This window comes from Schistocerca nitens, chromosome 12 (assembly GCF_023898315.1).
Source record: "Schistocerca nitens isolate TAMUIC-IGC-003100 chromosome 12, iqSchNite1.1, whole genome shotgun sequence".
In the NCBI taxonomy this organism is placed as follows: Eukaryota; Metazoa; Arthropoda; class Insecta; order Orthoptera; family Acrididae; genus Schistocerca; species Schistocerca nitens.
The window spans coordinates 132,613,231-132,685,319 of NC_064625.1; the positions used below are offsets into that span (position 1 = coordinate 132,613,231).

The 72,089-nt window shown below is 44.2% G+C and overlaps 1 protein-coding gene and 1 non-coding gene across 2 annotated transcripts; one reads left to right on the plus strand and one right to left on the minus strand.

Annotated features, from left to right (window-relative positions):
- Positions 1 to 18,253: 18,253 nt before the first annotated feature.
- On the plus strand, positions 18,254 to 48,406 carry LOC126214958 (constitutive coactivator of peroxisome proliferator-activated receptor gamma-like). Its single transcript, XM_049941593.1, has 2 exons — positions 18,254 to 18,336; positions 46,606 to 48,406. The coding sequence occupies exon 2, from the start codon at positions 46,628 to 46,630 to the stop codon at positions 48,404 to 48,406; it is 1,779 nt and encodes a 592-aa protein (XP_049797550.1). The 5' UTR covers positions 18,254 to 18,336; positions 46,606 to 46,627.
- Positions 46,124 to 46,196, minus strand: Trnaa-cgc (transfer RNA alanine (anticodon CGC)). Its single transcript has one exon. It is a non-coding gene; the product is annotated as a tRNA-Ala (tRNA).
- Positions 48,407 to 72,089: the final 23,683 nt, after the last annotated feature.

The following is a 72,089-nucleotide window of genomic DNA, read 5'->3' on the forward strand; positions in this document are numbered from 1 at the left end:
AAAAAAATGTGTTGCATTACTTATTGAACTGCCCTCGTAAAAGCCATCCACAGACTGACCAGCACACCGGACCTCGACACTAATCCTCCGGGCAGATTCCTGCGCCTCTGGAAGCAGCACGTTAGACTGCAAGACTAACCAAGTGGGAACCATGTAGGGTACGTAAGTACCAACCCAAAACATTCAACACATCTGGATATGTGGTCGATAGTCCCTACGGAATTGCATGCTAAGTCTGGAAGGTTATTGGCCTGATGAAAGATGAGGTCAATGGATTACAGATTATGGAGTTTGTGTGGCTCACATCTAAGATGTACGTATACCACATAGATGCAAGTGCCACCCAGAGGCGCGCTAAGAGAGTGCATTGTGTGGCCTCAGAGGGTCTCACGATTGAAGACTACAAGATGTGCTTGCTTGGGGGTCTTGGCAATGCTGTACATGTGGTGTGACAAGTAGTCGTCACATTGCGAGGCCATGAGCTACATCCAGCACTGCAGATGGATTCACACTGCCGCATCATGGTTAAGCTGTGGGGATAGGGTTGGGGCCCTCCCATACTCCCACTGTTCTTGAGTGGTTTACTTGCAACGTTTGTGAAAAGGGAATGTGTGTGTGTGTGTGTGTGTGTGTGTGTGTGTGTGTGGGTAGATAAGTAGATAAATTGGTGTGAGCTTTATTTACTTAATTACTATTTTTATTTATTTATTTATTTTTATTTGTTGTGTGTGTGTGTGTGTGTGTGTGTGTGTGTGTGTTTGTGTTTTGGAAGTGGTGTTCAAGATGTTCATGGGTTGGTGTTATCTGATAGTTCTTTGAGGGCAGAGAACGGAATTCTATTGCAGAGCACTGTGTTGTCATTTATTGCTCGTTTTCCTTCAGTGATGGCTCTTTGTATTTGATAGTTTTCTTCTTCTTCTTCTTCTTCTTCTTCTTCGCGGATGGATCACTTAGGACCACGCGTAATCAACATTTTTTGGCCTTCCTTTTCGCCCAGTATTCCTTCATAAACAACGAATGGGCTAGCTTTCGTTGCGTAGACCATGTATGTCGGTTAGTTTTTCTCTCTTCTTCCTCAAAACCCCGTGTGTTTGTGATTTTTCTGATTTCATTTCTATCATGTAGATTTGGAGACCCTAATTCTCTCAGGTCTTTTTCCGTCTGTTTGTACCAGTTCGGTCTTGTAGTTTTGTTCTTTAAAAATGTATGGATTTTGTACGTTAACCTGTTTGAGTCCATTCTTTCTAAGTGCCCCATGAATTGGGTTCTTCTCATGCGCATTGTGTCTGTTATTTTTATATATTTCTGCATTGGGTTTTGGATAATGTATCCCATCTTTAGTTCTTGGTCCTAGGATTTTCCTTATTATCTTACGTTCTTTCACTTCTAATTCCTCTTTTAGCGTTCTGTGTTGAAGGTTTAGTGTCTCAGATGCATAGAGAGCTTCGGGTCTAATTACTGTTGTGTAGTGTCGTATTTTGCAGTTCCACGAGAGACTCTTTTTGTTGTAAATGTTTTTTGCTAACTGAAACGCCGTCTCCATTTTCTGGACTCTTGATCTGACAGATTTCTTTTCATTACAATTTTCTGCAATCCATTCACCTAAATATTTAAATTCTTTTACTCGAGAGATGTAGTTATTACCAATTTTGAGATTTTCTTCTATTATTAGCTTTTGTGGGGATAAATAATTAAATTAAATTAAAATAAAAACAAAAGTGGTAATTAAGTAATTGAAACTCAGACCAATTCACGTGCGTGAGCGCGCGCGCGCGCACGCACACACACACACACACGCGCACACGCACACACACACACACACACACACTTACACACCACGAACACACAAAATGACAGATACGCCCCCAAAGTTTCAGAACTTCTTCCCAGAAAATATTAAACTGTAGAGGTGTCTATCATCCTGTTCTGTAGTTTGTATGCAGTGACCCTGATAGTTTAATAGTAGATAGTAAAAAAAACCACTACGATGCTGCAACTTTAGTAAAACAAAGCTGGGGAATAAGATGGAAAAGAAGGTTCAAATGTCTCTGAACACTATGGGACTTAACATCTGTATTCATCAGTCCCATAGAACTTAGAACTACTTAAACCTAACTAATCGAAGGACATCCCACACATCAATGCCCGAGGCAGGATTCGAACCTGCGACCGTAGCTGCAGCGCGGTTCCGGACTGAAGCGCCTAGAACCTCTCGGCCACACCGGCCGGCCAAGAAACAGAAGAGATTGTGTTTTGCTCGGGACAGACACTCTCCAAAAACAAATCTAATAAAACGTTAGTCTGGCCTCAGCAAACACCACACAGTTCTTTCGCTTGGAACCTCGATTTCCAATATGGATTTTTGATAGTTTATTTGTGATCTTGTAGTATACAGTTTCGTCTTTCAAGTAAGAATGACTGGTAAGCCAGTGTATCACGCAGAGAAAATACCAAAACAGCGTCTCCGACGCGGCGTCGAAGCAGTATGCCATCGAAGCGTCCAAAAAACGGATATGAGGCTGAGAGCAGTTGCAAAGGAGTCAGGACTCTGCTGTGAATTACTGATTGGGCTACAGGGTTATAAATTTTCTTGCAGTGTTCTTTGTTATTCCACAGTACGTGAAATGTAAAACGTACAGTGGAGACATCACTTTGCGAGAACCGAGTCCTCAAGACTTAGGCTTCATAAATTTTTTTTTCTTGAATGAGATTTTCACTCTGCAGCGGAGTGTGCGCTGACACGAAATTTCCTGGTAGATTACAACTGTATGCCTGACCGAGACGCGAACCTGGGATCATTACCTTTCGCAGGCAAGTGCTCTATCGACTGAGCTACCAAAGCAAGACTCACCACCGCCCCCGCGTGGCTCCAGTACCTCGTCTCCTACATTCCAGACTTCACGGAAGCTCTTCCGCGAAACTTGCAGAAATAGCAGTACTGTAAGAAAACGTATTGCGGAGACATGGCTTCGCCACAGCCTGGGGGCTGTTTCCAGATTGAGATTTTCACTCTGCAAAAGGAGTGTGCGCTGATGTGAAACTTCCTGGCAGATTAAAACTGTGTGGTTGACCGAGACTCGAACTCGTGACTTTTGCCTTGCTCTACCGACTTCTTTTCTCGATATTGTTCGCTGCGTTTGGTCTTGACGGACGCTACATTACATACTTTGAAGTTGATCGTTGATTCCTTTACTCACTTTTTTACTACAGAGGACAACCAGCCCTGTGACGGAACACGCTGAGCTACCGTTCTGGCATCGACTGAGCTACCCAAGCACGACTCACGACTCGTCCTCACAGAGGTAAAGCACCTGCAGGCGAAAGTTGAAATGTTCAAATGTGTGTGAAATCTTATGGGACTTAACAGCTAAGGTCATCAGTCCCTAAGCTTACACACTACTTAACCTAAATTATCCTGAGGACAAACACACACACCCATGCCCGAGGGAGGACTCGAACCTCCGCCAGAACCAGCCGCACTGTAGCGCCTAAGACCGCTCGGCTAATCCCGAACGGCTGCCCGCGAAAGGCAAAGGTCCAGAGTTCGAGTCTCGGTCCGGCATACAGTTTTAATCTGCCAGGATGTTTCAAATTTCCTCTTGTCCGAACTACTTGCTGTAGGGTTAAACGGCACTGTAGAGCTGTATGTTCGTGGAATTGGCACGAACGATGTTTCAATCGTTCTATGATAAACTTGTGGACAGCGTGGGACAGCAGATTAGTGCTAAGCGTTTGCTAAGGGTAGGATTCTTTTCTTTGTTGGTGTGTGTAACGTATTTCAAAGCTTCAGACGCAGTTTCCTCTGGACTCGATTCTTCATAATAGCACTAGCACGGATCAGTGCCGCAATAGTCTTCTATCTTTATATTTGAAAATATTACCACAACCTTGAAATAACATTTTAATGTGAACCACGTAGCGGTTTTTTCGATTTCTTAATTTAAACAATATTTATTGACGAATGACTGTTCTTTTTCGGTGAAAATTGAAAGACTTTATTCATACACTCGCCAGTTACACAAAAATAAATATTTCTACACCCCCCCTCCTCCTCCCTTGGTTCACTAGCAACACTCTTGTAGATTTCATACATTGTTTCGGGTTTTCTCCAGATTCCTACTGGCAGCATTTGCAGTGTGTGCTGTATATCGCCCCAAATTCAACGTGCCTCAAGAGAATTGCTACATTTTGTAATATATTCCGACAGTAAGTTTTTGTAACATTCTTAAATATACGCTCAAAAGTATTCTCTATCACTTTTCCTTTCGCCAAAAAATTTCCAAGGAAACGCTTTGTTCTTAGGCAGTTATTGTTGTGTTACCTTTTAACAGCAGAAATGAAAACATCCAAGGAAGAGCTGTGCATTTCGTCACGGGACCGTTTAGTCGACACCAGAGCGTTACAGAGATAGCAAACTCCACAGGCAGACGAAGTGTGATACCGGAATTTGATTGCAGTACTTACGCGTCTGTCGTTTGAAACCGATAAACAATGGTTTATTCAAAATTGCTGTTTCTACACTACTGGCCATTAAAATTGCTACACAGCGAAGATGACGTGCTACTGACGAGAAATTTAACCAACAGGAAAAATATGCTGTGATATGCAAATGATTAGCTTTTCAGAGCATTCACACAAGGTCGGTCGAGATCCAATGACTGTTAGCAGAATATGGAATACGTGGGTTCAGGAGGGTAATACGGAACGCCGTGCTGGATACCAACGGCCTCGTATCACTAGCAGTCGAGATGACAGGCATCTTATCCGCTTGGCTGTGACGGATCGTGCAGCCACGTCTCGAACCCTGAGTCAACAGATGGGGACGTTTGCAAGACAACAACAATCTGCACAAACAGTTCGACGACGTTTGCTGCAGCATGGACTATCAGCTCGGACACCGTGGCTGCGGTTACCCTTGACGCTGCATCACAGACAGGAGCGCCTGCGATGGTGTACTCAACGACGAACCTGGGTGCACGAATGGCAAAACGTCGTTTTCGGATGAATCCAGATTCTGTTTACAGCATCATGATGGTCGCATCCGTGTTTGGCCACATCGCGGTGAACGCACATTGGAAGCGTGTATTCGTCATTGCCATATTGGCGCATCACCCGCGTTGTGGTATGGTGTGCCATTGGTTACACGTCCCGGTCACCTCTTGTTCACATTGACGGCACTTTGAACAGTCAACATTACATTTGAGATGCGTTACGACCAGTGTCTCTACCCTTCAATCGATCGCTGCGAAATCCGACATTTCAGCAGGATAATGCACGACCGCATGTTGCAGGTCCTGTACGGGCCTTTGTGGATACACAAAATGTTCGACTGCTGGTCTGGCCAGCACATTCTCCAGCTCTCTCACCAACAGAAAACGTCTGGTCAATGGTGGCCGAGCAACTGGCTCGTCACAATACGCCAGTCACTATTCTTGATGAACTGTGGAATCGTGTTGAAGCTGCATGGGCAGCTGAACCTATACACCCCATATAAGCTCTGTTTGACTCAATGTCCAGGCGTATGAAGGCCGTTATTACGTCCGGAGGTGGTTGTTCTGGGTACTGATTTCTCAGGATCTATGCACCCAAATTGCGAGAAAATGTAATCACATCTCAGTTCTAGTATATTTGTCCAATGAATACCCGTTTATCATCTGCATTTCTTCTTGGTGTAGCAATTTTAATGGCCAGTAGTGTACTTTTCTCCTATTGCTCCGGCTATGAACGCTACGCCAACAAAACAGTTCTTCTGTGGAAGCGAACCAGTTTGCGAGCAATTTTCGTACATTTTCATACGAACTGAAGCGTTGTTGAGAGAGAGCGCGTCCCGAGTGATGCAAATAGCTGATAATCGGACGGAGTCATGTCTGGAGAATAAGCGGCACTCTCTAGTATTTCCTCGATCTAGAATTGCCTCGATCGTTTCCCTGGCCCGTTTTGCAGTGTGTGATGGGACGTTACCCTGGAGCAATATGACTTTGTCCTGCCTCTTTCCACATTCCGGTAGATTTCCCCGTAATGCTCGATTTAAAACAGTCATTTGCTGTTGGTAGCGATCAGTGTTAACTGGTTCAACGGGTTTTTGTAGCTCGTAATGCATGACGCTCTTCTGATCCCACGCAACACATTATCTTCTTTCCAAAGCGATTTCGTCTTACAGTGGATGTCAATGGATTGTCTGGATTATGACGCTTAGGATTTTCAAAATATATTCGTTTTTCACCAGTTGTCACTATTCGATGGACAAACAACTTTCTTATGTATATGGCGAGCAGCACTTCCAAAGTGCTGTTTCGAACTGGGCAACGGCCCGGCCGCAGAGGATACACCGGTTCCCGTGAGATGACCGAAGTTAAGCGCTGTCGGATATGGACGGCACTTGGATGGGTGACCATCCAGCCGGCATGCGCTGTTGCCATTTTTCGGGGTGCACTGAGCCTCGTTATGCCAATTGAGGAGCTATCCGACCGAATAGTAGCGGCTCCGGTCAAAGAAAATCATCATAAGGACTGGGAGAGCGGTGTGCTGACCCCACGCCCCTCCTATCCACATCCCCAATGAGGATGATACGGCGGTCGGACGGTCCCGATGAGCCACTTGTGGCCTGAAGACGGAGTGCTTTGCTTCGAACTGCTTGCTGTATTTCATTCACTTCATGCGGAACCCGTTTTCACACTTTCTGCACTTTTCTCATAGCTTTCAACCGAAGATAAACGGCTTTCTGCGTCATATTTAGTTGTTCCATGAGTCCCTGTTGAGTATGAGTATCATCTCCATCCAGGAAGGCCAGAAATTCGTTCTCTTCGAACTTTATCGGTGGTTTCGCGAGCTCGTCGTTTCTCTTGTCAAAATCTTTTTTCTTTCTTTCCTTTATTCTCATTTCCATTCCCTATCAGGGGCGGGCTGGCAGCAGCATAAGCGCTGATCTTCAGCCAAGAGACATAAATAGACAGGACGACATATAAAAACAATATAAAGGAGATAACATGGCGGAATATAGAAACAAAATAGGCGGAACAGACGCAAAGAAGACATACAAAGCGGTGACTGTAAATCGGAGATAAAAATCTAAAAATGTATGTTACACAAAAAAAACCACACACGACAGTAAAAGGCACCAGGCAAAGTACGGCTGGAGCATGAAAGTTCGTAGAACGAGTAAAACAGGCACATGACGGACGGCGTAGCAAGGTTCAAATGGCTCTGAGCACTATGCGACTTAACTTCTGAGGTCGTCAGTCGCCTAGAACTTAGAACTAATTAAACCTAATTAACCTAAGGACATCACACACATCCATTTCCAAGGCAGGCTCTGAGCACTATGGGACTTAACATCTATGGTCATCAGTCCCCTAGAACTTAGAACTACTTAAACCTAACTAACCTAACGACATCACACAGCACCCAGCTACCACGTGGCAGAGAAAATCCCTGACCCCGCCGGGAATCGAACCCGGGAACCCGGGCGTGGAAAACGAGAACGCTACTGCACGACCACGAGATGCGGGCTGTCCGAGGAAGGATTCGAACCTGCGACCGTAGCGGTCGCTCGGTCCCAGACTGTAGTGCCTAGAACCGCACGGCCACTCCGGCCGGCGCGTAGCAAGGAACTTGCATGGGGGATAAGCAGGTCGAGCACATAATTAAAACCCACATCACTAGATGACACTGTAGAACGGCACGTAGCACACTGACAATAAAAACCTGGTAGGATCTGCAAACGTGGGGGAGGGGGAGGGGAGAGGGAAATGGGAAGAAGGGGAAAATACGTTCAAATGTGTGTGAAATCATAAGGGACTTAACTGCTAAGGTCATCAGTCCGTAAGCTTACACACTACTTAAGCTAAATTATCCTAAGGACAAACACACACACCCATGCCCGAGGGAGGAATCAAACCTCCGCCAGGACCAGCCGCACAGTCCATGACTGCAGCGCCTTGCAAGGGAACCTCCCCTTCGCACCCCCCTCAGATTTAGTTATAAGTTGGCACAGTGGATAGGCCTTGAAAAACTGGACACAGATCAATCGAGAAAACAGGAAGAAGTTGTGTGGAACTACGAAAAAAATAAGCAAAATATACGAACTGAGTAGTCCATGCGCAACATAAACAACATTAAGGATTTTATTAGCTTAGGAGCGCCGTGGTCCCGTGGTTCGCGTGAGCAGCTCTGGAGGGAGAGGTCCTTGGTTCAAGTCTTCCATCAGGTGAAAATTTTACTTTCTTTATTCTCGCAAAGTTATGATCCGTCCGTTCGTTCATTGACGTCTATGTTCACTGTAATAAGTTTAGTGTCTGTGTTTTGCCACCGCACCGGAAAACCGTGCGATTAGTAGACGAAATGTCGTGCCTCTCCAGTGGGCACCGAAAACATTTGCTCGCAACGTCATACGTCAACCGATTCCGCCGGCCGGAGTGGCCGTGCGGTTAAAGGCGCTGCAGTCTGGAACCGCAAGACCGCTACGGTCGCAGGTTCGAATCCTGCCTCGGGCATGGATGTTTGTGATGTCCTTAGGTTAGTTAGGTTTAACTAGTTCTAAGTTCTAGGGGACTAATGACCTCAGCAGTTGAGTCCCATAGTGCTCAGAGCCATTTGAACCCATTCAACCGATTCCTCCACAGGACAACACGTCTGATATATTCTATACGACACTGGTGACGGCATGTGCGTCACATGACAGGAATATGTTGTCGACCCATCTAACTTGTACACTTGGCGAATGGGTAAAAAGATTCTTCTACCTTGCCGATTTAGGTTTTCTTGTGGATGTGATAATCACTCCCAAAAAAGTGATGAAAACATAAGAGTTTGTCACATGAACTGCAACAAATGACTGCAACAGTTTCACAGTCGGACAGTTTTCCCTGTGCTCTGTCAAAACATATGTTTCTAACGTTTTCAAATTTTTCCGTGTGTAGACCGTCAAATCCTGCATGTGTCCAAGCAAAACTGAACATGTCCTTGAATTTTGGAGAGCGAAGTTGATTATGTTTTTAGTGCCTTAACTTTGATAATAGTCCGAAAATAAAAAATTTTCACACGAGGGAGGCTTGAACCAAAGACCTTTCGTTTCGCAGGTGCTCACGCTAACCACGGGACCACGGCGCTTCAGAGCTTACAGTTCCCTTGATGCTGCCTATCTTGCGCATGGACTACTCAGTTTGTATATTTTGCTTATTTTTTTCATAGTTGCACACAACTTCTTCCTGTTTTCTCGATTGATCTGTGTTCAAGTTTTCAAGGCCTATCCACTGTGCCAACTTATAACTAAATCTGCGGGGGGTGCGATGGGGAGGTTCCCTTGTTAGACTGCTCGGCTAATCCCTTGCGGCGAAGAAGGGGAAAGGTGGCGAGGAGGAGGGGAGAGAAAGGAGGGCGAGTTGAAGGAGGGCTCGGAAGGGAAGAGAGAGGTGAGGAAGAAAACAGCTGAGGACGGATGGAAGGAGGAAAATCTGCTATGGGTGAAGGAGGAGACTGGAAAAAGGTGGCCCTGGGGGGGGGGGGGGGCAGACAAGGCCAAGTTTGAGTTTGAAGGAAGTGTATATATCATCATCATCTGGGTGAGGGAGGTGCTGGAAATGGCCCTGATGGAGGATGTGGAGGTGGGGAGAGGGAGGTGTGGCAACAGGTGGGTGGTGGAGAGGAAGGAGGAAATCAGGGGGTGGGGCTGATCAAGCCTGTGGCCAGTGTAAAGGATGTGGAGATGTTGGAGGAAACGGAGGTGGGGGAAGGGGATGAGGTCATACAGGAGCCGTGTGGGGGAAGGAAGGTGGATATGGAAGGCAGGGCAGAGCGCATGGCGTTCTAAGATCCGATTGGCCTTGTAAATGCGGTTGGGTGCGGAGATCCAGGCAACGCTGGCATAACAGAGGATAGGACGGATGAGGGGTTTGTAGGTGTGAAGGATGGTGGAAAGATGCAGTCCCCATGTCCAGCCAGACAGGAGTTTCAGGAGACAGAGGTGCGAATAGGATTTCTCCTGGATGGTCTGGAGGTGAGGGGTCCAGATGTGATGGTCGAGAGTGAGGCCAAGGTATCTCAGGTTGGGGATGAGCTGAATGGGACAACCATAAAGGGTGAGGTAGAAATCATGGAGACGGAAGGAGCGGGTGGTGCGGCCTATGATGATTGCCTCGGTTTTAGAGGGGTTGAGACGATGGAACCACTGGTTACACCAAGTGGTGAACTGGTCAAGGTGGGTTTGGAGGGTGCATTTGGATCATTGAAGGGTAGGATAGATAGCCAGGAAGGTGGTGTCATCAGCATGCTGTAGAAGGTGGACAGGTGGGGGTGACTTGGGAATATCACCGGTATACAAGACATAAAGCAGAGGGGAGAGGACAGAGCCCTAGGGGACACCAGCAGTTGGATAAAAGATATGGGAGTTAGTGTTGTGGAGGGCGACATAGGAAGGACAGCTTGAGAGGAAGATGGATAAAATTGATAGGCAGGGAGTAGATTTGGAGTTTAAAGAGGAGACCAGTGAGCCATGGTAAAAATAGCTGTTTTGAAGAGCGGGCCGCAGCACGTAGTGTGAAGCAGTCGCCCTCCGTTTCCCGCGGTGGCGCCGCTGTGGCAGTCGCAGCTTTGGTGTCGCCCTCTGGTGGGAAAGAGGAAAAGTTGCCTATTCACATGCATTTAAGGGCACTATGAGATCGCCAGTGGGTCAGTCTAGGTCAGTCTCTCGTCCCCAGCTTTCTGGTCTGTCTCTCGTCCGCATTTGTTAGGCGGGTAGTGTGTGTCTGATTTTCGGAATGCTAGTATGTCTGTCGTTCGGATCAACCTTAATGCTGGCAAAATGAGAGTCCTTCCACTCCGCCAGTAAGAGAGCTCATCGAGTGGTCGCCCAGTCAGGGCTCAGTTCCTGCATCTGAGTCTGCGCGTTAGGCCGCCAGTCTGCTCGAGTTTGCTCAGGCAATGGTCATTGGCGGTTGGATCCATCGGTTGACGGTCGCGTACTGAGACACAAGATTGTCCGCCTTGAGCGTCGGCGCATGTGAGGTCGCCACGTGAGTCCAGTGGGCCGTGGTGTATAGCGAGGGGTAGTGGCTTCGCGATCGACACGAGAGCAACAGGAGTCAACCCACGACATCAGTCTGGCCGGTGCGAGCTGCGACGCCGTGAGACGGGAGATCGGCGCGCCTTCGGACGGTTCGGGAGAGCGATTTGGGGGTGCTGCGCCAGGTCTTCTCGAGAAATCGCAGTTTATTAGAAGTTAAGTGATTGGTGATATGTTGTTTGATATACTCTTGTTGTAAGTAGGCTGTTTAGGTTTTTTTATTGGTAACGCCACCTCTGTATGAAAATCACTGGCTGTGCTGTGTGCAGTCTGTGGCTGCTTTGCATTGTTGTAATACTCGCCATTGTAGTGTTAGGCAGCTGGCTGTGAACAGCGCGTAGCGTTGCGCAGTTGGAGGTGAGCCGCCAGCAGTGGTGGATGTGGGGAGAGAGATGGCGGAGTTTTGAAATTTGTCATGAACTGCTCTATATATATATATATATATATATATATATATATATATATATATGATATTAAGGTAAATACATTGTTTGTTCTCTATTAATATCTTTCATTTGCTAACTGTGCCTATCAGTAGTTAGTGCCTTCCATAGTTTGAATCTTTTATTTAGCTGGCAGTAGTGGCGCTCGCTGTATTGCAGTAGTTCGAGTAACCAAGATTTTTGTGAGGTAAGCGATTTGTGAAACTCATAGGTTAATGTTAGTCAGGGCCATTTTTTTTTGTAGGGATTTTTGAAAGTCAGATTGCGTTGCGCTAAAAATATTGTGTGTCAGTTTAAGCTCAGTCTCGTATAATTGTTCAAAGGGGACGTTTCATTGTTAAATTCTACTTGTTTTGTTGGTGAGGTCACCAGCCGCTCCGCTTAGGGGTCGTCCCACCATTCTTCCCCGTTTACCCACCTGCGGGAAGGTGGTTGTTTATAAATTGGGGGGACCGTTTTTCCCTTGTGGAGTAGGGGCAGGTTAGAGCAACCTGCGGTTCGGGTTGTTCGGTAATCTCCGTATCAATCTACCGTACGTTAGTAGCTGCCTCTGTCATGTTTGTTGGATTTGGTGTGTTAACGAATTTATTGCTTGGAGTGTAACGGCCTAATACCTGAAATATCCTTTGATCTTTGGAAACTTGGATATTATTGCCTATGATCTTGAGAGGCAGTATCTGTTTACTGCAGAGCATCTTAACTATTGTTTGGCCAACCTTGCAGAATTTTATATAAGATTGCATTTGATGGGCTTTTATTTAAATGATCATTTTAGTATATAAAGTTGCCACCGTTTCGCCGTAAGACTTTTCTTAGAAGTTAAAATCTAGCTGCACCTTCGGTGGCAAGGTCAATATTTTAATTGTTAGTGTTTTGTACCATTTCCATCCCTTGTACGGGGGGTACATAGTTTGTGTGCTTATGTGAATTGTTAAAACTCTTAAAGTTATCTGGTGTGTTGCAGATTTGCACCAGTGTAGTCTTTCAGAGGCTGTTGTGAGCGGTCGTAACTACGGCTGTGTCAAAAGGCAGCGGCAAGGTTCTCTGCCCGAAAGCTCATACAGTCAAAACTTTCTGCCTCTTAATAAATTGTAACTTTGATATTTGTAGAGTGCTTTCTGATTACAATTTTAAATCTGTTTCTTTTTAAAAAATGTTTTTAGGCTCTATTAAAGTGTATAAAATTCCCGTTTGTTAAAAGGAATTTGGTTATGATTTCACCAGTTACTCCTTGGCACCCACTTCCATGCTTACATAGTGTGATTGAATGCGTTAATGTTCTTGATGAACCGCTAGTAAATAAAATAAATTCTTAAGAATTTTCTTTGAAAATAAATCATGGTTCAACCGGGATGCCACACAAGGTTCAAATGGTTCAAATGGCTCTGAGCACTATGGGACTCAACATCAGATGTCATCAGTCCCCTAGAACTTAGAACTACTTAAACCTAACATAATTACATCACACACATCCATGCCCGAAGCAGCATTCGAACCTGCGACCGTAGCGGTCACGCGGTTCCAGACTGAAGCGCCTTTAACTGCACGGCCACACCGGCCGGCCCACACAAGGTAGCTCACACAAGGTAGCTCGAGGGAAACAAAAATGGCGAAGAGAAGGTGATCGAGGTTAGGGAGTTGGTCTTCAGCGGAGAAGTAGTCGTCAAAGTCACCACTTTTGAGGTTTTGAACCATTCGAAACGCTGTGTTTTGGTGGTGGTGGTGGTTAGTGTTTAACGTCCCGTCGACAATGAGGTCATTGGAGACGGAGCGCTAGCTCGGGTTAGGGAAGGATTGGGAAGGAAATCGGCCGTGCCCTTTCAAAGGAACCATCCCGGCATTTGCCTGAAACGATTTAGGAAAATCACGGAAAACCTAAATCAGGATGGCCGGAGACGGGATTGAACCGTCGTCCTCCCGAATGCGAGTCCAGTGTGCTAACCACTGCGCCACCTCGCTCACCTCGCTCGGTGCTGTGTTTTGCCAAGAGCATGTTCGCCGAAAGCTTCGACAAGCGTTCGAAGCGATCCTGCAGCAGTTATCTTCAAACGATAGCAGGAAACCAATGCTGTACACAAATCGTATTTCGTAGGCACAAAACTCGACAGGTTTACGGGTTTGAAACAGAGGGCGACGTGTGGAACTTGTGTTACTGTGTGTTGACGTTCGTCGTCAGCCGGTACAGGAAGCAGATGGCGCTGCAGACGCGCTCTCACTGGCCCTGACAACATGGAGGTAAGAATAGAGGGAGACGCCGTGACGTCACAGCAGTGAAGCAGTGTGAAGCCGAGGGTAGCCATCTCAATCCGACCAAAACATTGCTGCTGTAAGCTTGTGTGCATAGGCTTGTCGCTCGCTTTTGGAACGATTTTGCGCTATTATGGTGACTTGTGTGGTGTTCGGATGTACGAATCGTTCTGATTGTGATGCGAAATCGAAGGGAATAACATTTCATGTTTAAGTTGTCTCGTTAAGTGTGATTTTACAACTTCATTGTGAATGAACGTGTGCCACATCGGTACTTGTACTATAGCGTGTTTTTCTCGTGTATGATTTTAGATTTCCTAAAAATGAAAGTCGGAAAGCTCTGTGGGAGAATGCCGTGAGGAGGAAGAATTGGCGTGCGTCTAAATGGAGCACTATATGTTCTCAGCATTTCCGAGAAGAGGACATAGACCGAACTTCCCTTTCAACAGTAAGGCTCCGAGAAAATGCTGTACCATCAGTTTTCCCTACACACCCAAAACATTTGCAAAAGGTATGTCAATTCAAAGAATTAAATTCTTAGTTTTCAAGTTCACGTTTCATTATAATACGTACGTATCGTCGATAATCGAAGTGTTGAGTAACTCACTTTGTCTTCATCATGTACCAAATTAAAAGCTAACACTACATTAACTGGCGTAAAGTATAGGCCTAAACAGGACACTGTGTAGATTTGCCATTCTATGTACCGTATTTCAGTAAATATTGGTGGTAATGAACAGTGTTTCCCAGTAGTGTAACGTAACTGAAATGTCCCAGTACGTATTACAAACAAGATGTATTTATGGGGCTTTGGAGGGAGGGTATAGCTAACTTAGTTTTCAGTTTCTATTATTTAGTTTGTGATACACGTTTATTACTGAATTAACAAAATTGTATCGTTTACATTGAAGGCTAGCTATTCGTAATATTACATTAAAAACTATTTTTAATCAGAAGAAACGCGGAATTTCGCCTTTACGAGATTTTATTTTAAACAAAAACTTTGAAACACCCAATCTGATGACGTTACATGCGTATATGGTGCAATTAGCGGCTGTAATACCCGCAGCGCTATAGCACACTGGCAATGTTTTGGTCAGAGTGTCATGGCAGCGAGCCACGCCCCCATGGCTTCAAAACGAAGTACGGCTGGGATACGTAGCGCCATCTCCCCTTGTTCTTACCTCCATGCCTGACACTGAAGGCTAGCACCATCTGTAGGCAAATTCCGCCTTCATATGTCTACAGCTGGTACAAGGGAGGCGTCGTGCACAGAAGAGGCTTGTTGCTGTTATTCTGGGACAACACGTTCTCAGAAGAGCCGGGCAACATATTACTTCCTCCCACATACGTCTCCCGACATATTCACAACGAAGCATTTCGAAAACTTAGAGCTCATACTGGCGTTTACCCACACTCATTCTTCCCCTACGCCAACCGCGAATGCAACAGAGGCGAGGAGAAAACAAACAGTGATACCAGAAGCACCCAACACCATACACTAGCATGTCGCTTTCAGAGTACCAGATTATGGACGGCGGTTATCGCTGAAACACCCATTTTCCGGTTATAGCGGGTTTATTCCACGACAGTTCAAACCAACTGTTAAAATCACTCAGAACAACCGCTTATCAAACAACCGATTTTCCGCTTTTTATTCCCATTATTTCCTGGAAACTATCAAAGACTGAAAAACTTTTACTCTCTCGCTTTCAAGATACATGGAATCCAAATAGTAAATTAAATAGGGAAATAGAATAGAACTTTTCCGGCCCACCGTTCGCTGCTTTTCTCGAAAAGTGATTAGTGGCTGAATACTACAAATAATCACCAGGATCCTCCTATTGATTCTAATTTTTAGGAACTCTGCTCAAAAATCATGTAACTCTTTGGGCATTACCAGGAATCTATGGTAAAGGGTGAAAACTGATGTTCAAGGACTCATCTGTCATGTTCATTTGTCCGTCTCAAGGATTACGAGCAGATGTTACTGCGGCCTCCAGTTCAAAGACTGTTTTGATACAGGTCTCCATGCTACTCTATCCTGTGCAAGCCTCTTCATCTCCGAATAACTACTGCAACCTACATCTATCTGAATCTGCTTAGTGTATTCATCTCTTGGTCTTCCTCTACGATTTTTACTCTCGACGCTTCCCTCCAGTACTGAATTGGTGATCCATTGACGCCTCAGAATGTGTCCTACCAACCGATCCCTTCTAGTCAAGTTGTGCCACAAATTCCCCTTCTCGCCAATTCTATTCAGTACCTCCTCATTAGTTACATGATCTACCCATAATCTTCAGCATTAAAGGCATATTACGTAGACACAGGAAGCGGATCAGCTCCTTTCTATGTTTTCTGTACGACTATACTAAGAATGAACTGTTGTTAAGTTTTTAATTTATTACTGCTACCACGCTTTCCTTCCTCTTGTATTATTTAACAGAAATAGCAAACAAACCTTTAATTAAATTCTTCATTTGTGTGGCCATATTATCCGTAGTTGCTTTATAATTCTTGAGGGCATTTTTGTTCTGTCATTGCAACTATAAAGATGCGTGATTTTTTCACCAGATGCGTTTTGCTTTATTGAGGTAAAGCATGATCAGTGGTCTGTAATTAAGTTACTTACATTTTGATTTGCTTTTAGGTCGAAAAAAAGTTCGCAAAGAATAGGTTGATTTGTACTTACGGTGATTTTTCGGCTGATTTCTCGCTGCACAACTTTGTTTTTCTGTGTTAGACACTGATAATTTTGGTCTAATTTTTATATGTTCAGCAACACTATTCATTCCCAAAAAAAAAGAAAGGTCCTTCCATCGCTATTCCTTCTCTATTCCCACACAGTACATAAATACACCGAAACATAATTAAATACAATTACACACAAACAATAATCTAATTAAAAACTAAATATGCTGCAGAACTTCTAATAACTAGACCAAAATTATCTCTGTCTAGCGCAGAAAAACAACGATGTGCTAGCAGACGGCATTTCCCAAATAAGCGAAAAATCGGCAGAAAATTCTCCGTAAGTAAAATCAGAACTGTTTTTCGATCTAAAAGCAAATCAAAATGTAAATAACTTAATTACAGAACCACTCATGATGCCTTACCTCATTAAAGCGAAACGTACCTGGTGAAAAAATTACGCATTTTTGTAATTCAACAACAGGACAAAAGTAGCCTCAAGAAAAAAAACCTTTAATTTTTTAAAGCAAATGAAGCATTGTGCTTCATTACAACGTCACTTGAAAAAATATTTACAAGCTATTGTTGGTGCCATTCTGCTCAAGAACGGTTGCCGATAGCGAAAAACTGCCTCATAGACCGGGTGGGGGCATGTTATGCACGTTGCACATACGTACGTTAAGCCACGACACATGTCAACAGGAACATTGTGATATTTTGGTGTTTTAATCTGTTATTACTAAATAATGAAAAACAACTGTTATAACAGAGACAAAAGAAATGCAGAAAAATACCGGTTATTCAGAACTAGAAAAACGGTATCGATTTTAACTGGTGGTTTTTTTCCATCCTTAGAACAGACGTCCAACGGTCTTGTCACCGTGAGAACACCGGTTCCCGTCAGATGACCGAAGTCAAGCGCTGTCGAGCTGGGCTAGCACTTAGCTGGGTGACCATCCGGACTGCCAAGCGGGGTGCACTCAGCCCTTGTGAGGCAAACTGAGGAGCTACTTCACTGAGAAGTAGCGGCTCCGGTCTCGTAAACTGACATACGGCCGCGAGAGCGGTGTGCTGACCACATGCCCCTCCATTAGACGCCTGTGTGAGGATGACACGGCGGCCGGTCGGTACCGTTGGGTCTTCCAAGGCCTGTTCGGCAGGAGAAGTACAGACATCGCAGTAGTAATTCTGAGAAACAATAAAAATTTTTGTATTTTAAGATATGTTTCTTTCATTATTTTTGTAATAACGGTAATGGCCGCTCTCGAAATATGTTTAGAAGTGGGATTAACATTAGCTGCAAATATTGTGTCGATCGCTACTGCTGCCCTAATTGATTTCTTCCGAGACGTTAGCCGAGGGCCACGTATCGCCGACAATATGACGTCACCGCTAGCGTGTCTTGCTGCGCCGCCTGCACAGTGGGTGATACGGGCGGAGACGCGGGTAGGGAATTCACCGTGCAGTGCTGCCAACCGCCGCCCAGTCCGCTCTACGACACAACCGTGTTCGCTTGTTTAGAGCACGCGAGGAGACCGCGGACGAGCTGTACACATTATTCTCTTTGCTAATCTACTGCTCTTTTAAATTTCCGTTATGTTTACTATCGAAGCTAAGGAAGTGACTATTAGAGAAGATATCGAATGTGCTGGTGGGCGATATGCAGTATGTAGTGGCAACAGTGCGACCACTTCCTGTTACAAGACAGTTCACTCTTAGACAGCGCGGAGAACGCTCGACAATTGCCCGGGGGAAAGAGATTCCTGGTGACGCCTCACTGTCGCTGTAAACCTCCAAGAAGTTATATGTACCTAAGTACTTGAAGTTTCATACAGATATCGGAAACCAACAAACAAGTGCGCGGTGACGAATCGGAACCAGTCGCTTCTGTATTAGGTAAGCGTGACATAGCTCATTTTATGTTAACACGTGCGATTACATGTGAGCTTTCCTCATTAGCTGTTGCAGTAGATAAACAGATTGCAAAATAGTAGTACGTCCGCAAAAAAGCGAAAACCTTAACGAGTGTCTTTTCCATCTTAAAATTATTAAATACTAGTAAACTGCCAGCAACTTTTTAATGATCATTTCTTGCACACTGTCTGACGTGTTTCGGAGGTGAAACCCAGTTTTCGAAGACTGCATTAGTAGAAATTTACTACAGATATAGGACAAAAAATTGCTTGATGAACATTTTCACATGAGACAGGCTCTAAAATAAGAATTTGTTATCTTTAGCAAGGGATACTGCAATGTCGATAAGGGATTTCTAAATTACATAAGACAGATTTCGTGGTGCATCTTAATACTGCACATGCAATTCAAACGAAAAACGTTCTATAAGGTGAAAATTTTGTGCTTACGAGTTTTTTTTTTTCGGAACAACGAATTTGACGAATTTTTCGCCAGTTGTCTCGGAAAGATTAACATATCAGTTACTGCGTATTTTTCACAAACCATAGATTGCAAAATAGTAGTATGTCCGCAAGAAAGCGAAGACCTTAACGAGTGATTTTTCCGTCTCAAAAGTATTAAATACTAGTAAACTGCCAGAAACCTTTTAATGATCATGTCTTGCACACTGCCTGACGTGTTTCATAGGTGAAACCCAGTTTTCGAAGACTGCATTAGTAAAAATTTACTACACATATATGACAGATAATTGCTTGATGAACATTTTCATATGAGGTAGGCTCTAAAATAAGAATTTGTTATCTTTAGCAACGGATACTGCAATGTCGATAAGCGATTTCTAAATTACTTAGATTTCGTAATGCATCTTAATACTGCACATGTAATCCAAACCAAAAACATTCTGTAAGGTCCAAATTTTATGCTTATGAGTTTTTGTTCGCAACAATAATCAAGAATGCTTGCAAATTCACAGTTAATGTTCACGCTCATTCACGCCATTAGACAAATTATTCGCCAGTTTTCTCGGAAAGATTAACATATCAGTTACTACATACTTTTCACGAACCATAGTCACACGCGCATGCTACCGTTCTACTCAATACGGGAAATACAAGTCCTCCAAATTGGTTTCCGTATTAGGCACTGTAGCAGCATATGAGTTTGTAATCCACGCTAGTGTACTTTGCAATTTGTACGAGAGGTAGATTCGTACATATACATTTTGTCTGTTCACAAATTTTTAAATTCAGGTAAATATAAGGGTGGGAAATTATTAGCATCTGCTGTACAGGAGTTACGCTTATGAAGGTATTTATGCCGGCTGCTGTGGCCGACCGGTTCTAGGCGCTTCAGTCTGGAATCGCGCTGCTACCGCTGCGGTCGCAGGTTCGAATCCCGCCTCGGGCATGTATGCACGTCATGTACTTAGGTTAGTTGGATTTAAGTAGTTGTAAGTATAGGGGACTGATGACCTCAGATGTTAAGTCCCATAGTGCTTCGAGCGATTTGAACCAGTTTTTGAAGGTGTTTATACACCTTCAGCCCCTGTCAATAATAATAATATTATTAATAATAATAAAATGCGTAACTTGTCTGAAAAAAGGTAGAATTGTTTCTGTACAATTTTGTTGTTTTGTACGTAATTAAGTACAGTTTACGGCAAGAACTAAATGTTTAAGCTTTCACTACACTCCGTTTCGTATTTTTCTGTAAGTGGGAATTTTCGTGCTTTCTTCTTTTTCGAAAAAAATGTACAAGATCCCTAATTCGTGTATTAGTTAACGAATTAACTTCCGGGCTGAATATGCACCCACATAGCGCCTGACGCATATTATACACTTCTTTGTTAAATATTCGCATGTAGTCACGCTTATTTGATTTCGTCACTCTCTCAGACAACGCGTCAGGTCTGGGAGACACTCTGCGACCAACTTTTCCTAGTAATTTCCGTCGTGTTAGCCCTTAATACCGGTCCAACGAAGTTCATGTTGGCACTCCGTATGGAAGCCTATCCATGCACACTAAACAACCCACTCCAAACAAAAAAAATGTTCAAATGTGTGTGAAATCTTATGGCACCTAACTGGTAAGGTCATCATTCCCTAAGCTTACACACTACGTAACCTAAATTATACTAAGGACAAACACACACACACCCATGCCCGAGGGAGCAACTCCAAACACAGTCTGCCATCTGCAGTAATCATCAAATTCAAGTAATACTAGGAGGGTAGTCCCAAAAGTAAGGTCTCCTATTTTTTTATAGGTACATAGACCTGTTTATTTTTACGATGGTTTACATCAGTTTACAGCTTGAACATTTAGCTATTTTTCGACATAATCACCATTTCTGTCGATGCGTTTTTGTAGACGCCGTGGCAGTTTTTGTACGCCCGTGTCATACCAGCTCTCCGCCATGCTGTTCAGAAAGTTATGAACCTCTTCTTTCACCTCGTCGTCGGAGCTGAATCGCTTTCTGGCCAAATGTTTTTTTTTAACCTAGGGAAAGGTGATAGTCACTGGGCGCCAAGTCAGGACTGTAGGGTGGGTGGGTGATTATGTTCCACTGAAGCTGTTGCAGGAGAGCAACGGTTTGCTGAGAGACGTGTGGGCGAGCGCTGTCATGGAGAGTGTGTACGCCCTTGCTCAACATTCCTCTTCTCCGGTTGTGCATTGCCCGTTTGAGATTTTCCAGAGTCTCACAGTATCTGTCAGGGTTAATTGGGGTCCCAGCGATTCAGCTCCGACGACGAGGTGAAAGAAGCGCTTATAGCTTTCTTAACGGCATGGCTGGTATGACATGGTCATGCAAAAATTGCCACAGCGTCTACAAAAATGGGTCGACAGAAATGCTGATTATGTCGAAAAATAGCTAAATGTTCAAGCTGTAAACTGATGTAAAACATAGTAGAAATAAACAGGTCCATGTACTTATACCCCCCCCCCCCCATGAACCATGGACCTTGCCGTTGGTGGGGAGGCTTGCGTGCCTCAGCGATACAGATGGCCGTACCGTAGGTGCAACCACAACGGAGGGGTATCTGTTGAGAGGCCAGACAAACGTCTGGTTCCTGAAGAGGGGCAGCAGCCTTTTCAGTAGTTGCAGGGGCAACAGTCTGGATGATTGACTGATCTGGCCTTGTAACATTAACCAAAACGGCCTTGCTGTGCTGGTACTGCGAACGGCTGAAAGCAAGGGGAAACTACAGCCGTAATTTTTCCCGAGGACATGCAGCTTTACTGTATGCACAGGATATAGTAGCATGGAGAGCTGCATCAAACCAGTCTCAGGACTGAAGACCACAACAACAATGTACTTATAAGAAAATAGGAGACCTTACTTTTGGGATTACCCTCGTATTTACCAACACGGTCACTCGACTAGAATCCAAATTACTCGTTAAGAGCCAAAAAGGCCTAAACCACACCGTCTTTGACCCCCCCCCCCCTCCTCACCTCACCCACCGTCCCATATTTAAGTGAATATGAGAGAAACCAGTGAGACATCCATTCATGAATGCTCAGATACAGTATAGATATACCCCACCCACCATAAAATAAACATTTACTGATGTCCGATCTAATTTTACTATATAGTGAATGAATTGGCATATCTGTGGAGTTTGCTAATGCCTACAGGGATTTATGCCACGTGAACGTGAGATAAAACTCTGCTGCAGTATGCTACCACCTGATGACACCGACGTAAACTTGTAACTCACGTAAACTTGTAGTTGAGTGGTAAGGGCTTCACTCCGCTCGTCATAAGAATAAACTTGATGATTGGTCAGCAACCGTAGGCTAGCCGCAAATTGAGACGCGTAATGAAATTCTAAACTCAGATTGGAATGTATACAGCAGAGACGGGCTGGACAGTGAAGGGGGAGGCGTGTTTATAGCGATAAGAAGTGCAATAGTATCGAAGGAAATTGACGGAGATCCGAAATGTGAAATAATTTGGGTGACGGTCACAGTTAAAGCAGGCTCAGACATGGTAATTGGATGTCTCTATAGGCCCCCTGGCTCAGCAGCTGTTGTGGCTGAGCACCTGAAGGATAATTTGGAAAATATTTCGAGTAGATTTCCCCACCATGTTATAGTTCTGGGTGGAGATTTTAATTTGCCGGATATAGACTGGGAGACTGAAACGTTCATAACGGGTGGCAGGGACAAAGAATCCAGTGAAATTTTTTTAAGTGCTTTATCTGAAAACTACCTTGAGCAGTTAAACAGAGAACCGACTCGTGGCGATAACATATTAGACCTTCTGGTGACAAACAGACCCGAACTATTTGAAACAGTTAACGCAGAACAGGGAATCAGCGATCATAAAGCTGTTACTGCATCGATGATTTCAGCCGTAAATAGAAATATTAAAAAAATTCAGAGTAGTTGGTGGCTCAACACAAAAGTTTTGTCTCAAGTACAGATAGTGTTCAGGATCAGTGGACAAAGTTCAAAACCATCGTACAATATGCGTTAGATGAGTATGTGCCAAGCAAGATCGTAAGAGATGGAAAAGAGCCACCGTGGTACAACAACCGAGTTAGAAAACTGCTGCGGAAGCGAAGGGAAATTCACAGCAAACATAAACATAGCCAAAGCGTTGCAGACAAACAAAAATCACGCGAAGCGAAATGTAGTGTGAGGAGGGCAATGCGAGGGGCGTTCAATGAATTCGAAAGTAAAGTTCTATGTACTGACTTGGCAGAAAATCCTATGAAATTTTGTTCTTATGTCAAAGCGGTAGGTGGATCAAAACAAAATGTCCAGACACTCTTGTGACCAAAATGGTACTGAAACAGAGGACGACAGACTAAAGGCCGAAATACTAAATGTCTTTTTCCAAAGCTGTTTCACAGAGGAAGGCTGCACTGTAGTTCCTTCTCTAGATTGTCACACAGACGACAAAATGGTAGATATCGAAATAGACGACAGAGGGATACAGAAACAATTAAAATCGCTCAAAAGAGGAAAGGCCTCTGGGCCTGATGGGATACCAGTTCGATTTTACACAGAGTACGCGAAGGAACTTGCCCCCCTTCTTGCAGCGGTGTACCGTTGGTCTCTAGAATAGCGTAGCGTTCCAAAGGATTGGAAAAGAGCACAGGTCATCCCCGTTTTCAAGAAGGGACGTCGAACAGATGTGCAGAACTATAGACCTATATCTCTAACGTCGATCAGTTGTAGAATTTTGGTTCAAAAATGGTTCAGATGGGTCTGAGCACTATGGGACTTAACATCTATGGTCATCAGTCCCCTAGAACTTAGAACTACTTAAACCTAACTAACCTAAGGACATCACACACAATACCCAGCCATCACGAGGCAGAGAAAATCCCTGACCCCGCCGGGAATCGAACCCGGGAACCCGGGCGTGGGAAGCGAGAACGCTACCGCACGACCACGAGATGCGGGCTAGAATTTTGGAACACGTTTTATGTTCGAGTATAATGACTTTTCTGGAAACTAGAAATCTACTCTGTAGGAATCAGCATGGATTTCGAAAAAGACGATCGTGTGAAACCCAGCTCGCGCTATTCGTCCACGAGACTCAGAGGGCCATAGACACGGGTTCCCAGGTAGATGCCGTGCTTCTTGACTTCCGCAGGGCGTTCGATACAGTTCCCCACAGTCGTTTAATGAACAAAGTAAGAGCATATGGACTATCATACCAATTGTCTGATACGATTGAAGAGCTCTTAGATAACAGAACGCAGCATGTCATTCTCAATGGAGAGAAGTCTTCCGAAGTAAGAGTGATTGCAGGTGTACCGCAGGGGAGTGTCGTAGGACCGTTGCTGTTCACTATATACATAAATGACCTTCTGGATGACATCGGAAGTTCACTGAGGCTTTTCGCGGATGATGCTGTGGTATATTGAGAGGTTGTAACAATGGAAAATTGTACTGAAAAGCAGGAGGATCTGCAGCGAATTGACGCATGGTGCAGGGAATGGCAATTGAATCTCACTGTAGACAAGCGTAATGTGCTGCGAATACATAGAAAGAAAGATCCCTTATCATTTAGCTACAAAATAGCAGGTCAGCAACTGGAAGCAGTTAATTCCATAAATTATCTGGGAGTACGCGTTAGGAGTGATTTAAAATGGAATGATCATATAAAATTAATCGTCGGTAAAGCAGATGCCAGACTGAGATTCATTGGAAGAATGCAGTCCGAAAACAAAGGAAGTAGGTTACAGTACACTTGTTCGTCCACTGCTTGAATACTGCTCAGCAGTGTGGGATCCGTACCAGATAGGGTTGATAGAAGAGATAGAGAAGATCCAACGGAGAGCAGCGCGCTTCGTTACAGGATCATTTAGTAATCGCGAAAACGTTACGGAGATGATAGATAAACTCCAGTGGAAGACTCTGCAGGAGAGACGCTCAGTAGCTCGGTACGGGCTTTTGTTGAAGTTTCGAGAACATACCCTCACCGAGGAGTCAAGCAGTATATTGCTCCCTCCTACGTATATCTCGCGAAGAGACCATGAGGATAAAATCAGAGAGATTAGAGCCCACACAGAAGCATACCGACAATCCATCTTTTCACGAACAATACGAGACTCGAATAGAAGGGAGAACCGATAGAGGTACTCAAGGTACCCTCCGCCACACACCGTCAGGTGGCTTGCGGAGTATGGATGTAGATGTAGATGTAGACATAGCGCGTGTGGTGCGACGCATCGCAGCACGCGTTTTTGTAACTTCACAGGTTGAAATAAGACCGCGCAAATTGCGACGCGACGCGACTGGGACGCGACACGCGCCTGCGCCAGGTCGCGCGGCGTTGTGGCTGAGGCACAGTTTCTCGCGTCGCTCGTCGCACGTGCCTCGCTAGCACCGTGGAAAATTTAAGGTGGGGAGCGGAAAAGCAGCCCAGACATATGCTCACATCTGAACGGCGCATATGAGCAGTGGTAGTATTGCCCTTACGATAAATTTTGCCTCAATGTGTACTAAATTTCATTGCCTTTGGGTTGTTGTTGTTGTGGTCTTCAGTCCTGAGACTGGTTTGATGCAGCTCTCCATGCTACTCTATTCTGTGCAAGCTTCTTCATCTCCCAGTACTTACTGCAACCTACATCCTTCTGAATCTGCTTGGTTTATTCATCTCGTGGTCTCTCTCTACGATTTTTACCCTCCACGCTGCCCTCCAATGCTAAATTTGTGATCCCTTGATGCCTCAAAACCTGTCCTACCAACCGATCCCTTCTTCTAGTCAGGTTGTGCCACAAACTTCTCTTCTCCCCAATCCTATTCAATACCTCCTCATTAGTTACGTGATCTACCCACCTTATCTTCAGCATTCTTCTGTAGCACCACATTTCGAAAGCTTCTATTCTCTTCTTGTAGAAACTGGTTATCGTGCATGTTTCACTTCCATACATGGCTACACTCCATACAAATACTTTCAGAAACGACTTCCTGACACTTAAATCTATACTCGATGTTAACAAATTTCTCTTCTTCAGAAACGCTTTCCTTGCCATTGCCAGTCTACATTTTATATCATCTCTACTTCGACCATCATCAGTTATTTTACTCCCCAAATAGCAAAACTCCTTTACTACTTTAAGTGTCTCATTTCCTAATCTAATTCCCTCAGCATTATCCAACTTAATTCGACTACGTTCCATTATCCTCGTTTTGCTTTTGTTGATGTTCATCTTATATTCTCCTTTCAAGACACTGTCCACTCCGTTCAACAGCTCTTCCAAGTCCTTTGCTGTCTCTGACAGAATTACAATGTCATCGGCGAACCTCAAAGTTTTTATTTCTTCTCCATGGATTTTAATACCTACTCCAATTTTTCTTTTGTTTCCTTTACTGCTTGCTCCATATACAGATTGAATAACATCGGGGAGAGGCTAGAACACTGTCTCACTCCCTTCCCAACCACTGCTTCCCTTTCATGCCCATCAACTCTTATAACTGCCATCTTGTTTCTGTACAAGTTGTAAATAGCCTTTCGCTCCCTGTATTTTATCCCTACCACCTTCAGAATTTGAAACACAGTATTCCAGTTAACATTGTCAAAAGCTTTCTCTAAGTCTACAAATGCTAGAAACGTAGGTTTTCCTTTTCTTAATCTTTCTTCTAAGATAAGGCGTAAGGTCAGCATTGCCTCACGTGTTCCAACATTTCTACGGAATCCAAACTGATCTTCCCCGAGGTCGGCTTCTACCAGTTTTTCCATTCGTCTGTAAAGAATTCGCGTTAGTATTTTGCAGAAGTGACTTATTAAACTGATAGTTCGGTAATTTTCGCAACTGTCAACACCTCCTTTCTTTGGGATTGGAATTATTACATTTTTCTTGAAGCCTGAGGGTATTTCGCCTGTTGTAGTGTTTCGTTTTTCGTCATTTAAACGCTCCAGCTTTCTTCGTTAGTACATTATACTTTTCTGTTATTTAGATCGGTATAGTTTTGTTTTGTTTTTCTTCTGTCAAGAAAAATGCATACTTCACTAACATGTGAGCCATTGGCCACTGGAATGGTATCATATGCCTCTGCGATGTTTTGAGATAGCACGAAGGGACAGAGGGTAGTGAATAACGAATCAAGGTATATTATATAATCATGTGATTAAGAATCAAGGTAGGAAAGTCAAACAAAGTTATCTTCTCGCTGCCTAGTATGCTAGGGTATATATACGATCTGCTACAAAAATTTAGAAAGGGATAATCTCCACAGGTGTGATCCCTTTGTGCTTGTGGTAAAAAGCGTCCAAGATCTGAAGTATAGAAGTCTCACTGTGATTACTTGGATATGTATGTAGCAATGTAATACGACACACTATACTACATGCATGTGAACATCACATTTCCACTGCAAGCTAGAAACAGTAGAAAAGCAGTCAGAAATAACAATGCTTTAATCGCCTCGCCGTGATGTGAAAAAGCATTTAAATTGTTGCATGCACATTATCAATATTAATAAACTAATTATACAACAGGCTACACAAATGAAGAAAATGGTCGGTATTATTACGAAAGTTGGAATATCCTAAAAGAGTGTTATGATTAGGTATATTTAATTTGTTCAAATGTACTGCTGAAGAAGGCAGATCTCCTTTCATGACAATGTTTGTCGAACTCCATCTCACAAGGCACACATGCCTAGCTTGTGCATTCCTGTCGCGCGCGTTATCCTCCGCTGCTGACAATACACTGACCATTGTGTTGTGCGACAGATCAATTGTTTATTTTTCTCAGTAGCAACTATTTTATTCGCGTTCACACATTGTGAGTTTGGCAAGCCGTAGGTAAGTAACCAGCATCTGGCATGTGCCTATCATTCCGCCTGAAGGAACGCTCATCGTTATTTTAATACTGCTCAGATCAAGAGAAGCAACAAAATCCTTTGCTAACTTTTCAGTCCATTCGCTCAGTGTTAAAAATACGGTGGGTTACGGGGATTCAACCAAAACTCCAACAGAACTGGCAATTTATTTTTGTGTGAATTGTTACCCTTTTCTCATTCGAAGAAGCATCACCATTTATGAGTAACAGCCAAATACCTCTTGTTGGCAGGTTTAATTGTTCTTCCTTTGCCAAAACACACTATAATTTGCACGTACTCAGCTATTACTACACAATTCCGAAACGGAGTGCCTCATTAAACAAGTAATTGGCAAACACAGAGCTCAATAGCTTACGGAAAACCTCATAGAGTCGGTTTGCAGTAACATAAAAGAAGAAATTTCAAGTTTATTTTCATACTAGGTAACTCTTGTTTCGCTACCTGTCGATAACTCTTAAAAAATTACAGTCACTGGAGTGAAAAAAATAAAACGGGAAGTATAAGTACTGATATATCGTCATAGATAAGAAAGTACCGTGTGTTTAAGAATTGGCAAAACACTCTCCTCCGTGTGTGCTATCATGCGCCAAACTTTCGTTTCGATGTCTCGAGCGGTGTAGGAGATATGAGAGATGTTAATTTCATTGTCGAGGGCGTGAGATCGGAAAGAGAGCGCGCTACATAGGATCCATTTTCTCGAGATCAGAGGCAGATAGAGACCCCTTCCCAAGTGTAAGCAAAAATTCAACGTGTTAGCTAAATTTCATACGCAGCAACATATGGTGTATTACGCACCAAACGCAAAATCATAGCGACCCCCATTTTCCATTGCAAACGTTTCGAGTTTTTGCGTAGCGTCTTACTAAAATGTGTATACCACAGTAAGTATGACAATTAGCGAGATGACGGACACTTCGCCACGAGGCTGACATATAACGCCACAAGCAAGGTAAAAATGGAATATTTATACTAAATAGTTTCTGCAAAATCGTTTGAGAAAGATTACAGTGTGCGCGCGCTTCGTTTCTGTCAGCGCAGAGATCTCTCGTTCACTGGAGGTGTACTTGAAAGTAGGCGCAACTTATGTATTATATGTCTTAATACTGTGCCGCTCTAAATGAAACTCTAAAGCATTCTGCTGTATTAACAGCGATGAACGTTTTTCTTAATCATACTTTAGCTGCATAATTGTATTTCAAAAGTCGTGTACAGTAACAGTATCGGTAAGGGCTACTTGTGCTCCGATACGTAGCGTGAAAAGGATAACACTACTTTCTCCTGGGTAGTGAAACTCGCGCGCAGATCATTGTTAATCGCTAAAAACCGGTTATTCTTAACGTTTTTTCATAACATTACAGAGAAAAATCTGCTTTGACGTTTTTCGGAAAACATTGCGTAATAAATATAAAACATTTACAAGTGAAATGTGTGTGACATCCCATGGGACTTAACTGCTAAGGTCATCAGTCCCTGAGCTTACACACTACTTAACCAAAATTATCCTAAGGACAAACAGACGTACCCATGCACGAGGGAGGACTCGAACCTCCGCTGGGACCAGCCGCACAGTTCATGACTGCAGCGCCTGAGACCGCTCGGCTAATCCCGCGCGGCTCACATTTTCGACCTACCCTTGTATCGTAATCGGTAGTGCTTTTCGTTAAACAGTGTGAACAGGTGGGCGGCGGTTCGAAACCCGGCCGATATAAGTTTTTTTTTTTATTCCGTTTGAATATCTAAGTCATTTAATGAGATGATAATTAAATCAACACCCTATCTGCAAACAGGGGTTGATATACATCAACGAGGACTCGGGACTCGAACCCGGGATCTCATGCTTACAAAGCAGACGCTGTATCCATCTTTTCTTTTTTTCTTTTTTTTAAATTTTATTCTACGCTACTGGCGATTAAAATTTCTACACCACGAATACGACGTGCTACAGGCGCTAAATTTAACCAACAGGAAGATGATGCTGTGATATGCAAATGATTAGATTTTCAGAGCATTCACACAAGGTTGGCGCCGGTGGCGACACCTACAACGTGCTGACTTGAGGAAAGTTTCGAACCGATTTGTCATGCACAAACAGCAGTTGACCGGCGTTGCCTGGTGAAACGTTGGTGTGATGCCTCGTGTAAGGAGGAAAAATGCGTACCATCACGTTTCCGACTTTGATAAAGGTCGGATTGTAGCCTATCGCGATTGCGTTTTATCGTATCGCGACATTGCTGGTCGCGTTGGTCGAGATCCAATGACTGTTAGCAGAATATGGAATAGGTGGGTTCAGGAGGGTAATACGGAACGCCGTGCTGCATCCCAACGGCCTTGTATCACTAGCGGTCGAGATGACAGGCATCTTATCCGCATGGCTGTAACGGATCGCGCAGCCACGTCTCGATCCCTGCACGAACAGTTCGACGACGTTTGCAGCAGCATGGACTATCAGCTCGGAAACCACGGCTGCGGTTACCCTTGACGCTGCATCACAGACAGGAGCGCCTGCGATGGTGTACTCAACGACGAATCTGAGTGCACGAATGGCAAAACGTCATTTTTTCGGATGAATCCAGGTTCTGTTTACAGCATCATGATGGTCGCATCCGTGTTTGGCGACATCGCGGTGAACGCACATTGGAAGCGTGTATTCGTCAGCGCCATACTGGCGTATCAGCTGATGGGATGGTATGGGGTGTCATTGGTTACACGTCTCGGTCACCTCTTGTCCGCATTGACGGCACTTTGAACAGTGGACGTTGTTCGACTGCTGCCCTAGCCAGCACATTCGCCAGATATCTCACCAATTGAAAACGTCTGGTCAATGGTGGCCGAGCAACTGGCTCGTCACAATACGCCAGTCACTATTCTTGATGAACTGTGGTATCGTGTTGAAGATGCATGGGCAGCTGTATCTATACACGCCATCCAAGCTCTGCTTGACTCAATGCCGAGGCGTATCAAGGCCGTGGGACTTATCCCTTGCACACTCCCTGTGAGACCCACATTCCCAACTTAATCTCCACACCACTACATTCGTAGTGCGCATAATAGATGTAGATTAATCTGCCACGAGTAATGAATGTGATGGGCAGACTTCTATTAGGCGCATTACGAATGTAGTGGTGTGGACATGTTGGGAATGTGGGCCTCACGACGAGCGTGCAAGGGATATGTCCCTGCAGGCGCACTGTCATCTACATCTACATCTATATGGGTACTCTGCAAATCACAGTTAAGTGCCTGGCAGAGGGTTCATCGAGCCACCTTCACAATCCTTTATTATCCCAATCTCGTATTGTGCGCAGAAAGAATGAACACCTATATTTTTCCCTACGAGCTCTGATTTCCCTTACTTTATCGTGTCTGTAACAAACAGCTGAATCGCTGGTTACAAAATACAACCCCAAGTCACATTCACCTATTTTTAAAGAATCTGAGAAAAACGATATAAGTACTACATAAATTTCCAGAATGAGATTTTCACTCTGCAGCGGAGTGTGCGCTGACATGAAAGTTTGGAAGGTAGGAGACGAGATACTGGCAGAAGTAAAGCTGTGAGTATCGGCCGTGAGTCGTGCTTCAGTAGCTCAGATGGTAGAGCACTTACACGCGAAAGGGAAAGGTCCCGAGTTCGAGTCTCGGTCGGGCACACAGTTTTAATCTGCCAGGAAGTTACTACATAAATTATTAGAATAAGGTGAAACTTAAGCTGAAGATCAAGTAGCACTCAACAGGTTTATTGTCAACATCTCGCACCTACATGCTAACCCGTTTGCATTACAAAAAACTGTTTATGCTCTGCATTTAGGTTGTTTTTATAAGCAATGAATTTGATGATAAAATAATTCAAAAAATATAAAAACAAATTAACTATTTTTATTTAGAATACAGTAAACTGTTCTTATGTTTGTCTCGGAGCTGTGATACGACATATTTGAAAGCTTTCGCTAATTAACACTGTTTGAAAAATGAAAAACAAGTAACAAAACAAAATAGTATTCAATGCTTACAGTAGAGAAGTCCACCCATTGTTTCTTGCATATTTTCTGTAGGCCAAGTTACTATTTCATTCCAGACGGATGAGACACTTTCACTGTCAGGAATAAATCGTACACACTGTTTGATGTCTTTCATTTTATTCACCTCACTAGGTCTTTCTTATTATTGTAACACTTTTCATCTGGCAACTGTGGTTTCTTCCTTTGGTCAAACTTCAAGAACGAGTTAGCTTTCCGAAGACCATTAATAAATTCCACTGCTTCCAGAACTCCTGGAATTGATGATTTATAACGGGAATGATAAACCTCTGAAATATTTAGTAGTAACTAGTCAGCCCTTGGAATATCTCATTTCGACGTTTCAGTAGAAAAGCAAGTCTTCTTATAAACTGATGGCCACCACTTTTTGAAGTGTACTGTTTCATCGCCATCCACCAAATGCACGATGAAACTACAGTTTGCAGTTACTATAAGCTCCATTGATTCATGGGTTGCGCACATTCTCTCTGCTTTCTTGAGGGCTCTCTTTATTACCCCAAGTACCCAATAACATGGCAGGAATGAATGATCGTGGATAGGATAAAAATGTTCAAGCTTTTCAAACCTGTCTACCTCCACAAGAGCTAAATGTAGGCGCATCATTGTGTTGTTGTGTGTGTTCTGGCCGGGGAAGTTATCGGAAAACAGAAGTATGTTTTCCACATCCTGGGCTACATATTCATTGATGTAGCTTAATAGGAAGGTGCAAACTTCATCGGGTCCTTTCTTCGCATTCCCTTAGGGATAAGAGATAAAAAAACAGATGACCCTGTATGTAGACGGTGTATACAAAATACTGCAACAGTCAACTGGTGCAACTTCAAATGGTTCAAATGGCTCTGAGCACTATGGGACTTAACATCTGAGGTCATCAGTCCCCTAGAACTTAGAACTGCTTAAACCTAAGGACATCACACACATCCATGCCCGAGGCAGGATTCGAACGTGCGACCGTAGCGGTCGCGCGGTTCCAGACTGTGGCGCCTAGAACCACTCGGCCAGAACGGCCGGCAACTGGTGCAACTGTCGGGCCCCGATAGCTGAGTGGTCCTGCCGGCACGGTAGCTCAGCGTGTTCGGTCAGAGAGCCGGTTGGCCTCTGTAATAAAAAAAAAAACTGGGTGGAAGGATCAACAAAACGAACTCTAACGCATGTCGTGTGACGTCCGCAACGACCAAACACAACAACCGAACAAAATGAAAAAATAAAAAAAGTGGTCAGATTGTCGTCCAACGGGCCTGGGTTCGATTCCCGGCTGGGTCGGAGATTTTTGTTCGCTCAGGGACATGGTGTTGTGTTGTCTTCATTATCATTTCATCCCCATCCGGCGCGCAGGTCGCCCAGTGTGGCGTCGAATGTACAGTGTGTTAACTGTAAAACGCTGAGTTGCGAGGGGAGTGCGGGGAGAGGAGGAAGCAAGCATTGGCTGACGAGGGGAGTGGAGCTGTTTGGGGGACAAGGCACGCCTACGAGTCCAGTTGCAGTGCTCGCACTACAAATTGCGCGTCATGCTTACACGAAAGCAGACGAAAAGGCTTGGAAGTAAAACTTGCTTTAACTGTTGTTCGTAAACGAAACTGAAATCGTCATGTACATTAATATATATATATATATATATATATATATATATATATATATATATATATATAAATGTATGTATGTTTGTCTACTATGCGCTCACAAACTATTCATCCGATAATTTTGCGAGCATCGCTACGTAATACTGGTATCCTTCTAACCGTAGGCCTACCGGTAGGGGTTGTTGGCGACTCCCGAGATGGGCCAGCAACTGCCTCTTCACTCATTTTGATAATGTTTAGCACAACTGTACAATAAAAACACGCAGAACAGTACAGCGCAAAACAATAACGAAGCAGACGACAATGGCTACCTTGTACAACAGTCAGCACCGAGCGAGGTGGCGCAGTGGTTAGCACACTGGACTCGCATTCGGGAGGACGACGGTTCAATCCCGTCTCCGGCCATCCTGATTTAGGTTTTCCGTGATTTCCCTAAATCGTTTCAGGCAAATGCCGAGATGGTTCCTTTGAAAGGGCACGGCCGATTTCCTTCCCAATCCTTCCCTAACCCGAGCTTGCGCTCGGTCTCTAATGACCTCGTTGTCGACGGGACGTTAAACACTAACCACCACCACCACCACAACAGTCAGCTACGTAATGTTGGCAGCAGTCGATACTGCGTGCCTACCGAAGCCTCCCGACGTTTACCGACTCTACCGATTCAGGACTAGGAGAGGTCTGCCATCTAAAAGTTTACACGCTGTAATAAGACCTGCACCAAGGCGGCCGGACCTGTCCCGCAAAGGGAGTCCCCGCCAATGACGCCAAACGCTCATTTCCATTCCACTGGTGCAAGTAGAACAGCTCTGGCACCTGGACACAAGGAAAATGGTTCAAATGGCTTTGAGCACTATGGGACTTAACTTCTGAGGTCATCAGTCCCCTAGAATTTAGAACTACTTAGTCCTAACTAACCTAAGGACATCACACACATCCACGCCCGAGGCAGGACTCGAACCAGGGACGGTAGTGGACGCGCGGTGCCAGACTGTAGGGACACGAGGAAGTTGAACATTTTGGGTGTAGTCGAAACATAAGCAGTAGTTCTAGGATTAGGCTCAGACTGTCTTTTCCCATCGTGCAGATCATCATAAAACTTCTTAGATCTTCGGATATGGACAATTTTCTCAGCTACTGCTAATTGCTATCTCATTGAGGGTTTTTGACTTCATCTCAAACGTCAACTGTTCACAGGTGCTGCAAGTTTCTACTTTTGTTGCTGTTGTGGTCTTCAGTCCTGAGACTGGTTTGATGCAGCTCTCCATGCTACTCTATCCTGTGCAAGCTTTTTCCTATCTCAGTACCTACTGCAACCTACATCCTTCTGAATCTGCTTAGTGTGTTCATCTCTTGGCCTCCCTCTACGATTTTTGCCCTCCACGCTGCCCTCCAACGCCAAATTTGTGATCCCCTGATGCCTCAGAACATGTCCTACCAACCGGTCCTTTCTTCTTGTCAGGCTGTGCCACAAACTCCTCTTCTCCCCAATTCTATTCAATACCTCCTCATTAGTTGTGTGATCTACCCATCTAATCTTAAGCATTCTTCTGTAACACCACATTTCGAAAGCTTCTATTCACTTCTTGTCCGAACTATTTATCGTCCACCTTTCACTTCCATACATGGTTACACTCCATAAAAAATACTTTCAGAAACGACTTCCTGACACTTAAATCTATACTCGATGTTAACAAATTTTTCTTCTTCAGAAACGCATTCCTTGCCATTGCTAGTCTACATTTTATATCCTCTCTACTTCGACCATCATCAGTTATTTTGCTCCCCAAATAGCAGAACTCCTTTACTACTATAAGTGTCTCATTTCCTAATCTAATTCCCTCAGCATCACCCGACTTAATTCGATTACATTCCATTATCCTCGTTTTGCTTTTGTTGATGTTCATCTTACATCCGCCTTTCAAGACACTGTCCATTCCGTTCAACTGCAGTTCTAAGTCCTTTGCCGTCTCTGACAGAATTACAATGTCACCGGCGAACCTCAAAAGTTTTTATTTCTTCTCCATGGATTTTAATACGTACTCTGAATTTTTCTTTTGTTTCCTTTACTGCTTGTTCAATATACAGATTGAATAACACCGAGGAGAGGCTACAACCCTGTCTCACTCCCTTCCCAACCACTGCTTCCCTTTCGTGCCCCTCGACTCTTATAACCGCCATCTGGTTTCTGTTCAAATTGTAAATAGCCTCTCGCTCCCTGTATTTTATCCCTGCCACCTTTAGAATTTGAAAGAGAGTATTCCAGTCAACATTGTCTAAAGTTTTCTATAAGTCTACAAATGCTAGAAACGTGGGGTTTCCTTTCTTTAATCTTTCTTCTAAGATAAGTCGTAAGGTCAGCATTGCCTCACGTGTTCCAACATTTCTACGGAATCCGAACTGATCTTTCCCGAGGTCGGCTTCTACCAGTTTTTCCATTCGTCTGTAAAGAATTCGCGTTAGTATTTTGCAGCTGTGACTTATTAAGCTGATAGTTCAGTAATTTTCACATCTGTCGACACCTGCTTCCTTTGGAATTTGAATTATTGTATTCTTCTTGACGTGTGAGGGTATTTCGCCTGTCTCATACATCTTGCTCATCAGATGGTAGAGTTTTGTCATGGCTGGCACTTCCAAGGCTGTCAGTAGTTCTGGTGGAATGTTGTCTACTTGCGGATGAAAAAAGACCCTCATTAGCGCACCAGATCCTCATATCGGTGTTGTGTGTTGTGGTCTTCAGTCCTGAGACTGGTTTGATGCAGCTCTCCATGCTACTCTGTCCTGTGCAAGCTTCTTCATCTCCCAGTACTTACTACAACCTACATCCTTCTGAATCTGCTTAGTGTATTTGTGATCCCCTGATGCCTCAGAACATGTCCTACCAACCGGTCCCTTCTTCTTGTCAGTTTGTGCCACAAACTCCTCTTCTCCCCAATTCTATTCAATACCTCCTCATTAGTTGTGTGATCTACCCATCCAATCTTCTGCATTCTTCTGTAGCACCACATTTCAAAAGCTTCTATTCTCTTCTTGTCCAATCTATTTAACGTCCATGTTTCACTTCCATACATGGCTACACTCCATACAAATACTTACAAAAATGACTTCCTGACACTTAAATCTATACTCAATGTTAACAAATTTCTATTCTTCAGAAACGCTTTCCTTGCCATTGCCAGTCTACATTTTATATCCTCTCTACTTCGACCATCATCAGTTATTTTGCTCCCCAAATAGCAGAACTCCTTTACTACTTTAATTGTCTCATTTCCTAATCTAATTCCCTCAGCATCACCCGACTTAATTCGACTACATTCGCGTGACCGCTACGGTCGCAGGTTCGACTCCTGCCTCGGGCATGGATGTGTGTGATGTCCTTAGGTTAGTTAGGTTTAATTAGTTCTAAGTTCTAGGCGACTGATGACCTCAGAAGTTAAGTCGCATCGTGCTCAGAACCATTTGAACCATTTTTTTTCGACTACATTCCATTATCCTCGTTTTGCTTTTGCCGATGTTCATCTTATATCCTCCTTTCAAGACACTATCCATTCCGTTCAACTATTCTTCCAAATCCTTTGCTGCCTCTGACAGAATTACAATGTCATCGGCGAACCTCAAATATTTTATTTCTTCTCCATGGATTTTAATACCTACTCAGAATTTTTCTTTTGTTTCCTTCACTGCTTGCTCAATATACAGATTGAATAACATCGGGGAGAGACTACAACCCTGTCTCACTCCCTTCCGAACCACTGCTACCCTTTCATACCCCTCGACTCGTATAACTGCCATCTGCTTTCTGTACAAATTGTAAATAGCCTTTCGCTGTCTGTATTTTACAGCGCACCAGATCCCCATATCGATAGCAATTGAAAATAGGGATGACTTTGTGTTTATGACTCTTTCGTATGGAAAGTGTTGGGGTTGGGTTGTTTGGGGGAGGAGACCAAACAGCGAGGTCATCGGTCTCATAGGATTATTGAAGGATGTCGACCGTGCCCTTTCAAAGGAACCATCCCAGCATTTACCTGGAGCGATGTAGGGATGACGGAAAACCTGAATCAGGGTTGCCGGACCCGTGATTGAACCGTCGTCCTCCGGAATGCGATTCCAGTGCGCTAACCGCTGCTCCACCTCGCTCGGTGCGTTGTACATGCATCGCACAATTTACACCGATGTGTGCTGCTCAAACGCCTCGTGTTCCGACTGGTCGCCACCGATCACGGTCTTAAGCGTCACCGGAAGACAGTGCTACACATTCGCGTCTGACAAACATGCATCGCGTGACGAGATAATTCGATGCGTGCGTCGACTTTAAGATACCAGCAAGTGACTAATGGCAGATGTGCTGCAGGCCTGCGCTTCATGAAAATGCGCTCCTTGCGAAACGGATGTTATGCGGCCCTTACTGCATTTTATCTCGTGTTATCAGCGGTTTGTCATTACTCATATTTCCCGTCATGGCTTTCTACAGTGGTTTATCTTATCAGGAGGCTGTCTAAGAATGTCGCTTTCCACAATTGGAGTATTTTGAGATACAGTTTGCTTTCTTCAACATTTCCGTGACTGAAATTTCCTTAATAGTTTGCTGTGATTTGAGTGTCAGAGTCTTTAAATAGTAAAATGTCACCAATAGGAATTTTCTGTGACTTTTCCAAAGCATTTGACTGTGTGAACCATGACATTCTGTTACAGAAATTACAGTTCTACGTTATAAATGGAATAGCACATGCGTGGTTAAAGTCGTACCTACAGAACAGGAAACAAAAAGTTTCCTGATACGGGTCAAGTGATTTAAATAAGTTTGCGACTTCATCTGACTCAGGTGAAATTACATTAGGTGCTCCACAGGGTTCAATCATGGGTCCCCTTCTGTTCTTGATGTATGTGAACGACATCCCTTCCTATCTGTAACAGGAATCAACTGACACTGTTTGCTGATGATATAAGCATCATTATTAATCCGATAACAGAAACTCCAATTGAAATTGATACAAAAAAGGTCTTTGTAAAAGTCATTAATTAGTTTTCTGCAAATGGGGTTGCTCTAAACTTTGAAAAAAAAAACACAGTACATCCAATTTTCTGCTGCAAAAAGTACAGTTCCTTCAATAAATATAACACATCAACGGAAGTCAGTAGACGGGGTAGAGCATACTAAGTTTTGAGTGTACACATAGATGAAAATCTTACTTGTAAAATTCGTATTTTGGATGTTCTAAAGCGACTAGGTTCAGCAACTTTTGCAATCAGAATAATTGCCGATCTTGAGGATATAGAAATTAGTAAGCTAACATACTTTGCATACTTTCACTCTCTGATGTCATATGGAACAATATTTTGGGGTAACTCAACATTTAGACAAAAAGTATTCACTGCTCCAAAGAAACTGGTTAGAATAATGTGTGGTGTTCATAGTTGCACATTTTGTAGGCATTTTTTTTTATAAGATTGGCAATTCTTACAACAGCCTCACAGTACGTTTACTCACTAATGAAATTTGTTCTCAACAACATGGACCAATTTAAAAACAATAGTGACATTCGTGATTATGATACCAGATAAAAGAAAGACGTAAACTATCCTATCTTTGTCACAGAAAGGGGTAAAACATGCTGCCTTAAAATTTTTCTATAAATTACCAGATGAAATAAAATTTCTGATAGACAGCAGTAATAGCATCAGAAATAAATTGAAATCATATCTCCTTGACAACTGCTTCTATACCATAGATGAATTCTTGAGTAGGAATAAATAAATCTATAAATATAGTATATGCGTTTTGTGCCATTTAAGGGAATGGGTTAAATAACAGAAATATTAATCCTTAACTCTGTAATATATTTCTCAGGATCTATGCATCCAAATTGCGTGAAAATGTAATCACATGTCATCATCATCATCATCAGCCAATTCAATCATTAAATGATGTGGCCTCTTCGAGTCGCGGATTCAGGTAGGCTTTCAGCAGTCTTCTCCAAGTGGGACGGTCTTGGGCAGTTCTCTGCCAGGTGTTACCAGCCATCTTCTTGATGTCTTTGTCCCATCTGTCTGGTGGTCTTCCTCTAGGCCTCCGGTGCTCTCTCGGACTCCACTCCAGTACTAGCTTCGTCCATCTGTTGTCTTTTCTTCTTGCGACGTGGCCAGACCACTGCCATTTCAAGGAACCTACTCTCTCTAAGATGTCATTAACCTTCGTCACAGACCGGCTGTCATCTGCCCTTTTCCTGTCCTTTCTTGTATAGCCCAGCATTGATCTCTCCATGGCTGTCTGTGCTGTCCTAAGTTTCCCTTTTGTAAATGGGTTCAGTGTCCATGTCTCGCAGCCATACGTCATCACAGGAAGAACGCATTGATCAAATACTGCTTTCTTCAAATTTACTGGCATTTTTTGATCTGAACACTTTTGAATTCTTCCCAAATGCTTGCCAGCCAAGCTTGATGCGTCGATAGATTTCTGGCCTTATGTCTCCCTTCATATTTATAATCTGGCCAAGGTAGACATATTCACTGACCACTTCTAGCAGACTACATGTCAGTTCTAGTATAATATATTTGTCCAATGACTACCCATTTATCATCTCCGTTTCTTCTTGGTGAAGCTATTTTAATGGCGAGTAGGGTATGTTAAGCTACTGCCGACTCGTTTGTCACGATCGCTTCGCAACTGCTTGAATGTTTTAAAACTTGTCGTTCATTTTACAGTCTGTGTTCCACAGTATACGAGGGAAGTCTAGTAAGTAATGCATCACTATTCATTTTCCTCAGCAGTCTTTGGCTGAAAAAATTAGTACTTTGTTGTGGGATACCGTGAAATACACTCCTGGAAATTGAAATAAGAACACCGTGAATTCATTGTCCCAGGAAGGGGAAACTTTATTGACACATTCCTGGGGTCAGATACATCACATGATCACACTGACAGAACCACAGGCACATAGACACAGGCAACAGAGCATGCACAATGTCGGCACTAGTACAGTGTATATCCACCTTTCGCAGCAATGCAGGCTGCTATTCTCCCATGGAGACGATCGTAGAGATGCTGGATGTAGTCCTGTGGAACGGCTTGCCATGCCATTTCCACCTGGCGCCTCAGTTGGACCAGCGTTCGTGCTGGACGTGCAGACCGCGTGAGACGACGCTTCATCCAGTCCCAAACATGCTCAATGGGGGACAGATCCGGAGATCTTGCTGGCCAGGGTAGTTGACTTACACCTTCTAGAGCACGTTGGGTGGCACGGGATACATGCGGACGTGCATTGTCCTGTTGGAACAGCAAGTTCCCTTGCCGGTCTAGGAATGGTAGAACGATGGGTTCGATGACGGTTTGGATGTACCGTGCACTATTCAGTGTCCCCTCGACGATCACCAGTGGTGTACGGCCAGTGTAGGAGATCGCTCCCCACACCATGATGCCGGGTGTTGGCCCTGTGTGCCTCGGTCGTATGCAGTCCTGATTGTGGCGCTCACCTGCACGGCGCCAAACACGCATACGACCATCATTGGCACCAAGGCAGAAGCGACTCTCATCGCTGAAGACGACACGTCTCCATTCGTCCCTCCATTCACGCCTGTCGCGACACCACTGGAGGCGGGCTGCACGATGTTGGGGCGTGAGCGGAAGACGGCCTAACGGTGTGCGGGACCGTAGCCCAGCTTCATGGAGACGGTTGCGAATGGTCCTCGCCGATACCCCAGGAGCAACAGTGTCCCTAATTTGCTGGGAAGTGGCGGTGCGGTCCCCTACGGCACTGCGTAGGATCCTACGGTCTTGGCGTGCATCCGTGCGTCGCTGCGGTCCGGTCCCAGGTCGACGGGCACGTGCACCTTCCGCCGACCACTGGCGACAACATCGATGTACTGTGGAGACCTCACGCCCCACGTGTTGAGCAATTCGGCGGTACGTCCACCCGGCCTCCCGCATGCCCACTATACGCCCTCGCTCAAAGTCCGTCAACTGCACATACGGTTCACGTCCACGCTGTCGCGGCATGCTACCAGTGTTAAAGACTGCGATGGAGCTCCGTATGCCACGGCAAACTGGCTGACACTGACGGCGGCGGTGCACAAATGCTGCGCAGCTAGCGCCATTCGACGGCCAACACCGCGGTTCCTGGTGTGTCCGCTGTGCCGTGCGTGTGATCATTGCTTGTACAGCCCTCTCGCAGTGTCCGGAGCAAGTATGGTGGGTCTGACACACTGGTGTCAATGTGTTCTTGTTTCCATTTCCAGGAGTGTATTCTCGCTTCAGCCACCATGGCTTCATGAAGTTCCGATGTGTGACGGCTCTATAAGTAGCCTTCAAAATTACTATGGAGGTGCGTTCCAAGCAAGCAGCTGTCACCGAGTTTATTGTGGCGGAAAACAAGAACATCACAGAATGAGATTTTCACTCTGCAGCGGAGTGTGCGCTGATATGAAACTTCCTGGCAGATTAAAACTGTGTGCCCGACCGAGACTCGAACTCGGGACCTTTGCCTTTCGCGGGCAAGTGCTCTACCAACTGAGCTACCGAAGCACGACTCACGCCCGGTACTCACAGCTTTACTTCTGCCAGTACCTCGTCTCCTACCTTCCAAACTTTACAGAAGCTCTCCTGCGAACCATGCAGAACTAGCACTCCTGAAAGAAAGGATATTGCGGAGACATGGCTTAGCCACAGCCTGGGGGATGTTTCCAGAATGAGATTTTCACTCTGCAGCGGAGTGTGCGCTGATATGAAACTTCCTGGCAGATTAAAAAAAGGCAAAGAACATCACAGATATTTCATAGCCGCTTGCTGAATCTCTACGGAAATCTGGCAGTGAACAAAAGCACGGTGTGAGTCGCTGGGTGAGGCGTCTGTCTTCTTCGCAAGAAGGTCCTCCAAACCTGTCCGGTATCCCACGTGTTGGCTGGTCGCGCAGTTGTGACTGTTGGAACGTGCGGACCCTCTCGTTTGAGGTGATCCACCGATCACAATCATACACCTCGCTGCTCAACTGGATGTCTCTGTGGGCAGTGCTGTAACACCTGTTGGGGTACTCAAAGATGTGTTCTTCCTCGTCCACACTATAGCTCGGATCTCACACCATCCGACTTGTATCTGTTAGGAGCAATGCAGGATGAGTACATGGACGATGGGGATGTTACTCATGTAGTAAGGTCATGCGAAGACCAGTATCATTTGCAAAGCGATTTAGAAAAGATTGCTGTATGGTGTGGCAGGTGCCAGTTGACGCTAAATAACGAAAAGTGTGAGGTGATCCACACGAGTTCCAAAAAGAAATCCGCTGGAATTCGATTACTCGATAAATAGTACTATTGTCAAGGCTGTCAAATCAACTAAGTACCTGGGTGTTAAAATTACTTCAGTTGGGAAGACCACATAGATAATATTGTGGGAAAGGCAAGCCAAAGGTTGCATTTCATTGGCAGGACACTTAGAAGATGTAACAAGTCCACTAAAGAGACAGCTTACACTACACTCGTTCGTCCTCTGTTAGAATATTGCTGCGCGGTGTGGGATCCTTACCAGGTGGGATTGACGGAGGACATCGAAAGGGTGCCAAAAAGGGCAGCTCGTTTTTTATTATCACCTAATAGGCGAGAGAGTGTGGCAGATATGATACGCGAGTTCGGATGGAAGTCATTAAAGCAAAGACATTTTTCGTCGCGGCGAGATCTATTTACGAAATTTCAGTCACCAACTTTCTCTTTCGAATGCGAAAATATTTTGTTGAGCCAACCTGCACAGGTAGGAATGATCATCAAAATAGAATAAGAGAAATCAGAGCTCTAACAAAAGTTTAGGTATTCGTTTTTCCCGCACGCTGTTGGGGAGTGGAATGGTAGAGAGATAGTATGATTGTGGTTCGATGTACCCTCTGCCAAGCACTTAAATGTGAATTGCAAAATAATCATGTAGATGTAGATGTAGATCTAGCAAGACGTTGGCTCCGATGTCGAGCAGTAGTGTGGTACCATGCAGGCATACAGGACCTGCCAGTAAGGTGGCGTAAGGTCGCCGCATTGAACGGAGTTTGTATTGAGAAGCAGGGTTTGTAGCGAAAGTGTGGGGAATAATACGCTCTATTGAAATCCCGAATAAAACCAATCGTATTTGTGGTATTACTTGATTCGATCAAAGCTCGTTATGAGGACCATAAAATAAAAAAAAGTAACAAAGTGTCTACTTTTCATCGCACATCCCAATATAGTGTTTTACAACTGGGTGGTGTTGTTGTTGTTGTCTTCAGTCCTGAGACTGGTTTGATGCAGCTCTCCATGCTACTCTATCCTGTGCAAGCTTCTTCATCTCCCAGTGCTTACTGCAACCTACATCCTTCTGAATCTGCTTAGTGTATTCATCTCTTGGTCTCCCTCTACGATTTTTATCCTCCACGCTGCCCTCCAATGCTAAATTTGTGATCCCTTGATGCCTCAGAACATGTCCTACCAACCGGTTCCTTCTTCTTGTCAAGTTGTGCCACAAACTTCTCTTCTCCCCAATTCTATTCAATACCTCCTCATTAGTTATGTGATCTACCCATCTGATCTTCAGAATTCTTCTGTAGCACCACATTTCAAAAGCTTCTATTCTCTTCCTGTCCAAACTACTTATCGTCCATGTTTCACTTCCACACATGGCTAAATTCCATACAAATACTTTCAGAAACGTTCCTGACATTAAAATCTATACTCGATGTTAACAAATTTCCTTTCTTCAGAAACGCTTTCCTTGCCATTGCCAGTCTACATTTTATATCCTCTCTACTTCGACCATCATCAGTTATTTACAACTGGGTAATGTTGCATAAAAAGATACCCAGCGGATGGCAGCATGGAATGGGTTATGGGGATAGTGAGGGGGAAATAAAGGTGGGGGAGTGGAAGGGAGTACTCTGCTCTCATATCACCCATTCTATTCCTTCTCCCTGCCTTATCTCCTCTATCCAAGTCCGCCTCACCCCACTGTCTTGAACCCCTCCACTACTTCACCCTTTCCCACCTCCCTCCTCCCCCACCACATCCATCCAGCCATCCACCAGCTATCTATTTCTGTTCATAGTTGTAAACCACACATCAAACTGGCTTGCAGTTCCATAAAAATACGATGGGTGCTTGGCAACAACAAATGTAAAAGCTTTCCTGCATTCTCTACCTATAGTATAGTATAACAGACACTTCATACACACACCAAGAAAAGTTTTGCGTTCCCAGAACTCCTGAAGATAGACGTTGGCTGTGGATATTGAATCACAGACACAGTCCCTTTGACTGTTCAGAGATGTCACAAAACTACCCAAAGATGTAAACAACCATGCATGAGCAGCGACTATTGGACGGAGGGGGTCCGACAGTCGGTCAGTTCCAGTCATTCCACCAGGAAGGAGGTACGCAGCTCGTGGTGGTTAGTGGTGGTTAGTGTTTAACGTCCCGTCGACAACGAGGTCATTAGAGACGGAGCGCAAGCTCGGGTTAGGGAAGGATTGGGAAGGAAATCGGCCGTGCCCTTTCAAAGGAACCATCCCGGCATTTGCCTGAAACGATTTAGGGAAATCACGGAAAACCTAAATCAGGATGGCCGGAGACGGGATTGAACCGTCGTCCTCCCGAATGCGAGTCCAGTGTGCTAACCACTGCGCCACCTCGCTCGGTACGCAGCTCGTGTTGTCTATAGGTCAACCACGCCTAGACGGTCAATACCGCTGTTCGATCGCGTCCGCATTGTTCCTGTGTGCCAGGAAGTACTCTCAACAACGGAAGTGTTCAGGCATCTCGGAGTGAACCAAAGCAAAGTTGTTTGGACATGGAGGAGATACAGAGAGACAGAAACTGTCGGTGACTTGCCTCGCTCAGGCCGCCCAAGGGCTGCTACTGCAGTGTATGACCGCTACCTACGGATTATGGCTCGGAGGAGCACTAACAGCAACTCCACCATGTTCATTAACGCTTTTTGTGCAGCCACAGGACGTCGTATTTCGACTCAAACTGTGCACAATAGGCTGCATGATGCGCGACGTCACTCGCGACGTCCATAGCGAGGTCCATCTTTGCAACCATGACACCTTGCAGTGCCGTACAGATGGGCCAAACAACATGCCGTATGGATCGTTCAGGATTGGCATCACGTCCACTGATGAGGTCGCATGTGCCTTCAACCAATTGTCGGAGACGTGTTCGGAGGCAACCCGGTCAGGCGGAACGCCTTAGACACACTGTCCAGCCAGTGCAGCAAGGTGGATGTTCCTTGCTGTTTTGGGGTGGCGTTATGGGGGATGACGTACGCCAGTGGTGGTCATGGAAGGCGTCGTTACGGCTGTACGATACGTGAGTGCCATCCTTCGACCGAGTGTGCTACCATATTGGCGAGAGATGCGTCTTCATGGGCAACAATTCGCGCCCACACCTTGTGAATGACTTCCTTCAGGATAACGACATCGCTCGACTAGTGGCCGGCGTGTTCTCGAGACATGGACCCTATCGGATATACCTGGGATCGATTGAAAAGGGCTGTTTATGAAGAACGTGACCCACCAACCACTCTGAGGGATCTACACCGAATAATCGCCGTTGAGGAGTAGGACAATCTGGACCAAAAGTGCCTTGCTGAACTTGTGGATAGTATGTCAGGAGGAATACAGGCAGGCTTCACTGCAAGAGGACGTGCTACTGGGGGGGGGGGGGGGGGGGAGAGATTAGTGTTTAACGTCCCGTCGACAACGAGGTCATTAGAGACGGAGCGCAAGCTCGGGTGAGAGAAGGATGGGGAAGGAAATCGGCCGTGCCCTTTCAAAGGAACCATCCCGGCATTTGCCTGAAGCGATTTAGGGAAATCACGGAAAACCTAAATCAGGATGGCCGGAGACGGGATTGAACCGTCGTCCTCCCGAATGCGAGTCCAGTGTGCTAACCACTGCACCACCTCGCTCGGTGTGCTACTGGGTGTTAGAGGTGCTGGTGTGTAGAGCAATCTGGAACACCACATGTGATGGTCTCGCTGTATGGTGCTAAAACAAGCAACGTGTGGTTTTCATGAGCAACAAAAAGGGCGAAAATGATTTTTATGGTGCTCTATGTTCCAATTTTTTGTACAGGTTCCGAAACTCTCGGAACCGAGGTGATGGAAAACTTTTTTTGATGTGTGTACTTAGTTTCTTATAATGTTTATCATTCATTTTTAGACCTGATGATAAAAAGTGTAGAACACATACGGTAAAATACGAGTAAACAATAAATTTTAGAAGCTGTGGTATTCACGTTCTCCATATCTTTTTGCATGTATTGTACAGTCCTATCTTTACGTGTCATGGTATAATGTTTTCAATTTCTGTTTGCAGGGAGACAGATCGAATCTGAAACATGGGTTGCAAGTGGATTATGCGTTATGTCAGAATTAAAAAGCTGCACAAAGAAGTGTCTCTGATGGAGATTGCAGACGAACACAGAAGGAAGACTGGCCAGGTTCCGGTGATTGCAGTGGATGGACCCAGGTGTGTGTGGTATCTGTACGAGAACTGTGACTTCTGCTGTGGTGGGCAGTACAAGGAGTTCCGGGAGGCGTGCAAAAACTTCGTGCGCCAGTTCAGAAACTGCGGCGTGCGTCTCGTGTTCTTCTTCCACGGACTCAGACCCGCTGAAAAATACGAGAAATGGGTGCAAATGGCCAAGGACAACGTGGGGAAAATTAATCAGGGGTTGCAAAATCTACACTTGGGAGGTGGTAAAGCGCTGGATCGTGTTCGGCTTCCCGAAGGGTTGGTACCGTGTGCCCGGGTAATCTTCAGGGACGAACCATCGACAGAGGTGCGTCTCTGTATGGGAGACTACAACGGTGAGACTGCCGAGTATGCAGCGAGTTGCGAAAATTGCCTGGGAGTCATGTCCAGCAATGGGAATTTTCTGGTGTACAAGAACATACCAAACCTGTTCACATTCGACAGAAGGCTGCAGTTAAACAATGGGGTGAGGATGTTATGCTTTTGCCCGTCAGACATCGCCTCAGAGATTGGCGTCGAGCGTGAAGACATGCCAGCATTTGCGACGTTCTTAGGAAATGATACAATCGAGACAGACGAGTTGGAAAACGTGCATAAGCGGCTAGGTTGTAGTTATGAGAACTTACAGGAACTCGTCTGTGCTGTAGCGAAGCTGGTGAAGGGTAAAACGATAGAGGAAATGTGCCAGAGCGCATTTGGTGGCAGGTGGCGAGAGTTATTCGAGAGCGTGTTGGCGGGAATTGGCCAGTATGACTACAAGCCAAAAGTATCTGAGGCAGCCGCTGTGAAGGGATCCAGGTGGTCGGAGGTGCTCCGGAGCATTGAAGCGAAACACAGATCAGGTGAGATACCTGCAGTTATACTGTCTGTGGCTCTGCATCGGACATTCAGATTAGGAGAGGTTCTCGAAGACTTGGCACATGCCAAGTACAGTAGCATGACGACAGCAGAAGTCCTCCAGCCTATGAGGCACAGAATGTACACTGTGCTGCTGTGGGAAAGTGGAGATGGCCCATTCCGCGTGGAGGAACAGATGACCAGCAGCACAGACCGATACCAGTTGCAGGTGGACGTCGACAAACGGCTGCCGCGCAGTGTGGTACACCCGGGCCTGCTGAAACTGTGGACTGGAGATCCAGAAACACGCTGGCGGCTCTTCAGCTGGGTAGTGGGGACCCCGGATCCAGACGGGTCCACTCTGAGGTCGCTGGAACCCCAGTGTCTGGTGGTGCCAGCCGTCGCCCTGCACTTCCTCCGGCACGAGGCAAACCTTCTGAGTCGCCACGAGGCAGAAGTCTTTGCCGTGGTCGCTGTCACTGTGGGCACTTTAACAGCCGAGCAGTTGTCCAAGAAGAGGATCCTTACACCAGACCCACGTGCCATTTACCTGTCGACGCTGTTCGTCCGCACCGCCCTGCACGTGTTGGATGTGGCCGCCGTGTGCGGACTGTTCTTCCCACGGGAGGCCGACTGCCAGTTGGACGCCTACTTTGATGGGAAGTTCTTCCATGAACTCTACCTCAAGGCTAAGGCCCAGTCGTTCGCAAGGGTTGGGATTGACGCTCCTTGGGACCCTACCTACCTGGACCCGATCCACAAGTTTCTAGATGTAATAGAAGGCAGCCACACTGATCGTCAGTGAGGAATGCACTGTTTGATTATAATTAAACATACCACGAACCCTACCTCAAGGCTAAGGCCCAGTCGTTCGCAAGGGTTGGGACTGACGCTCCTTGGGACCCTACCTACCTGGACCCGATCCACAAGTTTCTAGATGTAATAGAAGGCAGCCACACTCATCGACTGTGAGGAATGCACTGTTTCATTATAACCAAACAGACGGTACTCTGAGTGCTGGCCTGTGGTCTGCATATATCACAGGATGCTGAAACGCGCTTTAGTACCCTATGATGACTGCAGCACTCAGGATATGGCCAGATTAATTGTAACCACTTGGTATTATTAGACCTCACGTTAATTCAGTATGGCCAATTTCTAACTTCCCAATTACATTTTATTTTGTAATATATTCGAGATAATTCATCTGCTGTGATTACATAAATATACTGACATTTTAACTGATTTTATTCTCCTCAGCTCTGCAGCCACATCATACAGGTCAACCTGACCCAACATTTCACCGATCAGTTTTGACACCAACTCCAGTGAGAGCACTATCTGCTAAAACTTGCGGGTCATCTTTCCTGTTAGGTTTCACCAAAGGGCCACATTATGGCGTAGCAGCAATGATTTGTCTTGCAGTCCTTTGTTTCTCCATGGTGTACAAAAGTGCTACTGTTCACAGTAATGCTGCCTCATATTTTGTTTCATATATAAGCTCATTTCGGCTTTCTTGCATCCATCAGTACATTTCCTGACGTTGTAGATGGACATATGTCAAGTCTGAGTAAAACACTCTTGCAGTCTGTAGTTACTGGATGTAATTTTTTTTTCAACAAAATTTCAAAGCTGTTCGATAATTTGCTGCTGCACACACACATAGGTTGATGTGGCGTGCTGATATCATCCAGTAGCTGATAATACACATGATGACACCATTAGATGCTGCTACTACACTGTCAGCTTTATGAACAGAATTGGAAGACAGTATGCTGCTTCATATTTTGTTTCATATATAAGCTCATTTCGGCTTTCTTGCATCCATCAGTACATTTCCTGACGTTGTAGATGGACATATGTCAAGTCTGAGTAAAACACTCTTGCAGTCTGTAGTTACTGGATGTAATTTTTTTTTTCAACAAAGTTTCAAAGCTGTTCGATAATTTGCTGCTGCGCGTATATTGTAAAATGTTTTTTTTTAAATCATCTTACAGTTGCAAATATGAAGTCTTACAACTAGCTGTCAAACTTGTATTTCTGCAACAGATAGTAAAGAACATGTTATAAGTGCAACAAAAATTATCGACACCTTTAAAATATTGCTGAAAACAATATTACATCCAGTAACTACAGAGAGCTATAATATTATACTCAAAGTTGACATCATCTACAATCCTATGGTCTGTACTGATGAAGGCAATAAAGCCGACATAAGCTTATGTACTAATATAAAATATCAAGCAGCATACTGTCATCGAGTTCTCTACATAATGTCCTAATGTGCCACAACATATGTTGCAGTTCCCCCACTAAAGAAACTTTCCACATTTCCTGATTCAGTGTTGACTGAATCGAAACAATAACTCGTCCTTCACACACAAGTGCTGATGTTTTGTGGTATATCCAGCAGTAGATTGTACATCTGATGACACAATTACATGTTGCTACTATCATTTCAACCATCCTAATCCAGTGGAGATTCAATCGAAGGCAGTGATATTGTCCAGCAGTTGATTACACACCTAACGACACCATTAGATGTTATTAGTATCCTTTCAAACTTCCTAGTTCAGTGGTGACTGAATCGAATAGAAACAATGGCTATTCCTTTAATTTTTCTACCCCTTCATTGGGGGTAGTCGCTATAATGGTGACAATGTTATTGAAATTACGTCAGAAACAAAATAAGAGGTGGCTCAAACTCCCCCATTGTCAACAACGCACTAAAATCGAACTGGCCCTCCTTGTCGTGAATTCTTTCCAAATACAGAACTGTTGTTTGCCAACGGTTTCATTATGGAATGGAAACTGAATAACGCTAAAGTCGAATCTCGATGCAGGTGTTGTCAGTTGCCATGTTCCATTAAATTATCGTACAAAGTTATATTTTCAGACATTTATCTACCCATTACAGTCAAAAAATGTACACATAAGGTATTACACGTTACATCCAGACGTGAGTAGATTTTGGATATTTGTTTCTAATTTCATCCGTTAGAAGGCGTGGACGACTTCACTGTAATGCAATTTCTAAGTAACTATGTGTCCAGGAGGAGACAAGAAAATAATTTCTTTGAAATGAATGACTTTCCAAGTAATTATGATTACCATAATTTTTGAAGCGTGGTGACTAATTAAAACATTAGAGATTCATATTTTGATATAACAGTGTATTCATTCAAAAATATAAAGATAACACACTGACGACATTCCAGTACTGCAGTGATTCTGATTCAGATGACAAACTGACAAGCTATTACAACCACACTAAAATGATTCCCTAATCGTTTTTGAAGTTACTATCTATTAATTTCATTCTGCATAAAGAATATAAGAATGCATGGTTTCACGGCGATATGTACTGATAAAATTCTCTTGAGCTTCCAGCCACGTCAAGTCGTTGTCAGCACCTGACAATGGCCGAGGAGTTCTCGGGCGAAAGCTCGTGGTTTTTTAACCACTTGTCGTGGCTCGAAGATCGAGATAATATTATTTGCATACAAGGAAGTTGCCTGACTTAAAATTATACAAATTCTTTAGACAAGGTAAACAGCAACACAGAAAGCAACAAATGGTAAGTATTTTGAATAAATTTTCCCTCTGCAATGGAGTGTGCGTTAATCTAAAATTTCTTGACAGATTAAAACTGTTATTCACATCTGGACTCGAACATGGGAATTCTTCGAGTTTCTGCCAGCAGTGTTAGTCCTGCAGGATTTCAGGGAAACGTCTTTCAGCCTGAAGGACGAGCCGTGGGTCGTGTTCGAATGGCTCAGTTACTGTAGCACTTGCCCAAGAAACACACAGGTCTCCAGTTCGAGTCCCAGTTGCGCTCCCGGTTTTAATATGCCAGGAGGTCTCGAAGGTAGGCGTTCCTAAGAGAGTTCTGGTGTTGTCTCAGAAGAGGAGAGATTTACGTTACTAAATGGCTGAACCAATTCATCGTTCAAGGTATGTGGCCATAGTTTTATCTGCAGGTTGCCTACCTAATGAATTTTAGAGATAAGAAAAATTTATTTTTCAACATTTCATATACAATTCAGGGTGACAATTATTGAACTATAGGTGGCTATACGGGTAGCAGGGGCTGTGTGGCGTGGACTGGGCGGTTTTTTAGGTTAGAGGGTCTTGGGAATACACAAGCAGGGCTTCAGTCACAAAGGATGCAGGATGAACACAGGAAGAACGTAGATATAGGAACCATTGCTATAACTGTTGTAGCCGAGCGGTCTCAGGCGCTGCAGTCATGGACTGTGCGGCTGGTCCCGGCGGAGGTTCGAGTCCTCCCTCGGGCATGTTCGTCCTTAGGATAATTTAGGTTAAGTAGTGTGTAGGCTTAGGGCCTGATGACCTTAGCAGTTAAGTCCCATAAGATTTCACACACATTTTTTTTAACTGTTGTAAATTGTCGTAGCTGTGTTGGAAAAGTACCAGAGCTCCAAGCGCTAATACAAAGCACTGATGCTCAGATCGTTATAGGCACTGAAAGCTGGCAGAAGCCGGATATAAGCTCAGCCGAATTTTTTGGGAAGAACCTAACGGTGTTCCGAAAGGATAGGATAAACACGGTTGGCGGTGGCGTGTTTCTTGCTGTCAGAAGTAGCTTAACTTGTTGCGAAATTGAAGTAGATACTTCCTGTGAGTTAGTATGGGCAGAGGTGGTTGTTGGCAACCGGAATAAAATAATAACTGGATCCTTTTACCGACCTTTCAATTCAGATGACGCAGTTGCTAAAAGGTTCAAAGAAAACTTGAGTCTGATTTCAAACACGTACCCGACTCATACGATAATAGTTGGTGGTGATTTTAATTTACCTCGATTTGTTGGCGAAAATACATGTTTAATTCCGGAGGTACGCTTAAAATGTTATCCGAAGTTGTGCTAAAGGCATTCTCTGAAAATTATTTACAGCAGTTAGTTCATGAGCCCACGCGAATAGTAAACGATTGTGAAAACACACTTGCCCTCTTAGCAACAAATAATCTTGAGTTAATAACGAGCATCAAAACCGATTCAGGGATTAGTGAACACAGGGTTGTCGTAGCGAGACTGAATACTGTAATCACCCAATCCACGAAAAATAAGGGAGAAATATACCTATTCAAAAAACAGATAAAAATTCATTTGACGACTTCCTGACAGACAATCTCCACCCACTCCAAATTAATAATATAAGTGTATATCTCAAGTAATATAAGTGTAGACCTAAAATTCAAAGAAATAATATCGGCAGCAATTGAGAGATTTATGGCAAATAAATTAACAAACGACAGAGCTGATCCTCCTTGGTACACAAAACGGGTTAGAACACTGTTGCAGAATAAACGAGACAAACATGCCAAATTTAGACAGACGCAAAATCCCCAAGATTGGCGATCTTTTACAGAAGCTGGAAATTTAGGGCAGACTTCAATGCGAGATGCCTATTACAGTTTCCACAACGAAACTTTGACTCGAAACCTGGCAAAAAATCCAAAGAGATTCTGGTCGTATGTGAAGTATGTTAGCGGCAAGAAACAATCAATGCCTTCTCTGCGCGATAGCAATGGAGGTACTATCGAATACAGTGCTGCCAAAACAGAGTTACTAAACACATCCTTCCGAAATGCCTTTACAAAAGAAGACGAAGTAAATATTCCAGAATTTGAATCGAGAACAGCTGCCAACATGAGTAACATAGAAGTAAATATCCTTGGAGTAGTGAAGCGACTTAAATCACTTAATAAAAGCAAGTCTTCTGGTCCAGACTGTATACCAATTAGCTACCTTTCAAAGTATGCTGATGCATTAGCTCCATACTTAACAATCATACACAACCGTTCGCTCGACGAAAGATCTGTACACAAAGACTGGAAAGTTGCACAGGTCACACCAATATTCAAGAACTGTAGTAGGAGTAATCACTAAATTACAGACCCATATCGTTAACGTCGATATGCAGCAGGATTTTAGAACATATATTGTGTTCGAACACTATGAATTACCTCGAAGAAAACGGTCTATTGACACACAGTCAACATGGGTTTAGAAAACATCGTTCCTGTGAAACACAACTAGTTCTTTATTCACATGAAGTGTTGAGTGCTATTGATAAGGGATTTCAGATCGATTCCGTATTTCTGGATTTCCGGAAGGCTTTTGACACTGTATCACACAAGCGGCTCGTAGTGAAATTGCGTGATTATGTAATATCGTCTCAGCTATGTGACTGGATTTGTGATTTTCTGTCAGAGAGTTCACCGTTCGTAGTAATTGACGGAAAGTCATCGAGTAAAACAGAAGTACTTTCTGGTGTTCCCCAAGGTAGTGTTATATTCCCTTTGCTGTTCCTTACGTAAATTAACGATATTGGAGACAATCTGAGCAGCTGTCTTCGGTTGTTTGCAGATGACTCTGTCGTTTATCGACTAAAAAAGTCATCACAAGATCAAAACAAACTGCAAAACGATTTAGAAAAGATATCTGAATGGTGCGAAAATTGGCAGTTGACACTAAATAACGAAAAGTGTGAGGTCATCCACATGAGTGCTAAAAAGAACTCGTTAAACATCTGTTTCACAATAAATCAGTCTAATCTAAAAGCCATAAATTCAACTAAATAGCTGGGTATTACAATCACGAACAACTTAAATTGGAAGGAACACATAGAAAATGTTGTGGGGAAGGATAACCAAAGACTGCGTTTTATTGGCAGGGCGCTTAGAGAATGTAACAGACCTACTAAGGAGACTGCCTACACTACGCTTGTCCGTCCACTTTTAGAATACTGCTCCGCAGTGTGGGATCCTTACCAGATACGACTGACAGAGTACATCGAAAAAGTTCAAAGAAAGGCAGGACATTTTGTATTATCGCGAAATATGGGAGAGAGTGTCACAGAAACGATACAGGGTCTGGGCTGGACATCATTAAAAGAAAGGCGTTTTTCGTTGCGACGGAATCTTCTCACGAAATTCCAATCACCAACTTTCTCCTCCGAATGCGAAAATATTTTGTTGAGACCGACCTCCATAGGGGGAAAATAAGGGATATCAGAGCTCATACGGATATATATAGGTGTTCATTGTTTCCGCGCACTATACGAGATTGGAATAATGGAGAATTACGAATGTTGTTCGATAAACCCTCTGCCAGGCATTTGAATGTGATTTTTAGAGTATCCATGTAGGTGTAGGTGAAGATATGAAGTACAACCGTCGTAATTTCTGAACAGCTTGCGTTAGGACGTTCAAACTACACGATTGCCCGTGGGGATTGACGGGAATTAGTATGCGTGTGGACGGTTTAGTTTAGCGACGAAGCTCTCTTTCATTTCGATGGTTTCGTCAATAAGGAACATTGGCGCATTTGGGGACTGAGAACACGCATTTCGCAATCGAGATATCTCTTCACCCTTATCGGATGACTGTGTGGTGTGAGATTTCCAGTCACGGAATAACCGCTACAATATTCCTTGATAGCACGGTGACTACCGAAACGTAGATGAAAGTTTTGGAAGACGATTTCATCCTCATTATCCAGAGTGACATTTTGACAAGATGTGGTTCATAAAATACGGAGCTCGACCCCATAAAAACAGGAGAGTATGTGATGTCCTGGAAGATCACTCTGGGAGCCGTGTTCTGGCTCTTGGATGGCATGGATCTCGATTGGCCACAGTATTCTCCGGATCTGAGCACATGCGATTTCTTTTTGTGGGGCTGTATTAAAGGCAACGTGTACAGCAATAACCCCAAAACCATTGCTTAGTAGAAAACAGCCATTCATGAGGTCATCGATGTTGCGACACTTCAGCAGAATTTCGCTATTCGTCTGCGCCACATCACCGCGAATGATGTCAGGCACTTCGGACGTGTCGTAACGTAAATCCGAATATCTGTACTGACATTTACCTGTGGAATATAGTGTGCACGCCGTAGTTTCCAACTAAATTTACATTTCTTTCATATAATTCAATAACTGTCGCTCTGTAATTATTGTCAGAATTAAAAAATTCAGAAGTAACCTACTCATTAGAAGGTATAATTTTACTTTAAATGCCAAACACATTAATTAAAATACAGAAGATATGAACTGTCTCTATGTCTTCTGGTAGCACAACTTACTGCACAGCAGTTACCATAATTACACTACCGGCCATTAAAATTGCTACACAAAGAAGATAACGTGCTACACACGCGAAATTTAACCGACAGGAAGAAGATGCTGTGATATGCAAATGATTAACTTTTCAGAGGATTCACACAAGGTTGGCGCCGGTGGCGACACCTACAACGTGCTGACATGAGGAAAGTTTCCAACCGATTTCTCATACACAAAGTTGACCGGCGTTGCCTGGTGAAACGTTGTGATGCCTCGTGTAAGGAGGAGGAATGCGTACTATCACGTTTCCGACTCTGATAAAGGTCGCGTTGTAGCCTATCGCAATTGTGGTTTATCGTATCGCGACATTGCTGCTCGCGTTGGTCGAGATCCAATGACAGCAGAATATGGAATCGGTGGGTTCACGAGGGTAATACGGAACGCCGTGCTGGATCCCAACGGCCTCGTATCACTAGCAGTCGAGGTGACAGGCATCTTATCCGCATGGCTGTAGCGGATCGTGCAGCCACGTCTCGATCCCTGAGTCAACAGATGGGGACGTTTGCATGACGACAACCATCTGCACGAACACTTCGACGACGTTTGCAGCAGCATGGACTATCAGATCGGAGACCATCGCTTCGGTTACCCTTGACGCTGCATCACAGACAGGAGCGCCTGCGATAGTGTACTCAACGACGTACCTGCGTGCACGAATGGCAAAACGTCATTTTTTCAGATGAATCCAGGTTGTGTTTACAGCATCATGATGGTCGCATCCGTGTTTGGGGACATCGCGGTGAACGCACATTGGAAGCGTGTATTCATCATCGCCATACTGGCGTATCACCCGACGTATTGGTGTGGTGCACCATTGTTACACGTCTCGGTCACCTCTTGTTCGCATTGACGGCAGTTTGAACAGTGGGCGTTACATTTCAGATGTGTCACGACCCGTGGCTCTACCCTTTATTTGATCCCTGCGAAACCCTACATTTCAGCAGGATAATACACGATCGCATGTTGCAAGTCCTGTACGGGTCTTTCTCGACACAGAACATGTTCGACTGCTGCCCTGGCCAGCACATTCTCCAGATCTCTCACCAAATGAAATCGTCTGGTCATGGTGGCCGAGCAACTGGCTCGTCACAATACGCCAGTCACTACTCTTGATGAACTGTGGTATCGTGTTGAAGCTGCATGGGCAGCTGTACCTGTACACGCCATCCAAGCTCTGTTTTGACTCAATGCCCAGGCGTATCAAGGCCATTATTACGGCCAGAGGTGGTTGTTCTGGGCACTTATTTCTCAGGTTCTATGCACCCAAATTGCGTGAAAATGTAATCACGTATCAGTTCTAGTATAATATATTTGTCGAAAGAATACCCGTTTATCATCTGCGTTTTAATGGCCAGTAGTGTATATTTTTCCGGTAGTTGAGAATGAAAGCATTCAGCGACTTGCTGGTTTGCACGTACTTCCAAAACTTCTCGTGGCTACCGCTACTATATGATGAAAGGAGACATGGTTTATTTCTTCCTACATTAGTGGTGTTTGTGCAGCAAAACTACCGCACCAGGCATAACCTGTTAACTTATTACTCGTTTACAACATACTCTACTCGGAACACATTTTGCAGACCGCATTCGTATATACCACCGAATGTTGCTGCAAAATTGTATCATTTTACAAGACGCACTCGAGGAGATACGACGCCATAAGTATCGAGATGCGTGTAATGCTAGCTTCTGCGTAAGATGGATCACAAGCTACCCAAACTATCGTCAAACAGTGTTTCATAACTAGACACTCAGCGATTTGCAACATAGGGTAGAGCGTTCAACCTTGGTACACCATTCGCCTCTAGCCAACCTTGTAACAGAAGTTTTAATACACACTGCCTGCTCACATTAACATGACCACCTACCAAAAACCTGAATAAACACTTTTCGCCGCGCGGACCACCCTGAGACATGCTGGAATAGAGTCAGCTTGTCAGTTTTGAAATTGATGGCACTTGCATTTTACATGCTGTAATTCTTTTCTGAAACTACAAAAATAACCATGGAAAATTAGTAGTGATATTTGCTACGGCTGCGTCACCTGAGTAAACAGCCCCTTTTAAATGTGTTCTTCTTGTTGCCTTGCATGGCGCCTATACTGTCCCCCAGACTTCCCAAACGACGTTACTGCTAGGCGTGACAAAACAAAATCCTCTCTAATTGCTAGAGCTTACCACTCACTCCCCGATTGGCCCGGAAGGTGGCGCCACCGCGCGCTCTGTGCACACCACCGGAAAGACGACCAATACCGGTGGCGAGGATATCGCTGATCGAGCCACACGCCTCAATGACCATCTGTTTCATACCCTACTGGACATTAAAATTGCCACACCAAGAACAAATGCAGATGACAAACGGGTATTCATTGGTCAAATATATTATACTAGAACTGACATGTGAATACATTTTCACGCAATTTGGGTGCGTAGATCCTGAGAAATCAGTACCCAGGACAACCACCTCTGGCCGTAATAACGGCCTTGATACGCCTGGGCATTGAGTCAAATAGAGCTTGGATGGCGTGTACAGGTACAGCTGCCCATGCAGCTACAATACGATACTACAGTTCATCAAGAGTAGTGACTGGCGTATTGTGACGAGCCTGTTGCTCGGCCACCATTGTCCAGACGGTTTCAATTGGTGGGAGATCTGGAGAACGTCCTGGCCAGGGCAGCAGACGAACATTTTCTGTATACAGAAAGGCCCGTACAGTACCTGCAACATGCGGTCGTGCATTATCCTGCTGAAATGTAGGGATCGAATGTAGTGATCGAATGAAGGGTAGAGCCACGGGTCGTAACAAATCTGAAATTTAATGTGCACTGTTCAAAGTGCCGTCAATGCGAAGAAGAGGTGACCGAGACGTGTAACCAGTGGCACGCCATACCATCACGCTGGGTGATACCCCAATATGGCAATGTCGAATACACGCTTCCAATGTGCGTTCACCGCGATGTCGCCAAACACGGATGCGACCATCATGATGCTGTAAACAGAACCTCGATTCATCTGAAAAAATGACGTTTTGCCATTCGTGCACCCAGGTACGTCGTTGAGTAGACCATCGCAGGCGCTCCTGTCTGTGATGCAGCGTCAAGGGTAACCGCAGCCACGGTCTCCGAGCCGACAGTCCATGCTGCTGCCAACGTCGTCCAACTGTTCGTGCAGATGGTTGTTGTCTTGCAAACGTCCCCATCTGTTGAGCCAGGGATCGAGACGTGGCTGCACGATCCGCTACAGCCATGTGGATAAGATGCCTATCATCTCGACTGCTGGTGATACGAGGGCGTTGGGATCCAGTACGGCGTTCCGTATTATCCTCCTCAACCCACCGATTCCATATTCAGCTAACAGTCATTGGATCTCGACCAACGCGAGCAGCAATGTAACGATACGATAAACCGCAGTCGCGATAGGCTCAATCTGACCTTTATCAAAGTCGGAAACGGTTGGACACTTTCCTCACGTCAGCACGTTGTAGGTGTTCTGAAAAGCTAATCATTTGCATACCACAGCATCCTCTTCCTGTCGTTTAAATTTCGCTTCTGTGGCACGTCATCTTCGTGGTGTAGCAATTTTAATGGCCAGTAGTGTAGCTTATTTCTGCTTCTTTCGAAAGCAATATATCACTGATCCTGCGCGTCAGTTCGTTGGTGGTTCCAATGGCTCTGAGCACTATGGTACTTAACTTCTAACGTCATCAGTCCCTTAGAACTTAGAACTGCTTATACCTAACTTACCTAAGGACAACACACACATCCATTCCCAAGCTGTTAGCACACTGGACTCGCAATCGGGAGGACGACGGTTCAATCCCGTCTCCGTTCATCCTGATTTAGGTTTTCCGTGATTTCCCTAAATCGTTTCAGGCAAATGCCGGGATGGTTCCTTTGAAAGGGCACGGTCGATTTCCTTCCCAGTCCTTCCCTAACCCGAGCCTACGCTCCGTCTCTAATGACCTCGTTGTCGACGGGACGTTAAACACTAACCACCACCACCACCACATTCCCAAGCTGGATTCGAACCTGCGACTGTAGCTGTCACGCGGTTCCAGACTGCAGCGCCTACAACAGCTCGGCCACTGTGGCCGGCTTCGTTGGTGGATTTTTGGAGCTATGTGTCAATGGATGTCTACGCACAGGCCATGTAGTCCGTGTAAATAACTGGCCGTTGATATATATATACACTGTGATGGCGCGCGATAGTGACCCAAACGCGTGCTATAGGATTTGCGTCAGCCGAATATTGTTACCGAGGCATCAGCGTGAGTTCGCTAAATGCTCCTCAAACCACCGTAGCAAGGTTTTGGGTCCTAGACATTACACTGCTGAAAGACATAACTATCAGGAGAGACATCAAGAATGAAGGGATGCAGGTGGATCGTAGCTGTCAGCGTGTCTTCGAAAACTGCCAGAGGTCCATGCAAACTCAGGAGAATGTTCCCCATGGAATAATATTGCTCCCACCAGCCTGTGTTCTTCGTGCGCTGCACGTTTCGAGCCGCTGTTCACCTCGATAGCGGCGTTACATGAAACGACCAGTGAGCTAGTGCAGCAAAAGTGTGATTCACTCTGAGAGTCAACAGGTTTCCATTGATCGACGGTCGAATATCGATGGTCCCAACCCCCCTGCAATCCTAATTAACGATGCCGTAGGGCAACATACGAACACGTAGGGGTGGTCAGGTGTGGAGCTCCACGTCCAAAAATGTATGATGAATGGCGTGATCCTAAACACTTGTGCAGGTGCCAGTATTGCGCTCTTTCGGAATTGAGGCCACAGATCACCATCTGTTACAGAGCGGACAATCCTCCGATTCCCACGTTCAGTGAAGAGTCTTGGACGGCCAACCATTTAGTGCCTAGTGGTAGTTTCACTGTCCTTCTACCTCTTTCTGTACATGCTTTCAAACAGCAGCAAATGGACATTCGACATGCTTCGCCGTTTCGAGGGCACTGCGTAGTAATAATCTTTGTCAAAGCTCATCTCGGTGGATTTCCCCGCTTACAGCCCTATCTTCGCTAGGGTGATTCCCCGTCCGTGACTGCTGCGCCGGCATCACTTCGTTACCTCGTCCCGTGCCCTCAACCCCACCAGGTGGCATCCAATGTCGCGGGGAGCAGTGGTCATCATGTTTTGGCTGATCAGTGTTTCATAACCCACTTAAAAGGTGTGGAACACGAAGTATTTGCAGAAGATGAGCGAAGCACAACCTTATCCATTACAACAATTGTGGTGTGCGTACTGTAAGACCTTCGGTACACACACCATCAGATTAATTGACTTGTCGCTCTAGTAGGCGAGTGCCAGCAATATGTCTCGTGGTCTTATCGTGGCGTGTTTATCTTCTGGCGTTAGGTCAGACGATAGAAATGCCACTTGCACGCTTAGAGTAGCAGATTGATGGTGACCAACTTTAAACAGAACTTGATTAATTTTCACACACATTTATTAAAATAATAACAAGCATAAAAATAACTTAACTTGGTTCTGGATGCTATTTACAATTGACAATCTGAAGTTCCTTTGGTCTTGGTACGTTAATCTTATTCTCACATATCTCTGATACTTGACAAAGTGTCTATTCATTTATCTTCATGGCTATGTACAGGAATATGGTAATCTTATTAGGCACAGACTGAAACTTGACTATAGACTAATGCAGACTAATGCAGAGTGACTAATCGGTGACCTTTTCAGAATGAAGTGAGACTGGTTGATTTGTGTGGTGTGCATACTGTAAGTCCTTCGGTACACACACCATCAGATTATTTGACATGTCGCTCTAACGAAGTAGGCGAGTGTCAGCAATATGTCTCGTGGTCTTATCGTGGCGTGTTTATCTTCTGCCATTAGGTCAGACAATAGAAATGCAACTTGCATGCTTAGAGTGGCAGATTAATTTTCACACACATTTATTAAAATAATAAAAAGCATAGACATTACGTAACTTGGTTCTGGATGCTATTTACAATTGACAATCCGAAGTTCCTTTGGTCTTGGTACGTTAATCTTATTCTCACATATCTCTGATACTTGACAAAGTGTCTGTTCATTTATCTTCATGGCTATGTACAGGAATATGGTAATCTTATTAGGTGCAGACTGAAACTTGACTATAGACTTATGCGGACTGGTACAGACTAATGCAGGCAACTGCAGACTGACTAATCGGAGGTCTGTACACTCGTTATAATACCTCGCGCGGTCAGGTATCACTGCGCGAGCGTGATCCACAAGGAGAAAAGGTTCTACGTTAGCAGCAATCTCATTGGCTCCGTTACATATTAATACGCGGATTGGTGGAAGCAGAATTTGGTCCGTCTCTAAGGCAGCGCCATCTCGTAGTGCGGAGACGGACGAGCGCTGCGCCTGCGCTGTTGTGCTTAGCGGGGCGCGCTCTAGTGGGAAAGTTGTGTACGCGCTGACTACGCGGAACTATGTACACAACAACAATAAAAATATGTGAAATGACAGAAACTCCTTATGGCGTTCTCTGCTGTCCCACTTCTTCATGTGATTATAAATTCAGTCCGAGCCAAAAAACGTGTTTTCCTATGTAATTTCAAACTTCTTCCAATCTTTTACATGAATACATGCATAACATCAAATATTTAACACATTAACACATTTGTTAAGTAACCAGAAAATTTGAAACAGCTTGACACATAGGTATTAGATTCTTTAAAGACTTGGGTGTTTTTTGGTTAACATTAAGCAGCATAAATTAGTTTCCCAATAGTGCGACAGGCGAAATTAGAATTATTACTTAAAAATAGTTTTTATGTAAGCATCTGTTTCAATTACAATATTTTAAAGCAATTAAACGCTTCAGCACTGCATCACCATTATCGGAGAGCCATAAGTGGGCACACTGAGTAAAATTGGGAGCTTTTGCCTGAGCTTCCTTTTTGTGAGCAGAGAAATGACGAATTTTAGGTTCAATATACTTTAGTGTTTTACTTCATATTGTTTACATTACCTTTTTCTTTTTGTTTTATTATATTCTTAATAATTCCAGTGAAATGATATTCTCCCTCTGAAGATCCATATAAAAAGCATGCAGTACCATTATTAAACAACAGATTTTTCTCTTTAAATAAAGTAACATAAAAGTATCAATTAAACTAAAAATTCTAGGTCATGAAATTCATCAGCATTATTCTTAAGTTTGTTCTTTGCCATGTATCTGAGAGTAATATTAACAACTTCAAAAAACTGAATATCCCCACCAGTAATTAATTTGTAATACCTGTCTGGCAAAATAATTTTATAGGCGTTATTGACCTCTATTCAGATTTTCTCCTCATATCTAATATTGCAATATTCGCATGCAGTAATGTTATACACAACATTTACCTCTCGCTGCCTACCTTTTTTAAACAAATTAAAATTGCTTGGATTATTGAGCTTATATATACATAAAGGTCACAATTATTTAAATGAAGATAAAAGATAAAACCTTTGCAAATATATATTGTTTGAAAAACGACTTGCTCCATGAAACTCTGATATAAAAAATTTCTTATTCTAAAAAATGGAAATAATGTTCGAGAGAATTAATAAAATACTTGCGAATAATCAAAGAGAGTCCATATGCCAAATATTAATATTTCTATAATAATAATCACTTTGTTTGGCAAATATCAGACCTGGAATTATGTTTAAAAAGAAATAAATATAATAAAATAATAAGTATTTATATTTAATATAGTCTGATATATCAAAATACTTATTTACTTTCTGCTTCTGATTTTGATATTTTTTATGATTCTCAAAATTATGAGTTAAAAACGAAAACTAGATTAGGTTTAGAAAATGGAGAATATAATAAAAACAGTAATTGCATTTATACAATTGTTTTAAGGAAATACTCAATTTAAATTTTACTTTTACGTTAGAAGGTGTATGAAACTCTTTTTAATGTTAATGTCGATATGGCCCTGGATCATAATTTTCTAAAAATTCTCTTTTATGATGCTGAAGTAAGAATTCTTTCTTGACTTCCTTGATGAATAAAGTTTTTGTCTTAACATCTCTCGTTATGCAGTGGTTCTCTGTTGCAAAAGTTTCCTTCACATTATTCTCTGTTAATACTATCACAGATTTGACATGCAACTTTTGAGTATTCTTATACATAAAAGTTCATCTTCATCGTAGTATTTTTATCATTTTTCCCAAAATAGTAACTCTTAAGTCTAGCCCAATTTTTAATCCAACTGTTTCCTAACTCATCAGTGCAGTCACCCACCATTCAACTCTTTTCCACTGTATTTTTGCCATCACCATACATACTATACCGTCTGCAATAAAATATATAACTGATTCTCCTAGTTTATCCAACATATGATAAAACCTAAGCCTTGCATTTGATGTAGTGAGTGTTGCCTAAAAACATTTGTAAATATGTTATTTTCTACTTAATAAACTTCGAAATTGTACTTCATTTGAACCATATGCTCATTAATAAATTTGATATCTGAATTATCTAATCGATCATGCAACAACGTCTCATAAAATTGTTGTGAATCTCTAAGAGACTCTGTTTTATTCGTATACTGTAATTCTCCAAATTTTCCCCGTAGCGATTTCAGACTTATCTTAGCAACAGCTCGTTTTCCTGGATTTTCCTTTATCTTATCATATTCCACTTCAATGCCCTTTTTTTTCACTGATTTCGTATTTAACTCCTTGGATTCAGAATCATAAGAACTGGTTTCTAATTTTATTTTCGTAAAGTCTTTTACATAAGTTTTAAATAACACTTTGCTCTTGCTTCTGAAATCCCACAGTTAATAGATATCTAACATTTTACATCCATTTTCCACAGTTTTATTTACTTCATCAGTTGTCCAACATCCAATAAAATTCCTTTCATCACCGTTGTGATTACATTTATTTATTTTTTCTTCTGCATATTTGACACATAAAGGAAACAGGAGTTTTTAATTTTAATCATTATTTATTTGTATTGGGAAATCAGCTTGATACAGTCCTCTAGTTGCTAATACTTTACATTTTATAAACCGATACCATTTTTCATTATAATACTTGGTCCATATGTTTCTGTTGAATGTCACTTAGGATAATAATCATTATGTTGTCATTTGGGTAAAGTCTACATACATAAATATATTTTATTTTTGTGATGACGTTTTGTCATTAGTGCACCCAGGTTCATCGTATAGTACACCATCGCAGGCGCTCCTGTCTGTGATGCAGCGTCAAGGGTAACCGCAGCCATGATCTTCGAGCTGATAATCCATGCTGATGCAAACGTCGTCGAACTGTTCGTGCAGATGGTTGTCTTGCAAACGTCCCCATCTATTGACTCAGGGATCGAGACGTGGCTGCACGATCCGTTACAGCCATGCGGATAAGATGCCTGTCATCTAGACTGCTAGTGATACGAGGCCGTTGGGATCCAGCACGGCGTTCCATATTACCCTACTGAATCCACCGATTACATATTCAGCTAACAGTCATTGGATCTCGACCAACGCGAGCAGCAGTGTCGCGATACGATAAACCGCAATCGCGATACGCTACAATCCGACCTTTATCAAAGTCGGAAACGTATTGATACGCATTTTTCCTCCTTACACGAGGCATCACAACAACGTTTCACCAGAGAACGCCGGTCAACTGCTGTTTGTGTATGAGAAATCCGTAGGAAACTTTCCTCATGTCAGCACGTTGTAGGTGTCGCCAGCGGCGCCAACTTTGTGTGAATGCTCTGCAAAGCTAATCATTTGCGTATCACTGCATCTTCTTCCTGTCGGTTAAATTTCGCGTCTGTAGCACGTCATCTTCGTGGTGTATAAATTTTAATGGCCAGTAGAGTGTTATCGTTTCAAGGTCAGTTTGTTACGGAAATTATCAGGCACCATATTATGAAAAGCATTATCAGGCAGATCATTAACGCAGAGGTACGACTTTGTTTAATTAAAGAGATTAATAGTGTAGTTCAGGATTTAACCAGTTTGCACATTTTTTTAGAAAGATTAAGAAACAGGGCCTAATTCATGTTGTATTCTCTCAGGCAGATATATTTGGTTTCTCTCGTGGATGGAAATGCATGAAGTCACCCAAAGCTAAACAATAGCGAAGTTACAACCAACGAAGCCAGTACGAAATCGCAAATGAATTTAAAGGAATTATTTAAAGAAACTTCCAAAATGCACCAAGGGCGTGTTGTAGGATCATTACTATTTACGGTATTCATGAACTATATATAGAGCATTGACGATCGCTGGTGGGACGGCAGTTGCCCCTGAACGTAAATAAGTGTGCACGATAAGGCGGAGAAATCGACTCCTGAAAAATTATAGAGCTATATCTGTTACGTCAACTAATTGTAGAATTATGGACATGTTTTAGGCTCATGCACTATGACGTTTTGAGACGGGAAAATCTGGGTAAAAGCGTTGCTGCCCCTGGATCACGGGGTCCCGGTTTCGATTCCCGCCCGGGTTGGGGATTTTCTCTGTCCGGGGACTGGGTGTTTGTGCTGTCCTCATCATTTCCTCATCATCATCATCATCATCATCGTGACAGTGGCTACAATGGATTGTGCGAAACGTGGACTGTGTCAAAATTGGGACTTCGTACAGGGGCTGATGACCGCGCAGTTGAGTGCCCCACAAGCCGAACATAAGGACCTTCATCTACATCTACATCTACATCTACATCTACATCTACATGATTACTCTGCAATTCACATTTAAGTGCTTGGCAGAGGGTTCATCGAACCACAATCATACTATCTCCCTGCCATTCCACTCCCGAACAGCGCGCAGGAAAATCGAACACCTAAACCTTTCTGTTCTAGCTCTGATTTCTCTTATTTTATTTTGACGATCATTCCTACCTATGTAGGTTGAGCTCAACAAAATATTTTCACATTCGGAAGAGAAATTTCGTAAATAGATCTCTCCGCGACGAAAAACGTCTTTGCTTTAATGACTTCCATCCCAACTCGCGTATCATATCTGCCACACTCTCTCCCCTATTACGTGATAATACAAAACGAGCTGTCCTTTTTTGCACCCTTTCGGTGTCCTCTGTGAATCCCACCTGGTAAGGATCCAACACCGCCCAGCAATATTGTAACAGAGGACGAACGAGTGTAATGTAAGCTGTCTCTTTAGTGGACTTGTTGCATCTTCTAAGTGTCCTGCCAATGAAACGCAACCTTTGGCTCGCCTTCCCCACAATATTATCTATGTGGCCTTTCCAACTGAAGTTGTTCGTAATTTTTACACCCAGGTACTTAGTTGAATTGACAGCCTTGAGAATTGTACTATTTATCGAGTAATCGAATTCCAGCGGATTTCTTTTTGGAACTCATGTGGATCACCTCACACTTTTCGTTATTTGGCGTCAACTGCCACGTGCCACACCTTACAGCAATCTTTTCTAAATCGCTTTGCAACTGATACTGGTCTTCGGATGACCTTACTAGACGGTAAATTACAGCATCATCTGCGAACAATCTAAGAGAACTGCTCAGATTGTCACCCAGGTCATTTATATAGATCAGGAACAGCAGAGGTCCCAGGACGCTTCCCTGGGGAACACCTGATATCACTTCAGTTTTACTCGATGATTTGCCGTCTATTACTACGAACTGCGACCTTGTTGACAGGAAATCACGAATCCAGTCGCACAACTGAGACGATACCGCATAGGCCCGCAGCTTGATTAGAAGTCGCTTGTGAGGAACGGTGTCAAAAGCTTTCCGGAAATCTAGAAATACGGAATCAACTTGAGATCCCCTGTCGATAGCGGTCATTACTTCGTGCGAATAAAGAGCTAGCTGCGTTGCACAATAACGATGTTTTCTGAAACCATGCTGATTACGTATTAATAGATCGTTCCCTTCGAGGTGATTCATAATGTTTGAATACAGTATATGCTCCAAACCCCTACTGCAAACTGACGTCAATGATATAGGTCTGTAGTTCGATGGATTACTCCTACTACCCATCTTAAACACTGGTGCGACCTGCGCAATTTTCCAATCTGCAGATACAGATCTATCGGTGAGCGAGCTGTTGTATATGATTGCTAAGTAGGGAGCTATTGTATCAGCGTAATCTGAAAGGAACCTAATCGGTATACAATCTGGACCTGAAGACTTGCCCGTATCAAGCGATTTCAGTTGCTTCGCAACCCCCAAGGTATCATGCTAGCAGCTGTTCGTGTTTCAAATTCTGGAATATTCGTTTTGCATAAAAGTCAACATGGTTCCCGGTATCAGTCGTCTTGAGAATCTCAGCTCGCTCTGTTCCTCCATGCCGGCCGCGGTGGTCTCGCGGTTCTAGGCGCGCAGTCCGGAACCGTGCGACTGCTACGGTCGCAGGTTCGAATCCTGCCTCGGGCATGGATGTGTGTAATGTCCTTAGGTTAGTTAGGTTTAAGTAGTTCTAAGTTCTAGGGGACTGATGACCACAGCAGTTGAGTCCCATAGTGCTCAGAGCCATTTGAACCATTTTTTGTTCCTCCATGAGATCAACAGCGCTGCATGCAACGTCGCCGATGTTGATGCCGTGTTCCTGGACTTTCGGAAGGCATTTGACATGGTTCCGTGCTCTCGTTGTCTAGTATGGCACCAGATTTTAAATAGAGGTGGAGCCCCTCCACGCCCACACCGGCATGATGGCCAACACAAAAGGTCTACTGCCATCTCTGCATAAGGGTTAGTATTCACTAAAGTGAGGTGTCGCAGGATGTGGGTACTGCGATGTTTGCGTACGTCTGGTTAGGATTAACCGTTAATACGCGCTCATCTGGAGATAGATTGGTCGAAATCTGACGAAGGGTAGCGGTTTGAAGGACAGAGGAAAAAAAGTGCCAAGGCAAGAGCCAAGGGAAAAAAACCTCTGCGAAAGTTAGGTCGGGCGGCAAGAGCAGTAGCGGTTGTCTTGCTGGCTTCGATAGGTTGTGCAAGGATAGGCTTTGTTAGTAGTGGGTGTCATGCAGGTCGATACCTTGACGTTGTGCGTTTGTGCTGCTCGGCGGCTGGCCCTGGGTGCTGGTACAGAGTCCTCGGTCAGCGTCAGCAACCTGCAACAGTTAGGTTTGTTATCGATCTTGTGTCCGATAGGTCATACACCGGAGGCACAGAGTGAGGGAGTGTTGGCAGATTGTTTGTGCGTCTGTGGGCGAGCTCGTCGGTGTCCCTGCTGTGGCCTGTTGGTCGGCACTAATAGCAGCTGGTAGTTGCCAGCCAGTGTTGCTGATATGCAGGGGCTTGCCGACGTTTGTCGCTGTTTGCGTAAGTTAACCATAGGTGACTATGCCCTAGCTATCAGTGTCTTTGGCCGCTTGTGTTTCCACCTGTGGTTGTGATCGTAGTTTCCCAGAGTGAGGATGAAAGGATTGTTCGAGTGTCTCGAATTCCAGTATAGTCGTGTGGCGTGTTTTTTGAATACTTCCTTGAGGGTATCGAGGCGGTATTCATGGTGAAGATCCACGGTGCGTGTGTAGCGTGGAGCATTGCTAATGATTCGTAGCACCTTGTTCTGTATGATCTGCAGGCGGCGCAGTCGTGTGGGAGCTGCATATTCCCAGACTGGAGCTACGTACGTCATCAGAGGTCTAATCAGTGTCATATATATGGACCTCGACACCCTCCTATTCAGTGTGCTTTCCCTGTTGAGCATTGGGTACAGCTGTTTGAGTCTCGCGTGCGCTCGGTTGGCAACGTATTCGATGTGATCCCCCCACGTAAGTTCCCGGTCCAGCCAGACACCAAGGTACCTGACTTTCTCTCGGAAACGTATTGGGTATGTATGTAGTGTTATCGGTCTACAGTGTTGGTGTTTGCGCAGTAGTTTCGGTCTGCGTGTGAACAGAACTGCTTCGCACTTGTCGACGTTTACTTTAATACGCCATCGCTCCAACCAAGGCTCAGCTGTTCTGAGTGCTGTCTGTATTCGTGAATTGATGTTCGACGGTTTCCAGTCTTGCGCGAGGATGGCTGTGTCATCCGCGTAGACGGCTAACGTCGTGTTCTGTGTCGCTGGGAAGTCATTAATGTACAGGTTAAACAAGATGGGCCCTAGGATGCTCCCTTGGGGTACTCCAGCTTGGATACCGTGTTGTGTTGATTGTTTATCCTGCACGTTAGTGTTGAAACATCTGTTCGTGAGATATGAGTGTATGAGACGTACGAGTCCGTCTGGGAAACCAGCTTCGCTTAGTTTGCGTATGAGTCCGTTGTGCCAGAGACGATCGAAAGCCTTTTCCATGTCTAGGAACACGGCCCCTGTGGCTTTGTTCATGTTGTAGCCGTGTGTTATATGTTCGACTACGCGGAGGAGTTGTTGTGTTGACGAGTGGTGATTCCTAAAGCCGAATTGCTCCGGTCTTAGGGTGTCGTTGGCGATGCAATGCCTAGTGATACGTTTCAGTATTACCTTCTCAACAATCTTGCTGAGCGAACACAGCAGACTGATGGGTCGGTAATTTTGTGGGAGGGAGTGGCACCAGATTTGAATTTAAGGTGCAGTGCTTCCTTGCAGGTAGATCTGGACACATGTTTCGTAACTTATCTCCGCCAGAGCAGGCCATGAAAGCCCAACGGCACCTACCGGCCGCCGTGTCATCCTCGTGAGGCTGCTTCCCAACCAATTAGCTCCTCAGTTTGCCTCACAAGGCCTGAGTCGACCCCGCAACAGATGTTCCATACCGGAAAAAAATCTACAGATGCGATGCTAATTCCGGGAGTACCCGAAGGGCAGCCGGCCGATGTGCCCGAGCGGTTCTAGGTGCCGCATCCTGCTGCTGCTGGTTCGAATCTTGCTTCGGACATGGATGTTGTAACACCTCGGTTCAGTTTACAGTGATAAAAGCTATACAGGGTGTTACAAAAAGGTACGGCCAAACTTTCAGGAAACGTTCCTCACACACAAATAAAGAAAAGATGTTATGTGGACATGTGTCCGGAAACGCTTAATTTCCATGTTAGAGCTCATTTTAGTTTCATCAGTATGTACTGTACTTCCTCGATTCACCGCCAGTTGGCCCAATTGAAGGAAGGTAATGTTGACTTCGGTGCTTGTGTTGACATGCGACTCATTGCTCTACAGTACTAGCATCAAGCACATCAGTACGTAGCATCAACAGGTTAGTGTTGCAGTCAGTGCAATGTTTACAAATGCGGAGTTGGCAGATGCCCATTTGATGTATGGATTAGCACGGGGCAATAGCCGTGGCGCGGTACGTTTATATCGAGACAGACTTCCAGAACGAAGGTGTCCCGACAGGAAGACGTTCGAAGCAATTGATCGTCGTCTTAGGGAGCACGGAACAATCCAGCCTATGACTCGCGACTGGGGAAGACCTAGAACGACGAGGACACCTGCAATGGACGAGGCAATTCTTCGTGCAGTTGACGATAACGTCAGCGTCAGAGAAGTTGCTGCTGTACAAGGTAACGTTGACCACGTCACTGTATGGAGAGTGCTACGGGAGAACCAGTTGTTTCCGCACAATGTACAGCGTGTGCAGGCACTATCAGCAGCTGATTGGCCTCCACGGGTACACTTCTGCGAATGGTTCATCCAACAATGTGTCAATCCTCATTTCAGTGCAAATGTTCTCTTTACGGATGAGGCTTCATTCCAACGTGATCAAATTGTAAATTTTCACAATCAACATGTATGGGCTGACGAGAATCCGCACGCAATTGTGCAATCACGTCATCAACACAGCTTTTTGTGAACGTTTGGGCAGGCATTGTAGGTGATGTCTTGATTGGACCCCATGTTCTTCCACCTACGCTCAATGGAGCACGTTATCATGATTTCATACGGGATACTCTACCTGTGCTGCTAGAACATGTGCCTTTACAAGTACGACACAACATGTGGTTCATGCACGATGGAGCTCCTGCACATTTCGGTCGAAGTGTTCGTACGCTTCTCAACAACAGATTCGGTGACCGATGGATTGGTAGAGGCGGACCAATTCCATATTCTCCACGCTCTCCTGACCTCAACCCTCTTGACTTTCATTTATGGGGGCATTTGGAAGCTCTTGTCTACGCAATCCCGGTACCAAACCTAGAGACACTTCGTGCTCGTATTGTGGACGGCTGGGATACAATACGGCATTCTCCAGGACTGCATCAGCGCATCAGGGATTCCATGCGACGGAGGCTGGATGTATGTATCCTCGCTAACGGAGGTCATTTTGAACATTTCCTGTAACAATGTGTTTGAAGTCACGCTGCTACGTTCTGTTGCTGTGTGTTTGCATTCCATGATTAATATGATTTGAAGAGAAGTAATAAAATGAGCTGCAACATGGAAAGTAAGCGTTTCCGGACACAT

Excerpts from the sequence above, each read along its gene's own strand:
- LOC126214958 (XM_049941593.1), top strand. The coding sequence starts at position 46,628 with ATGGGTTGCAAGTGGATTATGCGTTATGTCAGAATTAAAAAGCTGCAC.